This window comes from Oncorhynchus masou, chromosome 28 (genome assembly GCF_036934945.1).
Source record: "Oncorhynchus masou masou isolate Uvic2021 chromosome 28, UVic_Omas_1.1, whole genome shotgun sequence".
NCBI classification, from domain to species: Eukaryota; Metazoa; Chordata; class Actinopteri; order Salmoniformes; family Salmonidae; genus Oncorhynchus; species Oncorhynchus masou.
In genome coordinates, this window is record NC_088239.1 from 60518417 (window position 1) to 60581523 (window position 63107).

Genomic DNA, 63107 nt, shown 5'->3' on the forward strand with positions numbered 1-63107 from the left:
GCCTGTAGGCTACGACTGCAAATGAACTATATGAGCTGCACTTCCATTGCTTGTCCTCACATTACATGTCCTCACATGACCCAGACTGTACTGCACCTGCGGACTTGCTTCTTGGTGACGATGCTTTGTTCACTCAGAGCAATTTTAACCCCTTTCATCAGTGGACATTGCCAAATAGCATGAATAAAAACAGACTAAAGTAGCCATAGAAGCAGTTGTATATCAAATGTGTCTCTTTCTAATGTTAATGTCACGTACACCTTCCACCCTAGTAGCTTAGAAACAGTTTTCCAACTGATATATCCACACCTCTGCAATGCAGGTGTTGGTTAATACTACCTCGTTTATTCTTTAGTGCTGTCCCTGGATGACTGCTGATTGCTGTACCTCTTCCACTCTGGATTTTAGCCAGCCCTCACGTAATGTGCTGAAGGAAGCAACTAAATTGCCAAGAGTCATAGAGTTAGCACAATGTCTTAAAAGCAATAAAAAACAGAGATGTTATCGTTCTCAGCCCTGATATGAGCTAATAACAATGCCATCACTGTCTGAAGATCATCCCGTTCCTCAGCATCTGTTTCTCTGACACACTAGACCTGTTCTGCGTAGCTGATGAAGCATCTGATGTAGACCTTGCCAGACCTTGAGCTACAGCACAAAAATCTGTCAGGCCCCTGCTAGTGCGTCGTGATGCGTCGTGACAGAGAGATGAATGGTTGTGTTTATAAGATGGCTTTGCACCAGTGGTATTCAAAGTCTGGGTCGCGACCCCTAGTGGTGTCGTGGGGTAACTGCACTTGAGGAACAAAATATTAAAAGTGCAGATTATTGGATGGGACAATATACAAACCTTTTTTGAAAGATAGTTTCAAATATATAGTTTTATTAAGTAAATGTATTTATTTATTAGAGATTCAAATGCATTGAATTTAAGCTTATTTGTTTATGTAAAAATCGAAACTTACCGATTTTAAGGTTGTGTCATTAGATTTGGGATGTGGTGGGGTCGCAATAAATTATTGGGGAAAAAATGGGGCCCCCAGAAATTCTGGCTGACAAAATGTGGCCCCTGCTGAAAAGTTTGAGTACCACTGCTCTACACCGTCTAAACGAGATCTGACAGGCTATTGGTCATAGTAAACCATCATGTTAATGTCTGCTTACAAACAGCTTTTAAAGCATTTAATAGATAGTTTGTTCAACATTTGTAAACAGTTTGTAAATCATGACACATAACCTGTTAATGGATTGATTGATGACTGAATCAATTGAGTCTGGACCTGCTGTAAGCAGGCCATTACATGCATTCAATTTGTGGTTAACTATGTGATCATTTTTTTAAGCACACCTTCAATTAAAAGTTTATAACGAATATATTCAACAACTCATCCTTGTTGTTGAGTTGAACAGATCTGACATAGAATTGATACATATTGTTAATTTAGTTATTATTTAGCATGAAGCACAAAAACAATAAATTACACAATCTGCATTTGAATAGTATTTATTCAGTCATCCGAAAACACACTCTCGCAGACTTGCACACAGGCACAGCACACACATTCTTACACACACACACACACACAAGGAATTGTGTGACCAGACTTTAATTGCCTTTTCATGATCTTTGCAAGCAGTGATTTTATGCAGTAGTGCACTAAAATATGTATTGTATTGAGCACCTTGTTAACAAGCACACTGAAGTCATAAATATTGGGTATGTCTGCTGTTTTTTCGAGCTGAGGTTTTTATTAGACTGTCTTTTGGCTTGTGGAGTCTTGGGCCACAAACTTACTTTTTAGCCATTGGTTTTTCAGATTGGTCTTTCTTCTCTTCGGCAGGTTTTTCACTCTTTCCAACGGTCTTGGATATCTCTGGTTCACCTTTCTCTTCTTTGGTGTCTGCTTTGTCATCTTTTTTCTCCTCACTTTTAGCTTCAGCTTGATCCTCTTCCTCTTTATCACCCCCTTCTTTATCTTCTTTATCTTCCTCGCCTTCCTTTCCCTCCTGCTCCCCAACCTTGTCCTTATCTTCCTTTTTCTCTCCATCCTCCTTTGCAGTTTCTTCCTTCTCTTCCATCTCATCCCCAGCTATAACCAAAACATTTTATAATTGTGAATAGAGAAATAATTGTGTTAGTAGACTGTATTGTAAAAATGTTGACATCTAAGCAATGCACGACAACAATAGAGAATATTCTTTGAGGGATAATGCTAATGCTAACCTTCTTCGCCGTCCTTAGCATCCTCCCCATCTTCTTTCTCCACCTCGCCTCCCTCATCTCCATCTTCCTCCTTCTCCTCTCCCTTTTCCTCCTTCTCCTCTCCACCCTCTTCCTCCTTCTCCTCTCCACCCTCTTCCTCCTTATCCTCTCCCTCCTCTTCCTTCTCTTCCTCCTTCTCATCCTCTTCCTCCTTCTCCTCCTCCTCCTGTGGTAGGCTGGCAGAGTCCTGCTGGGCTAGGCTGGCAGAGATGACATCATCTCCAGAGGCAAATGAGGAGCTGAAGAAGCGTGAAGTCATCAGGTAGGGGGCTCCAGAGCTTAGGCTGGACTGCATGGAGAACATAGAGCGGCCAAAGGAGGGTGTGGCCGACAGGGTGTGGCCGTAGACACTGGACATACCCCCTGACACGCCCACACTGAAACGAGACTCCTCCCCCTCCAGCAGCTTCCTGGAGAAGTAAAGTATCATGGGACATATATACTTTCAGAGTTAAAGGACAAAAGGTTTTCCTTGACCTGGACTTGCATTAGTATTATTACGCTATAATTATTTAAGTTGAAGCTCTGGTCAATGCTCCTCATAGCATCCTACCTGTAGGCAGCGATCTCGATGTCAAGGGCCATCTTAACATTCAGCAGGTCCTGGTAATCCTTCAGGTAGCGAGCCATCTCCTGCTTTGTGGCTCCCAGCTCATTCTCCAGCTGGCCAATAGTATCCTACAGCAGAAGTTTAGAGGTAATGTTATGGATAATGTGTGTGTTCTTACAGCAGGTTACACGTTCAGGTACACTGCCAAAAAATGTTGAGTGTGACTATTAAAATGCACATTTGATGCAATATAATATTTTTCCCCTTCTACACTAAATCAGTTCCACTTTGCACAAATTATTAAAAACATTATGGGTGTCTTGTATTCTGATCAAGTCATCTATCTATTGATTAACAGTTTCTAAACATGCAATTAAGAAACACATTCACTATTAGATTGCATTCCTTCTGAAGTATTTGCTTGAATACAGATATAAATTCGTCCTGCAGTACCACTCCTGCAATACCAGTATAAATTCGTCCTGCTGTACCACTACTGACCTGCATGCCATTGATCTCAGCACTCTGCTTGTCCTCCATGTCATGCAACTGTTTCTCCAGAGACTCATTGAGAACCCTGCAGGCATCGATCTCCAGCAGGCGGGCCTGGAGCTGCCGGCGGTACTCCCCAGCCTCGTCCCTGGAGCTCCTCACTGCATCGCTGTGCTGGGCCACGCTCTCCGTCAGGGAACCCACCTTCCCACGGAACCACTCCTCAGCAGACTGCATGTTCTTGGCCGCCAGCCTCTCGTACTGGGCTCGGATGTCCCTCAGAGCCCCGGACAGATCCGGCGTGGTGGCCTCCATCTCCACAGCCACCTGGGCCCCCAACTGGGCCTGGGCCTGGAGCTCTACCACCTCCCCCTCGTGGAGCCTCTTGAGGAAGGCCAGCTCGTCCAGCAGGGTCTCCACCCTCTTCTCCAGCTCGGTCCTGGCCAGGGTGGCCTGGTCGGCACCACGCCGCGCATCCAACAGCCTTCCCTCCGCGTCCTCGCGGGCCACCACCTCCTCCTCGTAGCGGGCCTGTAGGGCGCTCAGGGCTTGCCCCAGACGTTCCCTCTGCCCCAGGGCGGCCTGCTGCTCCCCACGAGCCTCCTCCACTGCAGCCCTCAGAGCCCGCGCCTCCTGCTCATACAGGGCCCTCAGACGGGAAGGCTCCCCATGCCTCTGCCTCAGCAGCATCAGCTCAGCCTCCAGAGCACGGTTCTGCTGCTCTAGCTCCCGCACACGGTCGATGAAGCCGGCAAAGCGGTCATTGAGCTCCTGCATCTGAGCCCTCTCCTGGGTCCTCACTGTGCGGAACTCAGAGCTCACCTGGGCCGCCTGGCTCAGCTCCAGTTCCACGGAGGAGGAGGAAGCCGGGGATGAATGCAGAGCCCGTCCAGGAGAGGAGTACTGCAAACGGGAGCTCACAGAGGACAGGGGAGAGGTGTGGATTGAGTAGGCCGAGCGTGACCTCCCCCTGGTTACCACCCCTCGGGGGGCTCCCTCCACATACCAGCGGCGGTAGGAGGAGGAGGAGTAGTAAGGGTCAAAGCCGAGGGTACTCATGGCTGTGCTGGGAGGACAGGCTGCTTTGTCGGGCTCTGTGTGAATATGTCTGTAGGGCTCCGGTGAAGAACCCAGACTGATGCTGCTGCAGTGGCTCCAGCTTTTATAGCAAAAGGGAGAGCTCTGACGCAAGCAGTTTCCCAAACTCTGACTACGCAGGATCGAAAGCCTAACACTGCAACGGAGAGAGAGGGAGAATGAGAGAAAGAGAATAAGGAAGGAGAGAGAGGGGGAGGGAAGGAGATATAGAGATGTCGAGAGATGGGGAGGGAAAGGGAGGGGGCAGATGAAAGAGAGATGTTTGTGTTTTTGAGGGTAGAACAGAGGTTAACATGTTTTTAGTTGCTCTACAGTGTTTCTGTCATACACAGTAACCTTGACTACTAATATTCACAAGTTAATGTACAGAAAAGTAGTCAGATAGCTAAAGCCTCTGGCTAGTGAAGTATATTATCTGCACTGTACCTGCAGTCATAGACAAAATGAATAGTCGCATGAGATGACTTGAGTTTGTACTCATTTGAATGTAGGTCCTGCAGTCCTCTCTGCAGGGGAAGAGAATGGGCTGTCCTGATTCTACAGCAGCTTTTGTGTTTCTATTATACACAGCATGTAATCATACAGTGACACAGCAACTCCCCTGCTGGCCAATAGGAGAAATACACCCATGACCTCTGAAAACCTGCAATGATAAACACAGAACACACAGCTGGGTTGTATTTGGTCAAAAACATGGTCAAATATGCGATGAATCTCAGAGTGCTTATTTACTTATAAGTCATGGCTGGTAAGCTACTGTTTGGTGCCTGTAGATACTTCTTCTGTAGGGGGGAGTGGGGTAAGTCGTGCTAAAGGGTTAGCTGAGCCACCCCTTGACTCTAGGAAACCATAAACAAAATTAATAATGTGACCAAATATTTAGGAAGAGGTCATAATTTCATGGAGTCTGTGAAGGAAGCAAGTAAGGTACAAAAAACTGATTTTCACAAATAAATGTATTGTGTTATGTGTTTCATGGTGCTTGTATCTAACCCAAAGTAGATAGTTCTAAGACTGTTTTATACATCAGTTGTGGTCTCTATAAGCTTCAATATAAGGTACTGAACCTAGCATGAAAGTGCATTCTTGTAGCTGTGTGAGCTAATATTGAAAAAATGTTTGCTTTGGGGTAAGTTGTGCCATTTGGCCAGTGGCAATTGAGCCAATGGCTCAACAGACCCTATACAAATTATGATCACATTTTGTCAGTTTTATGCATATGAAGATAGGGCATTTTTATTTTTACAGAGCAGACATCATCATGTCCCGTGTATACACATGTAAAACAAGCAGGGGTCTAGCCCTCACTTAAAGTTCTTGAAAGAACAGCCAATGAAGTTAGAGTCCATTCGAGTAGCAGCAAGGGATGAAACAATTGACCGAATGACACTGAAGAGGTACATTAACAAAAAATAAAACATTTACCTGTGTGGAAGAAAGCCAATGATAGAGTAGCAGAGGCACACAGGGGGCTTGTTCGACATTGCAGCCGACTGATCTACAAATCACTATGCATTATAAATAACTACTCATTATTATTAGTAGATCTGTCATGGATTTGATTATCTCATAGTCTGAGCTTGCTAAACTGATTATTTCAAAGGATACACAACATCCTGAAATATACAGTGGGTCTCAACCCCAAGTATTCAACCCCATTTTTATGTCATTGATCTACGTAAAATACTACATAATGTCAAAGTAAAAATAAAATGTGACATTTTTACAAATTAATAAAAACATAGTCGTTGAATAAGTATTCACTCCCTTTGTTCAGGCAAGCCTACATTTGGTTAGAAGTACATTTTGGCTTAACAAATCACATAATATGTCCTTCTGGTCCTTCTGAACTGAGCTGCAGGAAGAAACTGCTCAGGGATGTCACCATGAGGACATTGGTGATTTTAAATCAGCTACTGAGGATGGAAAACTGAGGATGGATCAACAACATTGTAGTGACTCCGCAATAATGACCTAAATGACAAAGGGAAAAGAATTTAAAAAATACACAGAATAAATGCAAAACTTTATTTTTGGGGCAAATCCAACACAACATCACTGAGTAACTGACTCCTTGTTGTCAAGCATTGTGGTGGCTGCATCATGGTACGTGTGTGCTTGACATCAGCAATGACTGGGTCGTTCTTCTGTATAAAAATAAAAAGAATGGAGCAAAATCCTTGAGGAAAACCTGACTTAGTCTGCTTTACACCAGACACTGGGAGAGAAATTCACCTTTCAGCAGGACAATAACCTAAAATACAAGGCCAAATCTACACTGGAATAACTTAAAAAGAAGACAGTAAATGTTCCTGAGTGGTCAAGTTACAGTTTTGACTTAGATCTGCTTGAATATCTATGGTAAGACTTGAAAATTGCTGTCAACCATAATCCCCAACACCTTGACAGAGCTTGAATAATTTTTAAAAGAATAATGGGCAAATATTGAACAATCCAGGTGTGCAAAGCTCTTAGAGACTTACCCAAGAAGAGTCAATGCTGCAATCACTCTTAGAGACTTACCCAAGAATACTCACTGCTGTAATCACTCTTAGAGACGTACCCAAGAAGACTCACTGCTGTAATCACTCTTAGAGACGTACCCAAGAAGACTCACTGCTGTAATCACTCTTAGACACTTACCCAAGAAGACTCACTGCTGTAATCACTCTTAGAGACTTACCCAAGAAGACTCACTGCTGTAATCACTCTTATAGTCTTACCCAATAAGACTCACTGCTGTAATCACTCTTAGAGACTTACCCAATAAGACTCACTGCTGTAATCACTCTTAGAGACTTACCCAAGAAGACTCACTGCTGTAATCACTCTTAGAGACTTACCCAATAAGACTCACTGCTGTAATCACTCTTAGAGACGTACCCAAGAAGACTCACTGCTGTAATCACTCTTAGAGACGTACCCAAGAAGACTCACTGCTGTAATCACTCTTAGACACTTACCCAATAAGACTCACTGCTGTAATCACCCTTAGAGACTTACCCAAGAAGACTCACTGCTCATCGCTGCCAAAAGTGTTCCTGACATGAGCAGTGAATACTTATCTAATCATGGTTTATTAGTGTTTTATTTTTAAATTATATTAAAATAATGTTGGATTTTTTCTTCTACTTTCACATTACAGAGTATTTTGTGTAGTTTGTTGGAAAAAAATTACAATTGAATCCACTTTGTAACACAATCAAATGTAAAGAAATCCCCAAAAATCCTAAAATACTGCTGCCTGCCTGCCCCCCTGCCTGCTTGACTGCTGACACACACTTCCTCCTATTCCTTCTCCTCTTCCTCCTGAGGTGGAGGGAGGGGAGGGGACACCTTTGATAGTGTCCAAGACTGTGTCATATCCAGAAGTTGTCTTTGGGAAATAGATGTATGAGTGCTGCCAGAATTGCTGCAGAGGTTGAAGGGGTGGGGGGTCAGCCTGTCAGTGCTCAGACCATACGCCATACACTGCATCAAATTGGTCTGCATGGCTGTCATCCCAGAAGGAAGCCCCTTCTAAAGATGATGCACAAGAAAGCCCGCAAACAGTTTGCTGAAGACAAGCAGACTAACGACATGGATTACTGGAACCATGTCCTGTGGTCTGATGAGACCAAGATAAACGTATTTGGTTCAGATGTTGTCAAGCGTGTGTGGCGGCAACCAGGTGAGGACTACAAAAACAAGTGTGTCTTGCCTACAGTCAAGCATGGTGGTGGGAGTGTCATGGTCTGGGGCTGTATGAGTGCTGCCGGCACTGGGGAGCTACAGTTCATTGAGGGAACCATGAATACCAACATGTACTGTGACATACTGAAGCAGAGCATGATCCCCTCCATTCGGAGACTGGGCCGCAGGGCTGTATTCCAACATGATAATGACCCAAACACACATCCAAGACGACCACTGCATTGCTATAGAAGCTGAGGGTAAAGGTGATGGACTGGCCAAGCATGTCTCCAGACCTAAACCTTATTGAGCATCTGTGGGGCATCCTCAAATGGAAGGTGGAGGAGTGCAAGGTCTCTAACATCCACCAGCTTTGTGATGTCGTCATGGAGGAGTGGAAGAGGACTCCAGTGGCAACCTGTGAAGCTCTGGTGAACTCCATGCCCAAGAGGGTTAAGGCAGTGCTGGAAAATGATGGTATCCACACAAAATATTGACACTTTGGGCCCAATTCGGACATTTTCACTTAGGGGTGTTCTCACTTTTGTTGTCAGCGGTTTAGACATTAATGGCTGTGTGTTGAATTATTTTGAGGGGACAGCAAATTTACACTGTTATACAAGCTGTACACTCACTACTTTACATTGTAGCAAAGTGTCATTTCTTCAGTGTTGTTACATGAGGAGGTATACTCAAATATTTACAAAAATGTGAGGGGTGTACTCACTTTTGTGATATACTGTATTTTGTTAAAAAGAATACTATATACCAAATGTAAAAAATGACTCAACATACCCCACTCTCCCCTATCAGGTGCTGTAATGCTAATGTATATAAATGATGTCTGTGAAGATGTTTCAATTTTTGTAATGATAATGTATTCGTTTGTTTATTATACGGAATGGGTTATATTCATTCAAATAGATTTTCATGATCTCTTTTGCTGGAAGGAACACAGAGGGCTTTGAAGTTAGACTTCATGTTAATTCCCTAACAAGAAAAACAGTTTAATCTTTCAGCTGAAGCGTGAAGAGGGAACCATGACTGGTCAAAAATACTGCTGCCTACCTGCCCCCCTGCCTGCTTGACTGCTGACACACACTTCCTCCTATTCCTTCTCCTCTTCCTCCTGAGGTGGAGGGAGGGGAGGGGACAACTTTGATACTGTCCAAGACTCTTGACTGACAGAATGGATAGCAGAGTGACCAGTAGTTTACAGTATGAGGATCTGGTCAAAGAGCAGGCTGGTATGAGTCTGTGTTTGGATGCAGTATACTGTGTATTTTGGCTGTACTTATTGAGATGAGTGTATGAATTTGAGTGTGTTTGTATGTATTTTGCTGACAAGGCAACGACAATGTTTAGTGTAGGTGTGGGGTGCTGCCGCAAGCTGACTCATCAGTACAGTCGTACTCACCCAGGACCCCCCATCCCCTCCACACCACCCTCCTCTCCTCTCTCACTCCCCTCTCTTTCAACTACACAATTATTCTGCCCTACCATATTCACCTGCTTTCTCTTTCTTGCTCTTGCTCTTTCTAGTTATATCTCTCTCTCCATCTCTCTCTTTCACTGCAGCATCCTCTGTCTTTATCTCTCTTTGTGATTCGTCAAGCTCTCTGTCCTTTTTTGTGATACATGATACACAGTTTGGCTTCATGCCTAGAGTTCCATTAATTTTGTATGTGGTGATATTGTATTTCTCTTTTTTCTCAATGTGGCTCATATTTTCGATTGGTAGCAGTGGGCATTGATTTAGCCCTAAAGTTTGGCCTCAGTCAGTTTAATGCAGAATCAGTATTTTAACCTGAACTGGCCACAGAGTTTAAGTGGATGGTAGGATTGGTTTGAAACCTTGCTGCATTTCTACATTAATTGAATTTCAAACATCTGATGTACTTACTATAGCTATGATTCAGGCGCGGCAGGTAGCCTAGTGGAGCATTGGGCCAGTAACTGAAAGGTTGTTGGATCGAATCCCAATGTTGACAATGGAAAAATCTGTCGTTCTGCCCCTGAACAAGGCAGTTGTTCCCCGGTAGGCTGTCATTGTAAATAAGAATGTGTTCTTAACTGACTTGCCTAAATAAATAAAAGTCAAATTTAAAAACATGGTGTGGTTGATTACAGTTGTCCTGTGAAGATCAAATGGTGGTTGTACTGGGATGACACAACAGTGGTACTGTAGGCCTGATTACCAACAATGATGAGTCAGCCTACAGGGAGGAGGTGAGGGCCCTGGCAGAGTGGTGCCAGGAAAATAAACTCTCCCTCAACGTCAACAAAACAAAGGAGCTGATTGTGGACTTCAGGAGACAGCAGAGGGAGCATGCCTCCATCCCAATCGAGGGGGCTGCAGTGGAGAAGGTGAAAAGCTTCAAGTTCCTCTGCGTAAACATCACTGACAATCTGAAATGGCCCGCAACCCCAGGGCTCTCCAGAGGATTGTGTGGTCTGTCGAACGCATCACTGGGGCCACACTGCCTGCCCTTCAGGACATCTACAGCACCCGGTGTCACAGGAAGGCCAGGAAGATCATCAAGGACCTCAGCCAGCCAAGCCAAGGCCTGTCACCATCCAGAGGGCGAGGTCAGTACAGGTGCATCAAAGCTGGGACCAAGAGACTAGAAAACAGCTTCTATCTCAAAGCCATCAGACTGTTAAATAGTCATTACTAACCGGCCTCCACCCAGTACCCTGCACTGAACTTTAGTTACTGTCACTAGCTGGCTACCTGCCCTATGTGCAAGTACATGGTCATGGAACACTGGTCACTTTAATAATGGTACATACTCTTTTGCACACTTCATATGTATATAATGTATTCTAGTCAAGGCCATCCTATTTAACTAATATACTATTCTTCAGATATACTACATATTCTACCCATATACTGTTCATATTTTCTATACATCCCATCACATGCATATATTTATATGGAAATATTTGGATGTCCAGAGTATATATATACAGTACCCGTCACAAGTTTGGACACACCTACTCATTCAAGGGTTTTTCTTTATTTTTTACAATGTTCTACATTGTAGAATAATAGTGAAGACATCAAAACTATGAAATAACACATATTGAATCATGTACAATAGTATCCAAAAAAGTGTTCAACAAATCAAAATATATTTTATATTTGAAGTTCTTCAAAGTAGTCACCCTTTGCCTTAAAGACAGCTTTGCACACTCTTGGCATTCTTTCAACCAGCTTCACGAGGTAGTCACTTGGAATACAGTTCAATTAATAACAGGTGTGCCTTGTTAAAAGTTCATTTGTGGAATTTCTTTCCTTCTTAATGCGTTTCAGCCAATCAGTTGTGTTGTGACAAAGAAGGAGTGGTATACATAAGATTGCCCTATTTGGTAAAAGACCAAGAACAGCTCAAATAAGAACAGTTCAAATAAGCTAATAGAAACGATATCAGTTTGTCTCTGTGGATGGTTTGCCCTCTGACAAATCAACTGTAAATTTCGGTGTTCCTCAAGGTTCCGTTTTAGGAACACTATTGTTTGCACTATATATTTTACCTCTTGAGGATGTCATTCAAAAACATGTTAACATTCACTGCTATGCGGATGATACACAGCTGTACATTTCAATGAAACATGGTGAAGCCCCAAAATTGCCCTCACTGGAAGCCTGTGTTTCAGGCATAAGGAAGTGGATGGCTGCAAACGTTCTACTTTTAAACTTGGACAAAACAGAGATGCTTGTTCTAGGTCCCAAGAAAAAAAGAGATCTTGGGTTGAATTTGACAATTAATCTTGTTGGTTGTACAGTCGTCTCAAATAAAACTGTGAAGGACCTCGGCGTCACTCTGGACCCTGATCTCTCTTTTGACGAACATATCAAGACTGTTTCAAGGACAGCTTTTTTCCATCTACGTAGCATTGCAAAAATCTGAAATGTTTGGTCCAAAAATGATGCAGAAAAATGTATCCATACTTTTGTCACTTCTAGGTTAGACTACTGCAATGCTCTACTTTCCAGCCACCCGGATAAAGTACTAAAGTACTAAACTTCAGTTAGTGCTAAATACGGCTACTAGAATCCTGACTAGAACTGAAAAAATGTATCATATTACTCCAGTGCTAGCCTCCCTACACCGGCTTCCTGTCTAGGCAAGGGCTGATTTCAAGGTTTTATTGCTAACCTACAAAGCATTACATGGGCTTGCTCCTACCTATCTTTCTGATTTGGTCCTGCCGTACATACCCACACGGTAGAGAGCACTCTCAATGAGCGGTAGAGATACTCTCAATGATCGGCTATTAAAAGCAAACAGACTTTTACTCCTGAGGTGCTGACCTATTGCACCCTCGACAACTACTGTGATTATTATTATTTGACTATGTTGGTCATTTATGAACATTTGAACATCTTGGCCATGTTCTGTTATAATCTCCACCCGGCACAGCCAGAAGAGCCACCCCTCATAGCCTGGTTCCTCTCTAGGTTTCTTCCTAGGTTCTGGCCTTTCTATGGAGTTTTTCCTAGCCACCGTGCTTCTACACCTGCTTTGCTTGCTATTTGGCGTTTTAGGCTGAGTTTCTGTACAGCACTTTGAGATATCTGCTGATATAAGAAGGGCTATATAAATCAATTTGATTTGAAACGACAGTCCGTCATTAATTTAAGATATGAAGGTCAGTCAATCAGAAACATTTCTAGAACTTTGAAAGTTTCTTCAAGTGCAGTCGCAAAAACCATTAGGCACTATGATGAAACTGGCTCTCATGAGGACCACATCAGGAAATAAAGACTCAGAGTTATTTATTTATTTAACCTTTATTTAACTAGGCAAGTCAGTTAAGATCAAATTCTTATTAACAATGATGGCCTACCAAAAGGCAAAAAGCCTACTGCAGGGAAGGAGACTGGGATTAAAAACGAAATAAAAATACAGGACAAAACACACATCACGACAAGAGAGATACCACAACACAAAATAAAGAGTTACCTCTGCTGCAGAGGATAAGTTCATTAGAGTGCCCAGCCTCAGAAATTGCAGTCCAAATAAATCTTTCACAGAGTTCAAGTAACAGACACATCTCTTCATCAACTGTTCAGAGGAGACTGCGTGAATCAGACCTTCATTATCAAAATTCTGCAAAGAAACCACTACTAAGGGATAGATGACACAACAGGGCTATAAGGGTTATTTGACCAAGAAGGAGGGTGATGGAGTGCTGCATCAGATGACCTGGCCTCCACAATCACCTGACCTCAACCCAATTGAGATGGTTGGGATGAGTCAGACCGCAGAGTGAAGGAAAAGAAGCCAACAAGTGCTCAGCATATGTGGGAACTCCTTCAAGACTGTTGGAAAAGCATTCATGTGAAGATGGTTGAGAGAATGCCAAGGGTGTACAAAATTGTCATCAAGGCAAAGCGTAGCTACTTAGAAGAATCTAAAATCTAAAATATATTTTCAATTTGTTTAACACTTTTTTGGTTACTACATGATTCCATAAGTGCTATTTCATAGTTGTGATGCCTTCGCTATTATTCTACAATGTAGAAAATAGTCCAAATAACAAAAACTCTGGGTAGGTGTGTCCAAACTTTTGACTGGTACTATATATATTTATACTCCGGGCATCCTAATATTTCTATATATCTTCATTCCATTATTTTACTTTTTAGATGTGTCTGTATTGTTGTGTATTGTTAGATATTACTGCACTGTTGGAGTTAGCAACACAAGAATTTCACTTCACCTGCTAAATATGTGTATGTGACCAATAATAAGTACAGTTTTGATTAAGTGTTCTTTGGAGTATGTATAGTTCTGTAGTGCGTGATGTGTAATCTCCTCAGTGGTATTCAAGCCCTATAGCTGCCCCCAATGTCACCCCATGTTTGTTTAAAAAAATTTTTAGGTAACTCTAGGTAAGTCAGTTAAGAACAAATTATTATTTACAATGACGGCCTACCCCGGCCAATCTCAGACAATGCTGGGCCAATTGTGCACCTCTCTATGGGACACCCAATCACAGCTGGTTGTGATATAGCCTGGATTTGAACCATAGTGTCTGTAGTGACACCTCTAGCACTGAGGTGCCATGCCTTAGAACCCTGCACCACTCGGGAGTCCAGAATACTTTAGTCTGTTTTTCCCTGGTCACTATTACCTCATTGCATGGTATAGTTGTATCAGTAATGGTTTTGGATAAAGATATAAAGTGCATGGCCAGAGTTAGATAACTAACTTTCAATGATATGGCTGTTCCTCTCAGACACTCTACAGACTCTTTACAATGCCTCAGCAGCAGCAGCTTACTCTGATCTTTACACTTTTACTCCACAGCTCTGAGTTTAAAAGTCATGTTGCTATTTTGGCTCAATCCCTGACCTCTGCCCTTCCCAGCTGGGACATGTCCCTCTAGCCCACAGGAGGCCCTGCCCTATTGGCTGAGCATGGCTGTCAATCAGAAGGTGAAGTGCCCTCATTGGTGGAGAACAGTGGAGGACTGGCAGCTACACAGGGCACATTCCAGGGTGCTATAAAAGGTGTGGTAAGAGTCAATTGGGGCTGTTAGTCTCAGAGTGTGTGTACTATAAGGGAGGGCTGTGGTTCCTGTGTTTGGTTAAAGGAACTTAAACATGACTACCGCCCATAAGTTGGTGATCGTCCGTCATGGCGAGAGTGAGTGGAACCAGTACAACAAATTCTGTGGATGGTTTGATGCCGAGCTCAGCGAGAAGGGCCTGGAGGAGGCCAAGAGTGGTGCTAAGGCCATCAAGGAGGCTGGCATGAAGTTTGACATCTGCCACACCTCCGTGCTGAAGCGGGCTGTCAAGACCCTGTGGACCATCCTGGAAGGCACAGACCAGATGTGGCTGCCGGTGTACCGCACATGGCGTCTGAACGAGCGCCACTACGGCGGCCTGACAGGTCTTAACAAGGCAGAGACAGCCGAGAAGCATGGAGAGGAGCAGGTCAAGATCTGGCGTCGCTCCTTCGACACCCCCCCTCCCCCAATGGAACACAACCACGCCTACCACAAGATCATCAGTGAGGTAGGAGGAGTGGTGTTGGAGTATTGGTGGTGCTAGTACTACACAAAACACACATGTGATTCAAGTTTTAAGCGTGTGATTGATGATATAGAATAATAACACCTGACTTTGAAAAGTAAAACTCCCCTAGAATATGCACAAGTTTTACAAGGAAACCAGACATGAGGATATCTATGACTTGCTCAGGAGATCTACAAGACTAAGACCTGCAGGTCTTGTTTGAAGTAAAACACCATTGAATGAATGGAACAGCATTGAATTAAATTCTATGACTTCTCATGTATGACTACTTGTATGAGCCTAAACATGGACTGTAAAACTGCAACATGTACACATGAGTTACTAAGTAAGCTCTGCCAGGTTTAATTTGCAGACCTCTAGTATGTTACATCACACTTGTCAGCACCTGCTGTTGTGAAGATGCATTTGAGTAGTGTAACCCAACATGATGATACATTTGAGAAGTGTAACCCAACATGATGATACATTTGAGCAGTGTAACCCAACATGATGATACATTTGAGAAGTGTAACCCAACATGATGATACATTTGAGCAGTGTAACCCAACATGATGATACATTTGAGAAGTGTAACCCAACATGATGATACATTTGAGAAGTGTAACCCAACATGATGATACATTTGAGCAGTGTAACCCAACATGATGATACATTTGAGCAGTGTAACCCAACATGATGATACATTTGAGCAGTGTAACCCAACATGATGATACATTTGAGCAGTGTAACCCAACATGATGATACATTTGAGCAGTGTAACCCAACATGATGATACATTTGAGCAGTGTAACCCAACATGATGATACATTTGAGCAGTGTAACCCAACATGATGATACATTTGAGCAGTGTAACCCAACTTGATGATACATTTGAGCAGTGTAACCCAACTTGATGATACATTTGAGCAGTGTAACCCAACATGCTGTTCTGTCCTCCCACCAGTCAAGGCGCTACAAGGGCTTGAAGCCCGGTGAGCTGCCCACATGTGAGTCCCTGAAGGACACCATTGCCCGCGCTCTGCCCTACTGGAACGATGTCATCGCACCTGAGATCAAGGCCGGCAAGAACGTCATCATCGCTGCCCATGGCAACAGCCTCCGCGGAATTGTCAAGCACTTAGAGGGTGAGTATTATGGGTTGCTGTGTTAGCTGGTAACAGACAGAGAGCGAGGGTGGGGCGAGAAGGGGGAAAGGGAGAGAGGAGAGGGGAGGACATGGAGAGAGGAGAGGGGAGGACATGGAGAGAGAGTGGTACAACTAACATAGAAGATGACAAACACACAAGGCAGGAGGGAACATGGGATCGCTTGGAAATGAGAGAGAGTACTCGAGGGAAAAGGTTAGAGATAATGTTTCACAAGGCATGTCCAGTATGGCATGGAGTCAAACATCACTCACAACACAGATCTAACAGATGTATAGCCACTGCACAGATTGAAGCGGGGATCTAGCCTCCCTTGAGGTTCTTGAGAGAGCAGCCAAGGGAAGTGAAAAAAGAGAAGTCCATTTGAGCAGCAGCAAGAGATAAATAAAAATAGACTGAATGACATTGAAGAGGTACATTGACAAAAATGAAAACGAACACGCACCTGTGCGAAGGAGAGGCTATAATAGAGTAGCAGAGGCACACATGGTCTTATCTGATGACCTGGAGTCTGCCTGAACTTGCTAAACATATCAAGAATCTCGTTGACAAGTTTAATGGGCTTTAGTAGCCTCAAATGCAGAGAACTTGCCTACGAATGTGTACATCGAAACAATATTCCTGTCCCAGACAACTGGTCAAGAAATGGAAGGATAAGTGATATTGAACAGAGATCTACTGTATATGTTAAGACATACAATATACCACACCCCCATTCCATGAATTAAACTTTGACCTACCAGCACCATCACCCACTGTCACAGGACACCATCCCCTAGCGTCACAGGACACCATCCCCTAGCGTCACAGGACACCATCCCCTAGCGTCACAGGACACCATCCCCTAGCGTCACAGGACACCATCCCCTAGCGTCACAGGACACCATCCCCTAGCGTCACAGGACACCATCCCCTAGCGTCACAGGACACCATCCCCTAGCGTCACAGGACACCATCCCCTAGCGTCACAGGACACCATCCCCTAGCGTCACAGGACACCATCCCCTAGCGTCACAGGACACCATCCCCTAGCGTCACAGGACACCATCCCCTAGCGTCACAGGACACCATCCCCTAGCGTCACAGGACACCATCCCCTAGCGTCACAGGACACCATCCCCTAGCGTCACAGGACACCATCCCCTAGCGTCACAGGACACCATCCCCTAGCGTCACAGGACACCATCCCCTAGCGTCACAGGACACCATCCCCTAGCGTCACAGGACACCATCCCCTAGCGTCACAGGACACCTTCACCCAGCGTCACAGGACACCATCCCCTAGCGTCACAGGACACCTTCACCCATTTACCCCAAGCTGTTTTCAAAACTGTTATGTATACATGAATTCTAATTACACACAACATCCTGAAATATATGTAGATATCTTTGTTAGAAATAATATTATGTTTCCCTTGACGTAGTGATGCTGAATGTAAAAAATGGCTCAATTTACCACTCTCCCCTACACTGATGTAGGGGCTGGCTGTACACAGTAAATTCCTAATAGGCTGTTGATTGTTTGTGGGTCACTGAGAATGTAACAGCTGGACCCATAGGCATGGTACATCACAAGCACCCAGTCACATACATAGAGTACACACACGCACATTCCCAGAGTACCAGCAATCGATAAATAACTGTGGCTCTCTCCCTGGAGCTCAGACCAACACAGTGGAAAGGCCATGGGTGCGGTCCGTTACGGGCACGACCTTTCTGCAGAAATGTTTTGCATTCTCTAGGAGTGGTGGGACCAGGGTGACGCAGACAGGGTTTCAGAGGGAGAGACGAGGACAGAGGGAAGGGTCAGGGAAAGGGCAAGGGAACAAGCTACTTATTTCCCCCCTGAAAGAGGAGTATGGATGACCTCACCTGTTGAAGGGCACCAAATGTTTATTTTGTAAAGAGAGCTGTGTAGTGGGTACTAGCTAAAAATATACCAGCCTTCAAGGATCTGTACTTAACATCCGTAGAAAGGATTTCCCCTCCACTGGGAATACAAGTCAAATACAGGGCCTAATGTGAATTTCCTTGAACGTGAATGATCTGTCTGGATTTCCCACCATATCCTCTGTTCATTCCTAACATGTCTGTCTCTCTCAGGCATGTCCGACGCTGCCATCATGGAGTTGAACCTGCCAACAGGTATACCCATCGTGTATGAGCTGGACGTGAATCTGAAGCCAGTCAAGCCCATGGCTTTCCTAGGAGATGCCGAGACCGTGAAGAAGGCCATGGAGGCTGTGGCTGCCCAGGGCAAGGCTAAGAAGTAAGCTCGCCTGGACACGTCAAGAGGGAGAGAAAGTGACTGTCCCCCCCCCCCCATCCCTTACTATCATCCACTCCCTCCGTCTCCCCATTCACCTGCAGTCCATTCCATCCTGGGATAAATGCTCTCTTTAGTTGTGGAAATATGCCCTGCGGAGCCACCTGTATCTGAGAGGGAACATCATAAAACCCAAATATGGTGTGATTGTTCCATAGATCTGTGCAGGTGGTACCAGTACTGCACAAGTCTTGTCCACTCATACAAACACAGACTCTTGTGGAGTGTCACAGTCCCACTGTAGGATTGGTGAAGCCCTGTTTTAAGGCACCATACTCTGACACAACAAATAAAGAAACCACATTTTTGTCTACACCGGTTTCTGCTCTTATCTTTCTTCCCCTGGGTTCTGATGTTTTTCCTCATATTACATTTGGGCCTAATCTTTTTCATCCCCTTCCTCTCTCACTTCCCATTTTCTCTTCTCTTCTACTCCTCCATTACCTGCTCTTCCTCCTCTCCCTTCATGGGTAATTCAGTGGTATCATGACGGCAGCGGCGGTGCTGTGTAATCTTATCCAGGGGGCAGAGCGGAGTGTGGCGGGGAGGAGAGCGAAGAGAGGAGGGTCACTGAGTTTGTTTTGGCAGCATTCCCATGGTGCAGGAGCACGTCATCTGACTCTGTCCCTCCTCAGTACAGACAGAGTATGCTGGCTCGGGGCCAGGGCCACTTTTAGTAGGGGAGAGGGTGTGGGTGTGTGTGTGTGGGTGTGGATGGGTGTGTAAAGGGATTTAGGGGTGAGCTACTAAGTCAGTGTGTGTGAAGGGGTTTAGGGAGGGGGCTACTAAGTCAGTGTGTGTGTGTGAAGGGTTTTAGGGGTGAGCCAATAAGTCAGTGTGTGTGTGAAGGGGTGAGCTACTAAGTCAGTGTGTGTGTGAAGGGGTGAGTTACTAAGTCAGTGTGTGTGAAGGGGTTTAGGGAGGGGGCTACTAAGTCAGTGTGTGTGTGAAGGGGTGAGCTACTAAGTCAGTGTGTGTGAAGGGGTTTAGGGAGGGGGCTACTAAGTCAGTGTGTGTGTGTGGTTTTAGGGGTGAGCCAATAAGTCAGTGTGTGTGTGAAGGGGTGAGCTACTAAGTCAGTGTGTGTGTGAAGGGGTGAGCTACTAAGTCAGTGTGTGTGAAGGGGTTTAGGGAGGGGGCTACTAAGTCAGTGTGTGTGTGTGGTTTTAGGGGTGAGCCAATAAGTCAGTGTGTGTGTGAAGGGGTGAGCCAATAAGTCAGTGTGTGTGAAGGGGTTTAGGGAGGGGGGTACTAAGTCAATGTGTGTGAAGGGGTTTAGGAAGGGGGCTACTAAGTCGATGTGTGTGAAGGGGTTTAGGGAGGGGGCTACTAAGTCAGTGTGTGTGAAGGGGTTTAGGGAGGGGGCTACTAAGTCAGTGTGTGTGTGTGTGAAGGGGTGAGCTACTAAGTCAGTGTGTGTGAAGGGGTTTAGGAAGGGGGCTACTAAGTCAATGTGTGTGAAGGGGTTTAGGGAGGGGGCTACTAAGTCAATGTGTGTGAAGGGGTTTCAGGAAGGGGGCTACTAAGTCAATGTGTGTGAAGGGGTTTAGGAAGGGGGCTACTAAGTCAATGTGTGTGAAGGGGTTTAGGGGTGAGCTACTAAGTCAATGTGTGTGAAGGGGTTTAGGGAGGGGGCTACTAAGTCAATGTGTGTGAAGGGGTTTAGGAAGGGGGCTACTAAGTCAATGTGTGTGAAGGGGTTTAGGGGTGAGCTACTAAGTCAGTGTGTGTGAAGGGGTTTAGGGAGGGGCTACTAAGTCAGTGTGTGTGAAGGGGTTTAGGGAGGGGGCTACTAAGTCAGTGTGTGTGAAGGGGTTTAGGGAGGGGCTACTAAGTCAGTGTGTGTGAAGGGGTTTAGGAAGGGGGCTACTAAGTCAATGTGTGTGAAGGGGTTTAGGGAGGGGCTACTAAGTCAGTGTGTGTGAAGGGGTTTAGGGAGGGGCTACTAAGTCAGTGTGTGTGAAGGGGTTTAGGGAGGGGCTACTAAGTCAGTGTGTGTGAAGGGGTTTAGGGAGGGGCTACTAAGTCAGTGTGTGTGAAGGGGTTTAGGGGTGAGCTACTAAGTCAGTGTGTGTGAAGGGGTTTAGGGAGGGGCTACTAAGTCAGTGTGTGTGAAGGGGTTTAGGGAGGGGCTACTAAGTCAGTGTGTGTGAAGGGGTTTAGGAAGGGGGCTACTAAGTCAATGTGTGTGGTACTTTCATTATGCCTTTACAATAGTTCTAATTCAAGGCCATCAATAATGACTAAAACCAGACCTTAATGTAATCAGCAACATTAATGGACAAATCAACTACCACCTGTACTGAGATTTGAAGACTGGGTCAGAGAAGGGTGCACTAAAAGGATAGATTGAACACAAATTCTATCAAACCAAGAGCGGGGGACAGCAGCAAGATAACATTTTACACCGACTCGTCTTGATCCCAAACACAAGGTTGGTCTAAAGTGGCTAAATCAAATGGCACTCTTTAATTAGAAAATATTTAATTAAATTCCCAACTACAACCAACTGGTTATTAGACAGTGTGTTGTAAGGCATTCAGATGTTCTATTTCAATGTCTAATGTATCTACATGTCTAAATGAAGCTTTTCCAATCAATCCTGCTTCAAAAATAGGTATTTATATCTAGTCTAATTGCATTGACTAAAATCCTTAATTTAAAGTGAAAATTATTTGGTCCAATAATCATATATCAAGCCACAGGACTGTCATTTCTCACATTTTCAAAGATAAACAAGGTTATAATGTTGAATGTGTTAGTGTGCTACTCTAAGCTAAGTGCTACTAACTGTCAAATACAGGGACTGATATTGAAATAAATACCATTGACCAGAGGAGGCTAGTAGGGGGAGCTATAGGAGGACAGGCTCATTGTAATGTCTGGAATGGCATTAATGGAATTGAGTGAAACGTGGTTTCCATATGTTTGATGTGTTTGATACCATTCCATAAATTCCATTCCAGCCATTACAATGAGCTCGTCTTCCAATAGTTCCTCCCACCAGCCTCTGTCACAGACATTCTACTTATAATCTATAGGAGGGATGAGGGTACCCTCTAGTGGTAACAATAAATCTTACATCGCAACAGAAGGAGAGTACACAAGTGTTGCCATTTCATGAAATTTCACGATAATGTCCCGAAACCCAATCCAGTAGAGATGGCATTTACCAATATGCATGTTGCACACTGACCTTTTTCCTGACCTATGTTCAAGCCACCATCTGATCTTAATCCAATTGAATAAGCCAAGATCGGATGGTAAAGGCTTCAGTGAATAAAGGACAGAGTAGCTTATTTTACTCTAACCACTTACTGCACTGTGACTGCAATCTTTATTTCATATCGCCATTTTTATTAGAAGGGACAACCTGCAGACGGCTACGACACAGAAACATTTCCAAAAGGCCAGGGGTTGGTTACACCAGATCAAAGTCAAGTTGCAATTGACCCTTTTCCATGACCATTTCCATGTTGTTTAGGTTTCCACCTGTTTTGGTTCAACATGTTCTAAATGTCTGTGTGGGGACCAAGAGGCAGCTGAGCCCATAGAGATCCTATAAAAGTACTCATTCCTAATTCAATGGCTGAGCCCAACAGGTTGCCATGCAACCAGCATCCACCAGTGGGAACTATTCCCCCAGTGATGCTCACTGCGGCAGAAAAAATGCATCTGAAGAGACCAGTCTGTTAATGCTCCAATGATCTCAGTGTAGATCTCATCAAATCTAATAGCACAGATTTGAAATGGTCTTCTAATTAAGACAGTGTCAGACAGTGCTGTTATTATTTTGTTTGCAGATACAATTCATGTGGAAACACTGTAGGTTGTCTAAATTCTTTGACATGAATAAATGCTCCCATCCCTAAAGGTATGTAAGTATAACCATTTTTGCCATGCATACTGTAACATAGTTGCAAAGGTCATAGGGAAAACCTATGCTTCAGACACAGACAGATTCCACCTTCCTGGGGTGAATTTAAGCGGTAGGGATGTGTCTCTACATGCCTGTCTGGAAGGCAGAACAGAACACTCCAATGCTTCAACATCTCATAGGCTACTGTACAACAGACATGCACACGCACGTGCACACACACACCTTGGTTTTACCTGAGTATTTAGGCCTGCCTGAGTCATCCTAGTTTTCCCATCTGGAACATTCTTAAAGCTGGAGGTGTTAAGTAAACCAGCGATACTAAACCATCTGCAACAATGAGTTTAACAGTGACACACTGGCATGAGTCATGCATTCTTTCTACATCCTCTGTTGTATCCCTATGAGAGGTCCATGTAGCACTGTGTGTATTAAATTCTATCCCTCCCTGCACCAACTCTTGAGACAATAGTCACCAAATCTACCACATACAAAGGCCTCAACCCTCTACCTTTCTGCTATTAAAATGTAGCATACAATTGTGATACACAGACATAGTAACATATTCAGAATAAAAAACATGTTTATTCAAAGCACTTTCTTACCAACCCAGGCCATTTTATGTGCTCCAAAACAGTGTAGTAATAGTGCATCACAGAATAATGAACACAAACAGAATATACACAACAGAGACTGAAACAACTTCTGGAGTCGTCTCCAACATTAATGATAGTGTGTCTAAACGACAGAGAGTATGTGCCTGGATTGTGTGAACATACCTCTGTCACTGCTCTCTGTGTGTGTTTAGCATGTGTATGGACCTCAGCCGGGGTTCGGGAGGGTGCTCCAGCTCCAGGCAGGAGCCGCATGGGATCAAAACAGCTAGGATGGAGGGCCCTGAGGTGGGGGCATCGCACATCAGAACCCTGGAGCCTCCATCCCACCAACCCCTCCCTCTGCCCATCCCGGCTAACAGTCCGCTAAATGCCAACCTCATTAGGACCCATGGGGGCCCTCTCCAGGTCTGTGGGGGCCAACGGCCACATAGGATTGTCAAGGGCAATCCTATGTGAAGGGCAGACATAGCTCATTGTCAAGGGCAGACATAGCTCAACCCCCCCCCCCCCCTCCCACTCCCCCATTTAATACACAACTACAGTCATCAGGAAGGAAAGGACAAAGGCTGGATTATACCCCTTGAGCCCTCTACCTCTAAACAGCCTTGGGGAGGGGTGAGAGTATGAGTAAGAAAGACTATTGTGAGTGAACATTGGACTTATCCTATAATAAACCACACAATACCAAACACTTGTTACAGTACCAGTCAAACGTTTTAGAACACCTACTCATTCAAGGGTTTTTCTTTATTTTAACAATTTTCTACAATGTAGAATAATAGTGAAGACATCAAAACTATGAAATAACACATATGGAATCATGTAGTAACCAAAAAAGTGCTAAACAAATCAAAATATATTTTATATTTGAGATTCTTCAAATAGCCACCCTTTGCCTTGATGACAGCTTTTCACACTCTTGGCATTCTCTCAACCAGCTTCATGAGGTAGTCACCTGGAATGCATTTAAATTAACAGGTGTGCCTTGTTAAAAGTTAATTTGTGGAATTTATTTTTTTCTGGATGCGTTTGAGCCAATCAGTTGTGTTGTGACAAGGTAGGGGTGGTATACAGAAGATAGCCCTATTTGGTAAAAGACCAAGTCCATATTATGACAAGAACAGCTCAAATAAGCAAAGAGAAATGACAGTCCATCATTACTTTAAGACATGTAGGTCAGTCAATACAGACCATTTCAAGAACTTTGAAAGTGCAGTCGCAAAAACCATCAAGCCCTATGATGAAACTGGCCCTTATGAGGACCTCCACATGAATGGAAGACCCAGAGTTACCTCTGCTGCAGAGGATAAGTTCATTCGAGTTACCAGCCTCAGAAATTGCAGCCCAAATAATTGCTTCAAAGAGTTCAAGTAACAGATACATGTAAACATCAACTGTTCAGAGGAGACTGTGTCAATCAGGCCTTCATGGTCGAATTGCTGCAAATATACCAGTACATAAGAACACCAATAAGAAGAAGAGTCTTGCTTGGGCCAAGAAACACGAGCAATTGACATTAGACAGGTGGAAATGTGTCCTTTGGTCTGGAGTCCAAATTGGATTTTTGGTTCCGACCGCCGTGTCTTTGTGAGACGTCGTTTGGGTAAACGCAAGGAGGTGGTGTTATGGTGTGGGGGTGCTTTGCTGGTGACACTGTCTGTAATTTATTTAGAATTCAAGGCACACTTAACCAGCATGGCTGCCACAGCATTTTGCAGTGATACACCATCCCATCTGGTTTGTGCTTAGTGGGTCTATCATCTGTTTTTCAACAGGACAATGACCCAACACACCAACAGGCTATGTAATGGCTATTTTACCAAGAAGGAGAACGATGGAGTGCTGCATCAGATGACCTGGCCTCCACAATCCCCCAACCTCAACCAAATTGAGATGGTTTGGACCGCAGAGTCGGACCGCAAAAGTGAATGAAAAGAAGCCAACAAGTGCTCAGCATGTGTGAACTCCTTCAGGACTGTTGGAAAAGCATTCCAGGTGAAGCTGGTTGAGAGAATGCCAAGAATGTGCAAAGATGTCATCAAGGCTAAGGGTGGCTACTTTGAAGAGTCTCAAATATAAAATATATGTTGATTTGTTTAGCACTTTTTTGGTTACTACATGATTCCATATGTGTTATTTCATTGTTTTGTTGTCTTCACTATTATTATACAATGTAGAAAATAGTCCAAATAAAGAAAAACCCTTGAATGAATAGGTGTTCTAAAACTTTAGACCGATAGTATATATCAGCTGTACTAAGCTACATACGCTTCCCTCCATATTTATTTGGACAGTGAAGTCAAAATGTCTACATTTATTTATTTTATATTTAACCTATACTGAAGCATTTTGGATTTGAGATGAAATGTTTCATATGAGGCCACAGAACAGAATGTCACCTTTTATTTTAGGGTATTTTCATATACAGTGCCTTCAGAAAGTATTCAGACCCCTTGACTTTTTCCACATTTTGGTAGGTTACAGCCTTATTCTAAAATTTATAAAATATTTTTTCCCCTCATCAATCAATACACAATATCCCATAATGACAAAGCAAAAATAAAGGTTTGCTAATTTATAAAAATAAATAAAAATGAAGCATAACATCTACATAAGTATTCAGACCCTTTACTCAGTACTTTGTTGAAGCACCTTTGGAGTGATTGCAGCCTCAAGTCTTCTTTGGTATGACGCTACAAGCTTGGCACAGCTGTATTTGGGGAGTTTGTCCCATTCTTCTCTGCAGATATTCTCGAGCTCTGTCAGGTTGGATGGGGAGCATTGCTGTACGGCTATTTTTAGGTCTCTCCAGAGATGTTCTATCGAGTTCAAGTCCGGGCTCTGGTTGGACCACTCAAGGACATTCAGAGACTTGTCTCAAAGCCACTCCTGCGTTGTCTTGGCTGTGTGGTTAGGGTCATTGTCCTGTTGGAAGGTGAACATTCTCCCCAGTCTGAGGTCCTGAGCGCTCTGGAGCAGGTTTTCTTCAAGGATCTCTCCATACTTTGCTCTGCTCATCTTTCATCTGGAACGAATTGCAAAAAACTCTGAAGCTGGAGACTTATATCTCCCTCTCTAACTTTAAGCATCAGCTGTCAGAGCAGCTTACCGATCACTATACCTGTACACAGCCAATCTGTAAATAACCCACCCAACTACCTCACCCCCATATTGTTATCCCTCACTCCTAACATCTATTACGCACACCTGCCTTCCCTCGTCATGCGCATCAGCGATATTGGACTCACCTGGACTCACTCATCATCTGTTTATTACCTCCCCTATATTTGTCAGTTCCCCAACTCTGTTCCCCACTGCTGCATTGATTGTTTTTTGTCCGTGTTACCTGTTTGATGATTATGTTACTGTCTCGTTCCACATTAAATGCTTTACTCCCCGTACCTGCTTCGTCTCTCCAGCGTCAACTTATGTGACAGATGCTGTCACCACCATGCTTCACTGTCGGGATGGTGCCAGGTTTCCTCCAGAAGTGACGCTTGGCATTCAGGCCAAAGAGTTCAATCTTGGTTTAATCAGACCAGAAACTCTTGCTTATCATGGTCTGAGAGTCTTTATGTGCCTTTTGGCAAACTCCAAGTGGGCTGTCATGTGCCTTTTTCTGAGGAGTGGTTTATGTCTGGCCACTCTACCATAAAGGCCTGATTGGTGGAGTGCTGCAGAGATGGTTGTACTTCTGGAAGGTTCTCCCATCTCCACAGAGGAACTTTAGAGCTCAGTCAGAGTGACCATCGGTTTCTTGGTCACCTTCCTGACCAAGGACCTTCTCAAGGACCGCCGAGTGCTGAAGTGCGTAGCGTGTAACCATCTGTCCTCAGTTGCAACACTCAAAACCAAACTGCCTCTGGAAGCAACATCAGCACAAGAACTGTTAGTCGGGAGCTTCTTGAAATGGGTGGAGGAGGAATAATGGTCTGGGGCCGTTGTTCATGGTTCGGGCTCAGCCCCTTAGTTCCAGTGAAGGGAAATTTTAACGCTACAACATACAATTACATTTTAGACGATTCTGTGCTTCCAACTTTGTGGCAACAGTTTGGGGAAGGTCATTTCCTGTTTCAGCATGACAATGCACCCATGCACAAAGTGAGGTCCATACAAAAATGGTTTGTTGAGATCAGTGTGGAAGAACTTGACTGGCCTGCACAGAGCCCTGACCTCAGCCCCATCAAACACCTTTGGGATGAATTGGAATGCCGACTGCGACCCAGGTCTAATCGCCCAACATCACTGCCAACCTCACTAATGCTCTTGTGGCTGAATGGAAGCAAGTCCCACCAGCAGTATTCCAACATCTAGTGGAAAGCCTTCCCAGAAGAGTGGAGGCTGTTATAGCAGCAAAGCGGGGACCAGCTCCATATTAATGCACATGATTTTGGAATGAGATGTTTGACGAACATACAGTACCAGTCAAACGTTTGGACACACCTACTCATTGAAATGTATGTTTTTATTTGTACTATCTACATTGTAGAATAATAGTGAAGACAACAAAACTATGAAATAACACATATGGAATCATGCAGTAACCAAAAAAGTGTTAAACAAATCAAACTATATTTTTATATTTGAGATTCTTCAAAGTAGCCACCCTTAGCCTTGATGACAGCTTTGCACACTCTTGGCATTATCTCAACCAGCTTCATGAGGAATGCTTTTCCAACAGTCTTGAAGGAGTTCCCACATATGCTGAGCACTTGTTGGTTGCTCTTCCTTCACTCTGCAGTCCAACTCATCCCAAACCATCTCAATTGGGTTGAGGTCGGATGATTGAGGAGTCCAGGTCATCTGATGCAGCACTCTATCGTTCTCCTTTTTGGTCAAATAGCTCTTACACAGCCTGGAGGCGTGTTGGGTCATTGTCCTGTTGAAAAAGAAATGATAGTCCCACTAAGCACAAACCAGATGCAGAATGCAAAATGCTGTGGTAGCCATGCTGGTTAAGTGCGCCTTGAATTCTAAATAAATCACACAGTGTCACCAGCAAAGCACCCCCACACCATCACACCTCCTCCTCCATGCTTCACGGTGAGAACCACACATGCAGAGATCATCCGTTCATCTACTCCGTGTCTCACAAGACACAGCGGTTGGAACCAAAAATCTCAAATCAGAACAAAGGACAGATTTCACCGGTTTAATGTCAATTGCTTGTGTTTCTTGGCCCAGCAAGTCTCTTCTTATTGCTGTCCTTCAGTAGTAGTTTATTTGCAGCAATTCGACCATGAAAGCCTGATTCACACAGTCTCCTCTGAACAGTTGATGTTGAGATGTGTCTGTTACTTGAAATCTGTGAAGCATTTATTTGTGCTTCAATCTAAGGTGCAGTTAATTGCCTTCACGTCTCAGAACAAGCATAGACTGACGAGTTTCAGAAGAAAGTCTTTGTTTGTACCCATTTTGAGCCTGTAATCGAACCCACAAATGCTGATGCTCCAGATACTCAACTAGTCTAAAGGAGGACAGTTTTATTGCCTCTTTAATCGGCACAACAGTTTTCAGCTGTGCTAACATAATTGCAAAAGGGTTTTCTAATGATCAATTATTCTTTTAAAATGATAAACTTGGATTAGCTAACACAATGTGTCATTGGAACACAGGTGTGATGGCTGCTGATAATAGGCCTCTGCACGCCTATGTAGATATTCCATAAAACACTTGCCATTTCCAGCTACAATAGTCATTTACAACATTAACAATATCTACACTGTATTTCTGCTCAATTTGATGTTATTTGATGTTTTTTATTTTTTTATTTAAATTTGCTTTTCTTTCAAAAACAAGGATATTTCAAAAGACCCCAAACTTTTGAACGTTAGTGTATGTTTTACCATTTAGAAATGAAAGTACTTCATGTATCTAGTCCCCTCATTTGAATAAGTCACAAGTATTTGAACCTATTCACCTATAGTGCATTAAAGTAGTCAAAAGTTTAGTATTTCGTCTTATATTCTTAGCATGCAATGACTAATTTAAGCTTGTGACTCTACAAACGTGTTGGCTGCATTTGCAGTTTGAAAACAAAAGGTATAGCCCTTTCTCGAAACAAAAGGTAATGTTCAGGCAGCTATCTCTGCACAACACCACAGTATGTCCACCCCTTCCATTCCCACCCCCTCGCCTGATGGGGCACTTCAAAGATTAGAAACCAGGCAAAGGCCCCCCAGACCACTCTGTTGTAACCACACCTACTTTATCCTCACAGGCCCTTCCCCTTCTTGGCTCACTAATGAACTCCAGAGGTCAGTCACTCTAACTCCACAAGCTGAGGATACAGATAGGAAAGTTTTGAGATCGACATTACTAAGAAGAAGAGATTGATACTACACTTTGCATAATCTAAGGGCCACCACTAAATCCACAGCCCCTCTCATAGTATTATCACGGTGATGTTGGTCTGATTCTAGCGAGATCAGTACACAGATTTGGATAAGGAATTTGATCTTGATTTTCACTTTGACCATTGTAGTGGATTCTGCAGGCAATGCAGCATGTATCTGGTAAGCATATATTTTTCAACCTTTACTAGATTAGTGAATCAGTGGTCTGGCAAGAGAGCAACAGCAACATGATGACCCCGTCCCCCCTTACAGCTGACCCCTACCACCAGGGAAACGTCAGGATGACCCTGGAGAAGTCTGACCTCTGGAAGTCCTTCCACAACGTAGCAACTGAGATGATAATCACCAAACATGGCCGGTAAGATACTGTTGTTGTCAAATCAATCATCATCATCATGGCTGGTGCCATCTCCAAACAAGCCATTGACTGAGCACATCCCATGTCTCTCATATCCCATTCATTTCTGATATGTAAATCGACAAAACATAATTGAGGTGTGTGCACTGAGGAGTGCATTTCTTGAAATTCTGTAGCTTTAGCAATGCAGTGAAACTGTCTCTGCTGCTAGTATGCTTTTTTTCTTGTGTAAGAACGAGAGAGCACAGCGTTTTGGTCAGGAATTGAGAATATAATCCCATTTGTGTGGGATTGTGTGTATCAGGAGGATGTTTCCTCACTGCAACGTCAGTCTGTCTGGACTCCAACCCTATGCCAACTATGTCCTCATGGTGGATATGGTTCCTGTGGACAACTTCAGATACAGGGTAAGAACATGTCCACCTTCCTTCTATAATGCATCATATATCATGTATTATACACACATTACAATACATTTCTATTGGGAAAGGTCCTATTGATAACCAACCGTGTCACAATTTGGAATATAGTCAGGCATTGTTTTAAAAGGCAACAACGAGATTAAGTAAAAGACAAGCTTGCATATCAACCCCAGCAGTCAGTCTGCATACAGTCCAGACAGTGACACACTAACACCCAGCCAATCATCACACACACTGCATATCAAAGACCATTACTACTTCCTGTTTTTCTACCCCCGGCTGGAGGTCCAGCCATTTAGCACCCCACCTCCAACTCCCCCCGCTCTAATCAAAGTGAATGGGGAGCAATCACCCCTCCATGCATCCACTGGCCCTCCCCTGAGTACACTGTTGCTTTTGACCAAATGGCTCTACCGAGAGAGAGTTTTTCCTTTGTTATAGCAGTTGAAGTAAAAATGTTGGTAGATTATATGGAATGATGTACATACCTACATGATACTACTCAAGCATGCAGTGGTATGCACCATAGATTCCTTACATATCTCACTGTAGAGACTGAGGGTATGTGAGTTCTTGTGGTGTCTAAATGTCGAGTCTTGTCTTGGAGTTTGTTTCACACCTGGGTAAACCACATCCCCTCCCCCTGCTCTCTGTCTCTGTAGTGGAATAAGGGCCAGTGGGACATGGCTGGGAAAGCCGAGCCCCAACTCCCATGTCGGACGTACGTACATCCGGACTCCCCCGCCCCGGGCTCCTACTGGATGAAGCAATCTGTATCCTTCCTCAAGCTCAAACTCACCAACAATACTCTGGACCAGCACGGCCATGTAAGTAAACCCATCTCCTTCTCTACTGGATCCCCAGCCCACGCCTCACAGTCGGAGAGTATACAGTTGTACTATCGATAAACAATACAGTTAGTTTTTTAAATGTTTTTTATATATATTTTTATGGGACATATAAAGAAATACAAATTACAAATTGAACAGATACATAATTTTATCCCTCTATACTTATAGAAACCCCGTCCCTTTAACAACAAAAGCAGCATACAAAAATAAAATACATTTACGAATGGAAATAATAATATATAAATATGCACACAAGTACACATACACAAAAATTTAAAAAACATCACTATCCCTTCCTTCCCACACCCTTCCGTATCCTGTTGGCCAAAATCCTTACTCCTGAACAATAGAAGGCAACTGTTCAAAAAAGGAAATGAAAGGCTGCCATCTCAAGAAAAAGTTATGAGTACATCCTCTGAGTGTATTTCATTTTTTCTAAGTGTTGAAAAGACATTAGATATTTCAACCAGGGTGATGCAGTGGGAGGTTTGAAGGATTCCCAGTTAAGCAAGATCTGCCAGCGGGCTATAAGGGAGGCAAACACTACAGTGTCCGCTTTACTTTTAGTGAGACTAGGCAGCAAACACTACAGTGTCCGCTTTACTTTTAGTGAGACTAGGCAGCAAACACTACAGTGTCCGCTTTACTTTTAGTGAGACTAGGCAGCAAACACTACAGTGTCCGCTTTACTTTTAGTGAGACTAGGCAGCAAACACTACAGTGTCCGCTTTACTTTTAGTGAGACTAGGCAGCAAACACTACAGTGTCCGCTTTACTTTTAGTGAGACTAGGCAGCAAACACTACAGTGTCCGCTTTACTTTTAGTGAGACTAGGCAGCAAACACTACAGTGTCCGCTTTACTTTTAGTGAGACTAGGCAGCAAACACTACAGTGTCCGCTTTACTTTTAGTGAGACTAGGCAGCAAACACTACAGTGTCCGCTTTACTTTTAGTGAGACTAGGCAACAAAGATGGAACTCCAAATATAGCTATTAGAGGAAACAATGCTGTTAGTTCACTCCACCTGTGTTGTATCTGTTCTGTTCCCAGATCATCCTGCACTCTATGCATCACTACATCCCACGCTTCTCTGTGGTCCAGGCTGACAGTCTGTACAGTGTACGCTGGGGACACTTCCATTCCTTCTCCTTCCCTGAGACCTCCTTCACTGCAGTCACCGCCTACCAGAACACTAAGGTCCATCTACAAACTCACGTGTTAAGAACATACAAATGGCACACCCACATAATTCACTTTTCAGGGAATGAGTGTAACCTAATCTGATGTCTTCATCTCTACTCCTGCTTTCAGATCGCTAAACTGAAGATTGACCACAACCCCTTTGCTAAGGGATTCAAAGGGGAACACACCCGTACTCATAGCAAGAGGTACATATTATTAGAACTATAACACTTGGTGCATGTGAGAATACAAGCGATAGCATATTTATTTATATGTCATTTTTTCCCCATAGGTGTCGATCCAACAAGAGTCCTGGGAATGCTACAAAGAAAGCCAAAGAAGACAACGATCCAGGAAACCAAAGTCCTCCAGGTACCAGTCAACGATATTTGACACTGTTATAATGTAAATGGTTGCCAGCCTATTGGCAGTCTCGTTGATGCAAAACCGTTTTCCATACAGACCTCCAGACGCCAAAATTAAACTGTGAGCTAGAAGAACAGAGGATGACCCTAGGAGCCACAGAGAATGTGGTTTCGGGTAAGGAGGATCTCTTGTCCCCCTGGGCCTTGAAACAGGACCCATTCCAGAGCCACAGCCTGCACACTGAAATACTGGAGCTCCACGACCACAGACAGGAATACAGCACTGAGGAGCAGATGGTGCCTGGCCCTGCATCTATGTCCTACCAACCATGCAGGTACTGTACAACCCACCAGGAACACTCACACGTTGTAAATTACACCTTGACTTCCATTGTTTTTAAAGAAACCCAAGGCTGACACACCACACTCATTTAGAGAGTCACTCTAACAGCCTGCACACCCACTTGAGAACTAACATATGCAGAAACAGCACCCGTTATGCCAATGGAACATTCAGTGACTCATGGCTATACTTAACAGGCCATCTATGATGCAGGAAGTGGACACCTCAATACTGTGCATGAAAAAGTAGAGTGACTGATTTCATTTGTGGGTTGATGTCATGATGGCAACATCAACTAGCAGTTCATATCAGTAACCCACTCCATATTTCTCATTGTCTCCAGATCGGTTGAGAATGGCAGACTTCTCTCTCCCTCCTCTATAGCGGAGGATGGTGAAAGCAGGCGCAGCTATGAGTCTCACGTCCCAGATGTAGCCACTGTCCCTGGACAGAAGATTACCAGACCTGTCCTTGTCAGGGACATGGGTCACCACCACCACACCTTGGCTCCAGCCATGCCCCAGGACTACAGAGTGTCCCCGGTCCATCTGCCCATGTCCTCCAAAACCTACCCTGGGCATTTGGGTTACAGTTACCCCCTCTATGGCCACTACTCCACTGACCAGGGTATGGGTCAGTGGGCTGAGTGTGGTACTGGACAGTACTCTGGACCATACTTTCCTCACCACCGGCCCTTCGTCCCCAGTCAAACGCTGACCACAGACCAGGGCACCCTCCCAACTCAGTTTTTATCATCATGGCAACATAGCGGCAGAGTGGAGCTGGAGCCAGAACTTCAGTTTGGACAATCAGGCTGATCTGACAAACAGATCAGAATAGCTGACTCAGACTCACAAAGCAAAGGAGCGGGCTTTCACATTGTGAAGAAAGATACTTGGGACATTTCAGAAAAGTTTCAGAGAGGAAAAGTTGGTGATATTTGTGCATGAGGTCCAAACAAAGATATCTTAATGTTGTGTTCTTTGAACTTGTTCTCTGCTATGTGTGTCAAGAGGGGTGTGTGCCATTTGCTGTTCCCAGTCTAGTCAGGCCTGCAGTCAAATTCAGCTGAATATAGCTATGTCAATGCTATATACTGGACTTAATGGACTGAACCTGCTCTCCTACAGTGCTGGTGCTCCATATGAACTGCCTTTAAATATGTGTGGACGTTCATGCTTGTATGATGCATGTAAAGTATTAAAGTATGTGTGTATGTGATAATTGAGATCAGAATATAACCAAACCTACTGGCTACAGACGTCGGATTAATATGTTTTGATTTAGATTTGGTTGAGTTGTCAACGAAAGTGAATTCAATGTGAAATAAACAAAATATTTCACCATGTCACTGGATTTAGGTTAAAGAAATGCGAAATTCCCTTATGTTGATGACTTCCAATCCGTTTCCACGTTGATTCAGCGTCATCACATTGAATTTTTGGTTTAAATTATGTGGGAACAATGTTGATTCAACTAGTTTTTGACCAGTGGGAAATGATGTCATGATATTCCAAAATAAATACAATTCGGAATCAACTCATATTCCCATATAGAAACATGAATCTTTATCATACATGTTGTGAATATTACAACTCTTTTCACACAAGCCATAAGTGATCCAAGGGAAGTCAATGTTTCCCGGGAGACACTGCAGGAAGAAGAGATACAGAGGGACGCAGAGGTCAGTCCTTCACTCCCACAGAAGGGAGTCATTGTCATAGGATAGTTGGCAACGCAGAGTACAGACGGACATAGAAGGGCATCAAGATTAGTCTTTACCTCTGTAAAACCTAGGCCTGGCAAAAGAGAGCAAGGGGGAGAGAGATGATCATAAGGCTGGCCGGGTTGTTAAGTCTGCCGCAAATATTTAACTGAGAGAGAGAGAGACCGTCTGCAACTAGCCGATAGGGCTTCTGGGAGCACGTTCTACACAAGGCCATGGTCAGTGGGCCTATCATAAAGCTCCACGTCTCCTCATCCTCCTACTGTATATACTGTGGAGATGGTTGAAATTACACCTGAGAGAAGATGAGTAAGATAGTGTTAGTTCATTCAGGAAATCAAAGTGGACATGGAGTTTATGGAAGTGGTCCAAAAATGGTAATTGATCCCAACTCTCACAAAGTGGTCAGACCTATTTTATAATGTAAAGAGCTGCAATGCAATGAATACAATGTATTTCTATCCAAACATTTAAATTAAATATTCATGAACCATTTGGAAGTTATTGTATTATATATTAGCTTTAGCTAAATTGCACAAAAGTCCTGAAAACGTATTCACAGAAGATAAACTGGGTAGAAAAGTATTATTGCCCAATTGAGAGCATCCTGTCGGGCTGTATCACCGCCTGGTACGGCAACTGCACCGCCCACAACTGCAGTGGTCTCCAGAGGGTGGTGCGGTCCACACAACGCATCACCGGGGGCAAACTACCTGCCCTCCAGGACACCTACAGCACTCGATGTCACAGGAAACCAAAAATATCATCAAGGACAACAACCACCGGGACTGGGACAGAGACTGAAAAACAGCTTCAATCTCAAGGCCATCAGACTGTTAAACAGCCACCACTAGCACAGAGAGGCTGCTGCCTACATACAGACTTGAAATCATTAGCCACTTTAATAAATGGAACACTAGTCACTTTAATAATGCCACTTTAATAATGTCTACATATCTTGCATTACTCATACCGTATTCTATACTATCTATTGCATCTTAGCCAATGCCGCTCTGACATTGCTCATCCATATATTTAGAAATTCTTAATTCCATTCCTTTACTTAGATTTGTGTGTATTAGGTATTTGTTGTGGAATTGTTAGATATTACTTGTTAGATATTGCTGTACTGTCAGATCTAGAAGCACAAGCATTTTGTTCCACTTGCAATAACATCTGCTAACCATGTGTACTGTATGTGACCAATACAATTTGATATGATATGATTTATTGGACTGGAGCCCATGCAAAGACTGTGAGTGACAGCTACCTGATTACAGACAATGGTTGTGATTGTCCAGGACCTTTTCAAGTCTCATTGTGCCAACAAAACAATCTGTTTTAGCTGTACCTAGCCTGACAATAGCCTGAGCGGTTAAGCTCTCCGTGTGTAATCAAAACGGGCAAAAAATAGACCCCATCATTCGTTCGGTGCTTTCTGCTGCATTTGATCAAGTCAACCAAGTAGAAAATTGGATTCCTCTCCCTGGACAGAACAAATGAATGGACCAGAGTGGAGATGAGGCGACTGCTGTCCCCACTGGCTTCAAGATGTCCACCATTGTTCCTGTGCCCAAGAAAGAAAAGGTAACAGAACTAAATGACTATCACCCAATAGCACTCACTTCTGTCATCATGAAGTGCTTTGAGTGGCGAGTTAACTTCTTTGGGGGTAGGTGGCAGAATTTTCACGTCCGGATGAAAAGCGTGCCCAGAGTAAACTGCCTGCTGCTCAGGCCCAGATGCTAGGATGTGCATATTATTAGTTGATTTGGATGGAAAACACTGAAGTTTCTAAAACTGTTTGAATGTCTGTGAGTATAACAGAACTCATATTGCAGGCAAAAACCTGAGAAAAAATCCAACCAGGAAGTGGGAAATCTGAGGTTTGTAGGTTTTCAAGTCTTAGCCTATCCAATATACAGTGTCTATGGGGTCATATTGCACTTCCTACGGCTTCCACTAGATGTCAACAGTCTTTAGAACCTTGTTTCAGGCTTCTACTGTGAAGTGGGAGAGAATGAGAGTTGATTGAGTCATGGGTCTGCCAGAAGGCCATGTGCTCAGTTAGGCGCGCGCCCGTGAGAGTTAGCTCCGTTCCCTTTAATTTCTAAAGACAAAGGAATTCTCTGGTTGAAACATTTTGAAGATTTATGATAAAAACATCCTTAAGATTGATTATATACATCGTTTGACATGTTTCTACAAACTGTAATATAACTTTTTTGACTTTGTCTGGACCTAGTGCCTGCGCATTTGGATTACTGTACTAAATGCGCTAACAAAAGGAGATATTTGGACATAAATGATGGACTTTATATCGAACAAAACTAACATTTATTGTGGAACTGGGATTCCTGGGAGTGCATTCTGATGAAGATCATCAAAGGTAAGTGAATATTTATAACACTATTTCTGACTTTTGTTGACTCCATAACATGGCGGGTATCTGTATTGCTTGTTTTGGCCTCGAAGCGCTGTACTCAGATTATTCCATGGTGTGCTGTTTCCGTAATGCTTTTTAGAAATCTGACACAGCGGTTGCATTAAGGAGAAGTACGTCTTTAATTCCATGCATGACAGTTGTATTTTTATCAACATGATGATGAGTATTTCTGCAAATTGACGTGGCTCTCTGCACTTTCACCGGATGTTTTGGAGGCAAAACATAACAACGCGCCAATGTAAACAGAGATTTTTGGATATAAATATTAACTTTATTGAACAAAACATACATGTATTGTGTCACATGAAGTCCTATGAGTGCCATCTGATGAAGATTATCAAAGGTTAGTGATTCATTTTATCTCTATTTCTGCTTTTTGTGACTCCTCTCTTTGGCTGGAAAAATGGCTGGGGTTTTTTGTGACTAGGTACTGACCAAACATAATCGCATGGTATGCTTTTGTTGTAAAGCTTTTTTGAAATCCGACACAGCGGTTGCATTAAGGAGAAGTACATATTTAATTCCATGCATAACAGTTGTATTTTCATCAACATTTATGATGAGTATTTCTGTAAATTGATGAGGCTCTCTGCACTGTCACCGGATGTTTTGGAGGCGAAACATAACAATGCACCAATGTAAAGAGATTTTTGCATATAAATATGAACTTTATCGAACAAAACATACATGTATTAGCGTCCCACGTACCCTAGAGAGGTTAAGGAAGGATCATATCACCTCCACCTTACCTGACACCCTAGACCCACTTACATTTGCATACCGCCCCAATAGATCCACAGACGATGCCACATACTCTGACAGAGCTCCAAAATTCCTCTGTGGAGATGGGAGAACGTTCCAGAAGACAACCATCTCTTCAGCACTCCACCAATCAGGCCTTTATGGTAATGTGCCAGACTGAAGCCACTCCTCAGTAAAAGGCACAAGACAGCCTGCTTGGAGTTTGCCAAAAGGGTCACGTCTGGAGGAAACCTGGAACCATCCCTACGGTTAAGTATGGTGGTAGCCGCATCATACTGTGCGGATGTTGTTCAGCGGCAGGGACTGGGAGACTTGTCAGGATCGAGGAAAAGATGAACCGAGCAAAATACAGAGAGATCATTGAGGAAAACCTGCTCCAAAGCGCTCAGAACCTCAGACTGGGGGCGAAGGTTCACCTTCCAACAGGACATACTCAAGGCTGTAATCGCTGCCAAAGGTACTTCAACAAAGTACTTAGTAAAGGGTGTGAATAGTAATGTTTTTTTATACATTTGCGGAAAATTCTAAAAACCTGTTTTTGCTTTGTCAATATGGGGTACTGTGTGTAGATTGATGAGGGAAAAAAATGTCATCCATTTTAGAATAAGGCTGAAACTTAACAAAATGTGGAAAAAGTCCAGGGGTTTGAATACTTTCTGAATGCACTGTATATAGCCTTGTTATTGTTATTTTATTGTAATTTTACAGACTGTAAAATACCCATCACTAGCAGCCCATCACCCAGTACCCTGACCTGAACTGTCACTAGCTGGCTACCACCACGTTACCCAACCCTCCAACTTAGAAGCTGCTGCCCCATGTACATTGACATGGACCACTGGTTACTTTAATAATGGAACACAGGTCACTTTAATCATGTTCACATACTGTTTTTGTCATTTCATATGTATATACTGTATTCTACTCTACTTTAATCAATACACAACTGACATTGCTCATCCTAATATTTATGCATTTCTTAATTACATTATTTTACTTTGAGATTTGAGTGTATTGTTGTGAATTGTTAGATACTACTGCACTGTTGGAGCTAGGAACACAATCATTTCGCCACACCCGCATTAACATCTGTTAAATATATGTATGTGACCAATGCAATTTGATTTGATTTGAGAGAGCATGAAGGCAGAGGTGATGAAAGGACATCACAACATAGGCGAGACATACAACAAAGAGTAACTTTCCTTTGTTTGAAGGTGAATAAAGTGTTTCCTCTCTCTCTGTCTCTCTGTCTCTCTCTCTCTCTCTGTCTCTCTCTCTCTCTCTCTCACACACACACACACACACACACACACACACACACACACACACACACACAAACACACGCGCGTACACACACACACGCGTGCACACACACACACACACACACACGCGCGCGTGCACACACACACACACACACACACACACACACACACACACACACACACACACTAAGCCCAAACCAGATGGGATGGCGTATCACTGTAGAATGATGTGGTAGCCATGCTGGTTAAGTGTGCCTTGAATTTCAAATAAATCACACAGTGTCACCAGGAAAGCAACCCACACCATAACACCTCCTCCTCCATGCTTTACAGTGGGAAATACACATGCAGAGATTATCAGTTCACCCACACCGCGTCTCACAAAGACACGGCGGTTGGAACCAAAAATCTTCAATTTGGACTCCAGACCAAAGGACAAATTTGCTTCGGTCTAATGTCCTTTACTCTTGTTTCTTGGCCCAAGCAAGTCTCTTCTTCTTATTGGTGTCTAGTACTGGTTTCTTTGCAGCAATTTGACCATGAAGCCCTGATTCACACAGTCTCCTCTGAACAGTTGATGTTTAGATGTATCTGTTGAACTCTGTGAAGCATTTATCTGTTCTTGAAATGTTCCGTATTGACTGGCCTTCATGTCTTAAAGTAATGATGGACTGTCATTTCTCTTTCCTTATTTGAGCTGTTCTTGACATACTATGGACTTGATATTTTACCAAATAGGGCTATCTTCTGTATACCACCCCTACCTTGTCACAACACAACTGATTAGCTCAAACGCATTAAGAAGGAAATAAATTCCACAAATTAACATTTAACAAGGCACACCTGTTAATTGAAATGCATTCCAGGTGACTACCTCATGAAGCTGGTTGAGAGAATGCCAAGAGTGTGCAAAGCTGTCATCAAGGCAAAGGGTGGCTACTTTGAAGAATCTCAAATATAAAACATACATTGATTTGTTTAACACTTTTTTGATTACTGCATGATTCCATATGTGCTATTTCATAGTTGTGATGTCTTCACTATTATTCTACAATGTAGAAAATAGTCCAAATAACAAAAACTCTGGGTAGGTGTGTCCAAACGTTTGACCAGTAGTGTACATACACACATGAACCTATATGGACTGCCATACAGTTGCATCCTGCTCCACTATTGTAGAGGGGATAGAGCCTGCAATCTCTTTCACAGCTCCCAGGGCAGCACTCATCACTATGGGCTACACACTCCAACATGGCAGCCACCAACAGTTAGCTGGAGGTTAGCTGGTAATGGAGAAAGGCATATGCATCAACCTGGTGCTTTACAGCCTGAGGAGAGGTTGACCATCAACCACAGCCTGATTCATTTAAGGAATTACCACAGAAGCCACTGCTAGTCCAAAGGAATACATTGACTTAGCCTTTAATGACTCCAATTTAATGTGGCGGAGAGCCATACTGCTAAGGAGAGAGAGAGAGCAGAGAGGTGAGGCACTTTGTTTGGAAAACTAAATAAGACAGATAGAACAATGATGCAGAACAGGACATTGAATATGTTTGCACGTGCACAGTATTCTGTAGCTCATATCCCATTTAAGGTCTTATTCAGGATAAGTTGTTTACATGCACCCTTGATGTCCAGCTCATGAGTATCCCTGTATCCATGAATAAACAGAATATTTATCATTTAAATGAATATGGGTTAAATGAATAGTAACTGAAATCTGGACACTGACTGTAGGCCTATAATCTCTCACAGGTAGTGTAATGTCATATTAATTATGCATTTCTAGAAGTGAAATTATAGAACAAATGTTAATTTTGTCTTCGGGACAGGAGTGGAGAAATAGGATTTATTTCTTACAGCATCTCTTGTAAAACTGTTATGCAAGCAGACAGTATTTCAACCACATAAAATATGCAAACAAGACAAACTGAAGTCTTATCAGAAATGTATTTCATCGTTTTCTCAGCTTTTCATTTCCTTAAAACCGGGGAAACTGATGACATTTGGACATTTTGCACAGGAACAATCTTTCCATTATTTTGGAGTTATTGTGTTTTCTCATAGGTTCCTAAATGAAACAGACAACTTTACCGGTGTAGATGAAAACAATATCACTTATCACCCATGATATTCGAAACTGAGCATGTGCAGACCTCAAAGAAAAAAAAACAGTAAACAGGATAAGCTGTTGACATGCCACAATACCCATTCTAAGATCAGCATATCCCAGACATCTTATCCAGGTTTCTTATAACCGGGATGCAAGCTTTTACGTGTTATTGTAAACGGGACATGATATTTATATGCCTCAACTCAAAAACAGATGACTTGATTATTCCGAATAATAAGGAGATTTTGGTGTGCATGTAGACGTGATCATTGATGCTGAACAGGTCAATGATGCAGGTTGGTGTAGACTGCAGTGGACTGTTTCAGCTTCTTGGTGGCAACGGCAAGAATGTGGAGTAGTCTACATGCACCTGCTTGGCTGGGGAAGGACAGCGGTTAGAGACCCATACAATTAAATGGGGGCCCATTCCTGGAAAACGGAAGGTGCAAAAGGGGAGGATGGGGAGAGGCACACAGCTGCTTCGAATTTGGCACAAAACAACACCCTCTTGTGGGTAATCACTTTTCCTGTAGTCATGAGGTACGTGTATGCAGTTAAATCTAGAACATAGTAGGCTACTGTACCATTTGTTTCAGAAGCATATGGGCCTAGAGACAGTTACGTAATGGCCTTATTTATATCCCCGCCAGTGCAGTGACACTTTGTCCGCGAGACACCCCGCGGCAGTGGTAACCCCAGAGTTGGCCGCAGTCGAGCACTCATATGCACCTGTTCTTGTGTATTATTGTGAGCATCTGTATCCCCCCAGTCTGCCTGGCGGCAGTGTCTGGAGATGTCATACGCCGAGCTCAAAGAGTAGACACTATCGCTTACTACCTAGGCTGCTAGAAGCAGAGGCTCTTCAGTGTAGTATGGGTTTCTAGTTCAAGGAGTCAGCCACAGATAGGGAGAGATATCGGAAGAATAGACATAGATGCAGATGTCATCTCCAGTTGTATAATTTAATCTCCAAAGACCATACAATATGTATTTATTAAGGATCCCCATTACTCTTTCTGGGGTCCAGCTAACTTAAGGAAGTTATACAATTCGGATGGCATGTGGCTTGTTGGACATTCTTCCCAAATAGCCTGGTGGAGGCTGGATGCCATCTGGTTTGCATACCAACAGGCCAGAGAAGCATTGCCCTCCATCCCATCTCCTTTCCCCTCCTCCAGCACAGACCACACTCTCTTCTTTCTCACCAAGAAGACCTCACAAATACCTGTCAAAATTGTTTGGAGACTGTAAAACTAAGCTGGTATTAAATCAACTGAGCATTGCTTTCCCAAAGTGTACCCTATTCAACTGAAACCTTAGATGGTTACATTTTATGTAGTAGACCTGCATGCATGCATTAAATAAACAGCTAGTTTCCTGAAAACAGTCACATGTCAAAAAGACTTTACCCCAATAAAACAGATGGATACCTCATGTGAGAAGAGATTTAGACTAAACCTTGCCCTTGAAAAGTTTATTTCTCTCGCTCTAGGTCAGCACTGCATATGCAAGCTTTCTTTTATTAGCTCTTCATTAACATTCATTAATTGCTTCCTTTCTCCTGGGCACAGCCCCAATCAAAACTGGAACTGATAGAAATGAAGCAGAGATGGAGAGCAAATGTCCCCTGCTCCAGATACAGTCAGTCCTGCTGCAAAACATCCCACCCACCTGCTCCCCTTTACCGAACACATTCCCCCCTGTCTGTTCTGAGCAGAAGAAGAGACTTATTTGGGGCACTCATTACCCTCATAGTAAAGAGGTCAGAGCAACTTAAAGAAGTAGACATACATTTTATTTACTTGTTCTGTACATAAAGGGCCATACCAGGACAGGTGTTAACCATGGGAAATATTAACACATGCAAATGGTATAAGAAAATAAAAGGCACAATTTTTTATTTTGAATTAAGAGGACAACACAGAGGCACTCTAAAACATGAGGGGAAAAAACAGTAATACTGCTAATGCCTTTACAAAGCACGTTAATAAAACATATGTTTACCCAACTAAAACATATATTAAAATTGGTGTATTGCTTAATCAGAGGGTTTAATATGGAGGTTGCACAAGGAACACCAAACTACATTTGAATGGATTGATTCCACAGAGGCAATAAAAACAAGTCTAATTCATATTTTAATGAGGAAATTTTCATTGAGACAAAGCAGCATTTGACCTGGGAGAGGCCAAGAGGTCATGCACAGAGGCCACCAGCAGGCGTTTTTTCCCTTTAAAAAGTCACCTTCAGTCTAATTGTTTACAAGGTTATTAAAACAAATATTAAATGCTCAATTCAACAGTTGGCTAACAAAAAACACTAGTCAGGACATGATTGATAGTTGTACAATGGTATTACTCTACCCAATGAAAAAGCTCAGGGGAATTGATGGGCAAGCACTAGGGAAGAGACAACAGGAAGGGTAAGTCTTCTTTACAGCAGAGATCTAATGAAGCACTTTATCAGCACACTCACACCAAGACCAGAGAGCAGGACAGCTCTGGCATCAATATCAGTTAGACATAAGCAAAGACAACCAAGTTCTCTTCTCAGGTCCTGTGCTTGACAGTAAACACTGGCTAGAGATGAGAGTCAGGGGTGTAACCAATCACCACCTTAGGGAACCCGGGGAGGAAACAGGGAAGGATTGCTTGTACTAAAGTTGCATTTTTCAGTGAAAGGCATTGATGGGGTGTCATTGGCTGGCTGCAACCTTTGCCCACCTCCTGTGACCCATATCATTGGATGCATGAGGCATCAGTCTCATAGAAAAGCCCTTACCCCTCAACAGCATTTATAAGTACTCTTACAACATTGGCTATAGCCTGGTCACAGTCATGCACTTATACTACGACAAACGCCTCGCTCAGCACTCCTGAATTTATGGCACAAATTAAACAAAATATGTCTTCACATATGGCCATTTCACATGTAGTCTGGGGAAAACATAAATAACGAAACTGTCAACTAGGTCTGTGTCACTGAGGCTATGGGCTATTCCACAAGGCAGAATCCATGTGGGCTTGAACTCCTCTGTCAGCCTCTGCCTTGTCCTCCTGCCCAAGTCAGCTCAGCTTGTGTCAGTCAAGAGAGGTGTTGAGACTGATCCACACACACACACACACACACACACACACACACACACACACACACACACACACACACACACACACACACACACACACACACACACACACACACACACACACACACACACAAAGTAATGGTCAATCTGTGTGTGTGTACGTGGCTAAGGTACCAACAGTGAATGATTGTTTGGAGAGAGACACAGTCAACTGTCTGGTTCTATCCTCAGGCCCCACTTGGGGCCCTTTATGACTTTGCTCTCCTCAGTCAGTCCATGTGATGTTCAGTCACCTCTCTTCTTTTTCACATTAACCTCCTCCCATCCACAATACAAAGCACACAGTCCAAGCAAGCTCTCAAAAAATCCCTAAGTATTCAAATGTAACCAAGATCAAATAAAAAATGACCAGGTAAGACATGGCGTCATGGGAGCCATGGCAACACACACAACCAACCGATGGTCTGAAAATGAAAAGACAAAAAACACTGACGAGCCTGTAACCAGATGGGGGAGTTTAGTTGAGTCCAGAGCTGTAAACAGTCAGAAAGCTGCACAATGGTTGGCATGACGATAAGAGACCGCTGTCGCACAGCCCCAAGCAGGCAAGCACATAACCGTGGTGACACTGGCGGGCGGGATGGAGACAGCCAGCAGGTTTGAGTGTCACTGTGGGGAGGGAGGGTTGGTTGGGGTCCAGGTCGGTTGGGGTCCAGGTCATTCACTCTCATCCGGATTCTGGGGGTCCATTATTTTGACATGGGTGAAGGGGAAGAGACCCCTCCGGCCATTTACCTCTCCCTCCCACTGACCGCTGATGTTCATCCTCGTCACTTTGACTACATCACCCACCTGAGGAGAAATTAAGGACAGTTGGAGTTAAGTTTTCCTTAATTCCACAGACAAATGAGGTGGACAATTTAAGATAAGTGTAAGATCCTCCATCACACAATAAAGTACTGACAGACTCATTGATCTTGCCAACCCTCCATGTATTTGACACCGTAATATGGTTGTGACAGGTCGAGCAGAAAGCCATAACTTTGGTGCTTTGCGACACTGTGCATGACCCCTATCTGCACAGACCATATGCTATTCACTCAGGATTAAATGTGGGAAGTTGTCATTGTTAAGAGGAAGATTAAAACCTAAACGTGGAGGGCAGGCTCTAGATGTAGCAGAAAGTATGGATCAGAATGAGGCTTCAAGGACATTGAAGTCTTATAGACGTGCCATCCATAATCATAATCCTCACCTCGCATAATGAAAGAACATTGATGTACTCAACATTTAATATAACTAATTGGACTACTTGGAAAGGATGACAAAGTGATGGGTGAATGGGTCCTGAAATAACCTCTCGGGAAAATCCAATGCACACTGAGTGTACAAAAATTAGGAATACCTGCTCTTTCCATGACAGATTGACCAGGTGAAAGCTATGATCTCTTATTGATGTCACTTGTTAAATTCACTTCAATAACGAAGGGGAGGAGAAAGGTTGAAGAAGTTTTAAGCCTTGAGACAATTGAGACATAGATTGTGTATCTGTGGCATTCAGAGGGTGAATGGGCAAGACAAAAGATTTACGTATATTTGAACAGGGTATGGTAGTAGGTGCCAAACCCACCGGTTTGAGTGTGTCAAGAACTGCAAAGCTGCTGGGTTTTTCACACTCAACAGTTTCCCTTGTGTGTCAAGAATGATCCAACACCCAAAGCACATTGAGCCAACTTGACACAACTGTGGGAAGCATTGGAGCCAACATGGGCCAGCATCCCTGTGGAACACTTGACACCTTGTAGAGTCCATGCCCCGACGAATTGAGACTGTTCTGAGGGCAAAGGGGGGTGCAGTCCACCTTAGGAAGGTGTTCGTACATTGTGTGTATAGGCTACTTGTACTTTCTTTATATAAGAAATGATCCTGTTGTGTGGTGATACAATATTCTAAACTGGACATCTTGTGAACGGTCATTGCAAATGTTCATATATTTTCAATAACCAAACATTTGGCTGGTAATAACTATACTTCAGTGGCTGTTTTTGGTTATGAAGGGGCTGGGTGGTGCGGTATATCACAGGGTATATTGGGGGAGGCAGGTAGCCTAGTGGTTAGAGTGTTGGGCCAGAAACCAAAAGGTTGCTAGATCAAATCCCTGAGCTGACAAGGTACAAATCTGTCGTTCTGCCCCTGAACGAGCCAGTTAACCCACTGTTCCCCGGTAGGCTGTTGTAAATAATAATGTGTTCTTAACTGATTTGCCTAGTTAAATAAAATAAAAATATTCCTCCTTTCAGATGAAATTTTAAATAATGACTGAGGTTCATTTCCTGAAACAGATGATCCCAAAATAGCCTGCTAAATTGTAGGTTTTTGCTGTTGGCCATGACCTACTCTGAGTGACAGAGATAGTATTAGATTGAATCCATTTGAATCACTTTTTGACAGCACCCCTTTTGAATTTGAACAAAACCTTCCATACATATTTTCCCATTGTAGAAGTGCTCAGAAAATTACCGTTTGGACCTGAATGACAAAAAAATGAAAGGAGATAAATGTGCTCAAAGTTGACCCATTTTGCATACCCCACCATACCATGAGACATACATGTCTTTATTACTGGAAAATATAAAAACAGTTGAGTTAGATATAATAAAAAAGCTTACAAACAGGGTTGTCAAATTGGAAAAACATGTTTTTTTACTGTTAACGTCAATGATTAAAAACACTTTAACTCTGATGTTTTTATATTATTGTACGTTGTAGCTTAGACCCTATTTTACGTCATCTAAGGTCGTGTTGTGCACGCCATTGGTTGAGATACAGCATACTCTTGAACACAGGGTGTGTGTCATGTTTTGTCTGTGTACTAAAATAGACATTTTAACTCTCAAATAGTACTACAAAGAAGGTTGGAGTCCACACATCAGAGAATGTTGACTTGAATATGTTGTTTTAAATTATACTGTCAATCCTCCACAGGGAAACTATTGACAACATAGAAACATAAATAATAGAATAGACATGATCATTTAAGTTGACATTTGAATGTGGGTGGACCGGCGATCATTTTTGTGGTTGTAATTAGAAGTTAACTTCAATTTAAAATTTCAATGCTGTAGCAGCTAAATTGCAGTGGTATGATAGGATACGTCCATTCTATTAATTGTATTTCTATGATTGAAATTATACCCACCCTGTATACAAGAGCATGTCATGTCTCAACCCGATGGCAGGCACAACACAAAAACCTCAGATGCGAAATAGGGTCTAAGCTATAAACATACGCAAATATGAAAACAAATTCTGTTGAGAATTGTTCAACAAAAATAATAATTGTTTGACACCTTTTTTCTCAATTACATTTGCTCACCTCCTGTGTCCCCTCACCGCCACCCTCTCTCACCTACTTTGATAGCTTCCATCTCCCTCCTCGCCCCCCTGGGCTCGAACCAGGAACACATTGACAACAGCCACACTCGAAGCATCGTTACCCATCGCTCCACAAAAGCCGCTGCCCTTGCAGCGAAAGAGGAATAACTACTCCAAATCTAAAAGCGAGTGACGTTTGAAACAGTATTAGCGCACACCCAGCTAACTAGCTAGCCATTTCACATTGGTTACACCAGCCATTAGGCTGATAGGCTTGAAGTCATAAACAGCGCTGTGCTTGCGAAGAGCTGCTGGCAAAACGCACGAAAGTGCTGTTTGAATGAATGATTACGGGCCTGCTGCTGCTCAATCAGACTGCTCTATCAAATCAGACTTAGTTATAACATAATAACACACAGAAATACGAGCCTTTGGTCATTAATATGATCGAATCCGGAAACTATCATTTCGAAAACAAAACATTTATTATTTCAGTGAAATACGGAACCATTCTGTATTCTATCTAACGGGTGGAATCCCTAAGTCTAAATATTCTTGTTACATTGCACAACCTTCAATGTATGTCATAATTACGTAAAATTCTGTCAAATTAGTTCACAATGAGCCAGGCAGCCCAAACTGTTGCATATACCCTGACTCTGCGTGCAATGAACGCAAGAGAAATGACAATTTCACCTGGTTAACATTGCCTGCTAAACTGGACTAGTAGTCATAATTAGTGATCATGGTTGATTGATTTTTATAAAATAAGTTTAATGCTAGCTAGCAATTTACCTTGGCTTCTACTGCATTCGTGTAACAGGCAGACTACTCGTGGAGTGCAAAGGTTAGAGCGTTGGACTAGTTAACTGTGCGGTTGCAAGATTGCAACCCCTGAGCTGACAAGGTGAAAATCTGTCGTTCTGCCCCTGAACAAGGCAGTTAACCCACAGTTTCTAGGCAGTCATTGAAAATAAGAATGTGTTCTTAACTGACTTGCCTAGATAAATAAAAGGTATAAAAAATAAAAATATTTCCGATTGTTATGAAAACTTGAAATCGGCCCTAATTAAATCGGCAATTCCGATGAATTGGTCAACCTCTAGTTCAGACAGCAGTTATTTGCTGACATTGCTATACTAGTTGTCTTAGTAATGATGGGTGTGAGCACAGTGTTGTAAGCTGACAGTGGTGTAAGCTGATGGTTGTGGTGCCTGTGCTTCCCATCACTCAGAAAGCAAACTAAGTTGACAATGCCTGTCATGGACGAATCCCAGTTGCCTGTCGTGTTCAAAATCATAGTGTAAGAGCATCAAAGGATAAAATTATTTGATTTGATCCAACTTTCAAAACAAGTCATTTTTGGCTAACCACAGCAGTCAACTAGCTAGCCATTTAGCATTCTAGCATATTCACTAATAATTAATAAGCTACTCAGTTCTGACTAGAACATATGGTAGCTGAGTAGCTAGCAAGCAACAACATATGCCAAATAAGTCTAAAAACCACTTGCAGGCAAATAAATCAGATTTGACCAGTCAGACAAGTCACATGGCCAGCAGGAATCAGATTTGTATCTAATTTCAAACCACCTACAAAAGGTGGTTTGAAATGTGTCTTAAAATATCTGAATCAATGTGCTTTTTGGCTGTTCAGACTGGAGGAAAAAGAACACATTCCAATCAGATATGCATTTATTTGTTGGTCATTTCAAACTGCCAATGTGAACAATGCTTAAATGAGATGCAGTTTACAATAGTGTGGAGGTCGCGAACTCTGAAGCCCCCCCCCCCCCCAGTTTCCATGATTAAGTCAGATTTGACTTAAACCAAGGTGGTGAAGGCTACAGTAACATTAACTGACCAAATTGTGGCTGTGTTCTGGGGTATGCTGCTAATCCAAGGCATTAGTCAGCCTTGCTCTAGTTTGTGAAAGAGGTGGTGCTATTCACACAACCCCAGACTTTCTTTCTGACAGATGGAAATCTGAAGCACTAAGCTGCCGTCTGCTCTGGTGGATACATGATGAGAACAAACTGATCTGATGCACAAAACAGGTCCCCTCTGATTAATGAATAATCTCAGGATTTCTCTATCTTGCAACAGCTCTCTAGTCTCGAAAATCCGACCCTCAGCAACACAGTGGCTGGTTTCAATGATGGACTCTTTTGCATAGAGGAATTACGTCACTGCCTACGTTGATAAGGGGAAAAGATTGAGGCAGACATGCAAGAAAGTCACGGTTCCAAAGCTAATTTTGCTGACAAAACCTTGCAGTGGTTTTAGTTAATCTTGTAACTACCCATCCCGGAGCGTAATCATCAACTGACACTAATTAGTACAACGCAACAGACATAAATATTACTAGAAAATATTCATATTCATGAAATCACAAGTGAAATATATTGAAACACAGCTTAGCCTTTTGTTAATCTCCCTGTCATCTCAGATTTTGAAAATATGCTTTACAGCCAAAGCAAGACAAGCATTTGTGTAAGTTTATCGATAGCCTAGCATAGCATTATGCCTAGCTTGCAGCAGGCAACCACCTGGTCACGAAAATCAGAAAAGCAATCAAATTAAATCGTTTACCTTTGATGAGCTTCTGATGTTTTCACTCACAAGACTCCCAGTTAGATAGCAAATGTTCCTTTTTTCCCAAAATATTATTTTTGTAGCCGAAATAACTCTGTTAGTTCTTCACGTTTGGCTGAGAATTCGACCGGAAATTGCGGTCACGACAACGCTCCATAATATCGACAATAACATGGCAAACATTGTTTATAATCAATCCTCAAGGTGTTTTTCAAATATCTATTCGATAATATATCAACCGGGACAGATGGCTTCTTAGTAGGAAAGAGAGAAACAATGGCCGCATTTGTACATTACGCACAAAACACAGAGACTTCAGCTGACCACTGACGCAATGTTGACGTTCAGGCTCATTTTTCAAAATAAAAGCCTGAAACTATGTATTGTGACACTGGACACATTAGGGAAGCCATAGAAAAGGGAATCTGGTTGATATCTCATTCACTGCTCAATAGGGACGCATAGGAACGCAGAGGTTTCTAAATAAGAGTCACTTCCTGATTGGATTTTTCTCAGGCTTTCGCCTGCAATATCAGTTCTGTTATACTCGCAGACAATATTTTTACAGTTTTGGAGTGTTTTCTATCCTAAGCTGTCAATTATATGAATATTCTAGCATCTTGTCCTGACAAAATAGCCTGTTTACTTAGGAAACGTTATTTTTCCAAAAATGAAAATAGAGCCCCCTAGATTCAAGAAGTTAAGGTAGTTGACGCAAACTAGCCACTTGCAAAATGCACTCATTAAAAATAACCTCCGTGATCTCCAGCTTGTTAGCTACTATTTTGTATTTTATTCAAATCGGACAAAGTAGTGAAGTAGGCAGTGACGTAGTTCCTCTATGCCAGCGGCCATCAACTAGGCTCAGCTGTGGGCCATTTTTTTCTTCAGAGGATGGTCGGTGGGACAGAACATAAGTATATATCATTTGTACTCAAGAATCCCAAACAGATACAGTATTTGCGAAAAACAATCATTGCAAACCTTGACGAGATCGATCACCTTTACAGGGTTAGGGTTCCCATATTTCCATGTTACAGCTAGTCACTGTGTTGCCTAGGGTTTTCGATACTACCCTCTGTCAGAGCGAGGTCTAGAGAGAATAAAGCCTGAATTTACTTCAATGCTTAAACCACTGACCAAAGGTGAAGCTCTTGTAGTGTTGTTTGACACCCACTTGGCACGTCATCAGCCCTAGCCTCCCCGTGGGGTGCCTGTCCTTCAGGGGTGGTCTTTGGGACAGCGGGAGCCCCTGAAGGCTAGCTTAACAAATAGAGATGATTCGAGAGAGCTGAGACACCTGCCGCCACTGATTACTCAGCATTTCTACTCCATAGAAAGCTGAGTACTTTGCACATCCTCTCGAAAAATCAACACAGACTGATAACACTGGCAAGGACAGAAGAAGGCGAGGAGGAGAAAAGACTAACTATTTATTTAACCTTTATTTAACTAGGAAAGTCAGTTAAGAATAAATTCTTACTTACAATGATGGCCTACCCCGACCAAACCCAGATCCCGCTGGGCCAATTGTGTGCCGCCCTATGGGACTCCCAATCACGACCGGTTGTGATTCAGCCTGGCACCGAGATGCAGTGCCTTAGACCGCTGCGCCACTTGGGAGCCCAAAAGCTAAATATGAGGGATGCAAGACAGTTCTGATGCCACAAGCATATTCTGTCGTCACCTCAACTGTCATTAAATGACTTGATCCATAATATTTGGCACAATGGCTGTGTTTACACAGGCAGCCCAATTCTTATCTTTTTTTTATGTAATTGGTCTTTTGACCAATCAGATCAGCTCTGAAAAAGATTTAATGTGAAAAGATCTGATGCAATTAATCAAAAGACCAATTAGTGGAATAAATATCAGAATTGGGCTGCCTGTGTAGACTTTCCACATTCAGACCCTAACTGCTTTAGCACCTATTGACGATAGTATCTTCTTGCTTGCTTTAAACATTAACATGCATCAGAAAAAAAATTGTTAAATTACTACACCTTTACAGAGTTAGGGTTCCCATATTTCCATGTTACAGCTCTTGTTTGTGTAAAACAGACGGGAGACAAGGTGGACTACCTGCGCTAATTAGCTATCTGCGTCTAACAACACCTGTGTGTAAACGGAAGATGGACGCCTTAAACGAGTTGTCACTGAAAAATACTGTTGGCTGCAACTGTGTTAAAATGGGTTAAAACAGTGTACAGTTAGTGTGTATTTTACATTTGTGAAACTATTTTTATGTGATATGAAAGTAGAGGGATTTATGTTTCTAGAACCGTACCACAATTAAGAATTGATTCACGTTTAGATGGAGTATTTGGTTGTTTTGGTATCCATAGCAAATCGCCTTCAAACAGAACATGTAAGGTCCTTGGACTATAAGGAGTAACGTTATGCTCCTTTAGTCCATTATTGGGCCTAGTGTAGTTAACGGGTACTGTGTCTGCAAGCTTACGTTCCTGACAAACTACAACGCAACTTTCACATTACCAGCTCATTAAATCTAATGAAATGTACAGAATCTACTGAACTACGAACATAGAAGACAACTGGGAACATTTAGGCATTGAGGCCTCCCTTCACAAAGCCATGCTGGGACAGAAAGTGAGGGACTCCTACCTCTAGAGCCAGGGCCGTCTTGTCATAGGCACAGGGCACTCGTTTCTGGATGGCCTTAGCCATGACTGGCCCATTCTGCATGGAGGGCAGGGGGGTGATGACCGCTCCAGGGGTGCCAGGGGGAAGGGGCGAGGGGGTCTGAGGCTGAGCGTAAGCGTGGGCCGGCTCGGGGATGCCATAGCTGTTGGAGTTGCGAGAGCCGTGAGGAGGCTGGCCAGGATGAGGGGAGGGTCGCACCAGCTTCTCCACATAGGGCACAGGGATCATGCCCATGCGGCCCTCCTTACTCTTGGCACTCCACCACTGCTCCTCAGGCTTCTCCAGGATGATCAGGATCTCCCCCTTCTTAAAGGGCAGGTCCTCAGCATCGCTGCCCGTGAAGTCGTACAGAGTCCGCACATACTCCAAGTTGTCTTCTGGGCCGCCCATCGTCTGAATGGGGCTGGTGCCTATAGCTGTGTTTGGGTACCTGGGGAGGAAGAGGGCCGGAGGAGGGGGAGCATAAAAAAAAAACATTAACATGTACACTGAATAAAAATATAAATGCAACATGAAAAGTGTTGGTCCCATGTTTCATGAGCTGGAATAAAAAGTCCCAGAAATGTTCCATATACACAAAAAGCTCATCTCTAAAATGTTGTGCACAAATTTGTTTACATCCCTGTTAGTGAGAATCTCTCTTTCGCCAAGATATTCCATCCAGCTGACAGGTGTGGCATATCAAGAAGTCAATTTAACAGCACGATCATTACACATGTGCATCTTGTGCTGGGGACAAAAAAAGGCCACTAAAATGTGCACACAACACAATGCCACAGATGTCTCAAGTTGAGGGAGCATGCAAATGATATGCTGACTGCAGAAATGTTCACCAGAACTGTTGTCAGAGAATTGAATGTTCCTTTCTCTACCATAAGCCACCTACAAAGTTGTTTTAGAGGATTTGGCAGCATGTCCAACCGGCGTCACAACCGCAGACCAAGTGTATGGTGTCGTGAGGGCGAGCGGTTTGCTGATGTCCACATTGTGAACACAGTGCCCCATGGTGGCGGTGGGGTTATGGTATGGGCAGGCATAAACTACTGACATCGAACACAATTGCATTTTATTGATGGCAATTTGAATGCATAGAGATTCCGTGACGAGATCCTGAGGCCCATTGTCGTGCCATTCATCTGCCGCCATCATCTCATTCTTTTAGCATGATAATAAACTGCCCCATATCGCAAGGATCTGCACACAATTCCTGGAAGCTGAACATTTCACAGTTCTTCCATGGCCTGCATACTCACCAGACATGTCAACCATTGAGCATGTTTGGGATGCTGAATCGACGTGTACGACAGCATGTTCCAGTTCCCACCAATATGCAGCAACTTTTCACAGCCATTGAAGAGGAGTGGGACAACATTCCAGAAGCCACAATCAACAGCCTGATTGATGCGAAGAGATGTGTCGCACTACATGAAGAAAATGGTGGTCACACCAGATACTAACTGGTTTTCTGATCCACGCCCCTTTTTTTAAAGGTATTTGTGACCAACAGATGCATATCTGTTTCTCCAGTCCATAGACTAGGGCCTAATGTATTTAAATTGACTGATTTCCTTATACAAACTAACTCAGTAAAATCTTTAATCATTTCTTGTTGCATTTATACACTATATATACAAAAGTTTGTGGACACCACTTCAAATTAGTGGATTTGGCTATTTCAGTCACACCAGTTGTGGACAGGTAAATAAAAATCATAGACAAACATTGTCAGTAGAATGGCCTTACTGAAGAGCTCAGCGACTTTCAACGTGGCACCGCCATAGGATACCACCTGTCGAACAAGTCAGTTCGCCAAATTTCTGCCCTTCGAGAGCTGCCTCAGTCAACTGTAAGTGCTGTTATTGTAAAGTGGAATATCTAGGATCAACAACTGCTCAGACACGAAGTGGTAGGCCACACAAGCTCACAGAACACTGACCACCAAGTGCTGAAGCACGTAGCGTATAAAAATCTTCTGTCCTCGGTTGCAACACCCACTACCGAGTTCCAAACTGCCTCTGGAAGCAACGTCAGTACAAGAACTGTTCGTCTGGAGCTTCATGAAATGGGTTTCCATGGCCGAGCAGCCGCACAATGCGTAATGCCAAGCGATGACTGGAGTGGTGTAAAGATCGCCACCATTGGACTCTGGAGCAGTGGAAACACGTTCTCGAGTGATGACTAACGCTTCACCGACAGAAGAATCTGGGTTTGGCGGAGGCCAGGGGAACCCTACCTGCCAGATTGCATAGTGCCAACTGTGAAGTTGGGTGGAGGGGGAATAATGGTCTGGGGGCTGTTTTCATGGTTTGGGCTAGGCCCCTTAGTTCCAGTGAAGGGATATTTTAACATTACAGCATACAATTACATTCTAGACAATTCTGTGCTTTCAACGTTGTGGAAGGCCCTTTCCTGTTTCAGCATGACATTGGCCAAATGCACAAAGCGAGGTCCATACAGAAATGGTCTGTTGAGATCGGTGTGTAAGAACTTGACTGAACAGAGCATTGACCTCAATCCCATCGAACACCTTTGGGATGAATTGGAATGCTGACTGCGAGAAATACCTAATCGCCCATCATCAGTGCCCGACCTCACTTATGCTCGTGGCTGAATGGAATCAAGTCCCCCCAGCAGTATTCCAACATCTAGTGGAAAGCCTTCCCAGAGGAATGGAGGCTGTTATAGCAGCAAAGGGGGACCAACTTCATATTAATGCCGATGATTTTGAAATAAGATGTTCGACTAGAAGCAGGTGTCCACATACTTTGTCATGAAGTGTATTTTGGTTCAGTATTGATTATCACACGACTGTTTCAATATAATATGAACACAAGTTTTACTGCTGAAATACTGAAATCTGACTAGATCAGTATTTCCCAGTATTTTGGTTTTTGCCTTAGCACTACACAGCTGATTCAAATAATCAATGTTTGCTAGTGCTAGGGCAAAAAAACAAAACGTTCACCCCTTGGGGTCCACAGGACAGAGTTTGGGAAAGACTGGACTAGATCAAAGTACATACATTCCTCTCCCCAAATGTCACTACTGTTTTGTGTCACACCCCCTTTGTGAACATACTACACCAGTCAAGGTTAAAATTGTTATGAAACATATAAATAACTCAAAATGGTGTAAGACAGTAACCCTAGCCGGACAGGATCTATGCAAGTCATTGTTAAACCTGTCATTACATGCAGTCACTACTCAATAAGTAGAAGACTGGTAAAGTTTATGATTGACATGGGATACAACCCTCAGACTCAGTTTCTGAGAGGTCCATCACATAGCAGATAATGTGTCAAATCATTGAAATTTTAAAGATCTTGAAAACCTGAGGCCTAAATAAGAGCTTTTAACTTATTTCCATTGAGTGGTATGTGGCCGCAGGCGCAGCCTCTGGCAGTTCCTTACCTGGGGGCAGGTTCTATCAGTGTAGTCGTATCCAGGTAGTGGATTTTATAGAACTCCAAAAGTGCTGGGAGGTGATCAAATTCTTGATCTCCAATTTTGAACCTCATGCTTGGTAAGGAGTTGATGATATAGTGGGACACTTTGGAATTTTCAGATACTGACAGCACATAGTCGCCAGGGCAGGTTGAAGAATCCCGAACCAAAAACATGCCATGCCTCTGTCCTTGTAATCTATTCTGCGCCTCCTGTCTCGACACCGGCCCAAAATACCAACTGGACCGGTCCGATGGATCGAACCTTGCAGATGACATATTTGATCAAAATTAACTTCTATAAACAAAATAGAAATAACAAATATTAGTTTAAAACAATAAATAAAAACAGAAGCTAGATAACGATTTTGAAGATCCAGGGAAGGGTAATCAGCCGCCCAAATTGATTTTTTAGTCGAAGGCTGCAGGCTTCAGTTAGTTAAATCCAATACAAACGTAACCTGACGTTTCAGAGACTGTGAATAGCCTGAGACAACTCTGAAGCGTAACGGTTATTCGTTTATTGTCAATGACAAATGCCAGTTCTCAATGTCTAAAAGTAGAAGCTATACATATACAGAATGCCTGACTGCAACAATGATCAATCAAGGTTCCTCTTTAAGTTCCGTCTTCCGAAAAAGCAAACATACATCTCATGAAACAATATAATGTATATCCAGTCCCTGTCAGTAAATGAGAACGGAAAAGGTCGCCTCACTACTTGATTAAACGAGTCTCCATTGTCGATACAATGTTGCAAATAGCTGTGCGCCGAAGCCCAAATTGTTACTTTGTATCTTCTTGGTCGAACTGTAAGGCACTAAATATATATGTTCAATTATTTTCTTGAGTACCGACAGACTTTTGAGGCAGTAACAAAAATGGCGGCCTGCAACACGTCTCCACACAAAATTAAATCACAAGAGTGTCTCGGTTCCCCTGCATGTGTATAGAGTCCCAAAAACAGTTGAATTTCTTGAGTATATTTCTGTCCTCTGATTTTTTTCAATAATAAGGTCTCACTAGTATTTTTCTTTCCCTTGTTTATACTCGGCTCCACACCTCCGACATGATTGAGTCTGAGACAAAAAAAAATGGCGGATAGAAGGCGGATCTGCGCGCTCCCAGTCTATCTGCACGTCACTATCGCCTCGAGCGAGTGCTCCACCCCGGCGCGACAAAAAAATACACTGTGTGATTCTGAGAAGAAAAAAAATCACTAAAGCTGTCTATATGAAATAGATGTCTATCTGAAACGACACAGTGGATTTTATTATTAGTTGGCTGAGGCTTATCTAATTGCCTGAAAACCCCCACTGGTAATGAGTTGATGTAAAGACAGGTTCTTGGCCTGCATCAAATCATGTGGACAACACAGGAGGACTTCATATCCAGATCATAGGAAGACCTTGATGGTGGTCCTTTGTACAAATGTATATTCAGAAGGCAACTTGTACTGCGGGAAGTAGCAGCCATGAAAAAATTATAAAACATGTAAAAAAATATATTAAAAATATTGTTTGCTAAAAAAAAGTAGTACACTGGGCCTTTACTTTTTAAAATGTGTTATTTAACCTTTATTTAACTAGGCAAGCCAGTTAAGAAAACATTTTAATTTACAATGAAGGCCTACCAAAAGGCAAAAGGCCTCCTGCAGGGACTGGGCCTGTGATAAATATATATATATATAAAGAAAAATAGGACAAAACACACATCACAACAAGAGAGACGAAACAACACTACATAAAGAGAGACCTAAGACAACAACATAGCAAGGCAGCAACACATGAAAACACAGCATGGTAGCAACACAACATGGCAGCAGCACAACACATGGTGCAAACATTATTGGGCACAGACAACAGCACAAAGGGTAAGAAGGTGGAGACAGCAATACATCACGCTTCTATTACTTGTATTAGCGGACTGATATAAATGTCTGTAGCGCGGGCCAAAATGTTTTTTCAGCATATCTGCTTTGGCAAAAAGGTACAATAGTTGTATAGTTAAGGACAGTATCTTACAGGATTCAATAGTTGGAATTTTAAGCCCTGTCCCTTTCTCTGCAATTGTAATTCTAATGGAATCCAGAAATAACAAAACCATGTTCTCAAACATTTACATCAAACGGTTCAAAGTTATGGGCAAAGACAAATAACATCCATATCAAATTAGATATTTTTGTTGATCAAATAACATGGAAAACAAACCCTTTTTGTGCAGTATTAATTTACCATCCTTACAAACCACTTAATGTAAATATACATTACTGGATCTTACATAGCCTGGTCATCTAGATTTATGCCATTAGACTTTCCATCACAATGAAGAAAAACAGTAATTGAATACATTGAGAAGTCTAGTGGTTTTTGGCAATGTAATGTGATGATGTGGCTCAGTTGGGAAAGCATGGTGCGTACAATACTAGGGTTGTGGGTTTGATTCCCATGGGGGACCAGTATGAAAATGTATGCACTCACTAGTAAGTTGCATTGGATAAGAGTGTCTACTAAAAAGGAACCAATCGACCATTTCAGTTTTCACATAGAAATAAGTTGCATTTGCAAAGTATTTCAAGAAACTGGACAAGATATATCAAGCAAGTATTTTTTATTCCACAAGTATTATCAGATGAACTGCTTTGTACAGATAATTATCAGACTCAAGTTACAAATGCTGGTAAACATTCAAATACATTTAATGTTTTATTTTTTATACTAAAGTAGTGCACTGGGCCTTTACTAGTCTTGTATTAGTGGACCGATTCAGACATCTTCAGCGCAGTCAACTGTTGACAGTAGATTATTAGCCTGGTGTATGTTATTCACTATTCAGTCTACACATGAATAGATGTCCCCAGCAGCATATTTCCCTATTTTCAATTCTTGTTGATTCTCAACTTCCCCTCCATTCAAGCTTCTCTGAAGTGTCATCTGGCACAGAACCGTGACAGATCAACTTGGGCCTCCCCACATTCTAGAAAGGGACAGGCTGCATTTGAATTCAGGAAACATTGCCACCCAAGACCCCTCTTGCAAACCATAAAGCAAATGAGTTCATGCATGGTATTAGGACTAATATTAGCATGAGATGTTGTTTTGTAGACTTTATGAGGCAACCACATAGAACAGAGCAAAAAGTATAACATTGGGCCACATTGAGATTGTATCTTCCTCTCTTGGTTTGGAAATAGAAGAGCTGTCATGGTCCATACCTCTTGAGACTGCAGCTGGATTGGTCTCATCACCGCAACACAGTCTGAATGTTAATAGATTTCCACCCACTGGTTCTTGCTAATGCCTGCCAATTCCCACATTCCCGCAAAGGCTCACTGGTGCAACAAATTGGATGAAAACAATCAGGGGTTTTTACGTGAATGTATAATATCTGCTGATTTCACCAGAGGTGGCTGGTCTGAGTAGCTATAGGACAGGCTCATTTTAATGGATGGAATGGAATAGATGGAATGGAATGGAATCAAACACGTTGTTTCCATGTGTTTGATGTGTTTGGTACCATTCCATTGATTCCATTCCAGCCATTATAATAAGCCCGTCCTCCTATATCTTCTCCTATAGCTCCTCTCACCAGCCTTCTCAGGATTACAGGTATAGGCCTAGGATGCTTTATACAAATTGCACATTGCATTTGTTCTCTTCACTGACCAAGATGGAAAATACCATAAAGATGGATTTACAGAATTTCTGCAAACCTACTGATTTATTTTTAGTGTTTTTATGTATAATTTCTGCATTATGGTTCTTTGAAAAATGCCTTCTAAGTTATTTGTTTCATTTTAATTTTAATTTTCAGTTATTAAGGAAGAATGTTCAGTGTGTCTGTTTTTTATGATTGTGTTTTGCTTCTGTGTATTGTCTTGTATAATAAAATGTATTTTAATGTGTATGGATGTGTAATTTAATGTGTATATTGCATTTTGATGTGTAATGTTATGCTAAACAGGGCTCATCTGGAAAAGAGGCATTGGTCTCAGCATTGACTCCCTATCAAAAAATAAAAAATTCCAGGAATGACCAACGATTCTGTAAAAACAATAAAACACACACACAAAAACAACTGCTACGGCAGTCATAAGTGTTGGTAAGGACAGACAAAAATGGATATACTGTAGGCCTATGCATATCAGAATCAGACCTGTTTCTTTGTCCCTTTGAAATACACTTCCCCTTTACGAATAACAAATCACCCATGCAATATACCGTATAATTTACGTTAAAAATGGTAATGCCAAAATGTATGCATTTAGAATATTTGGGAGATGCAATCTTTGTGTTTGTGTAACTCTGCTGGAATTCAAGACACCTGGTTTCCTCGATTTCAACACCCTCTAGTGGGTAATGGAAACCACCATGAACCTTCATTTATTTATTTAGAACTTTCATTATTTCCACAGTGAGGTCACATGATGCTGAAATATATTCTGAATAGACTGAGATCCCTGGAGGAGAGACTTAGATGAACATGGGTGAATATTAACATGAGTGAACATTTAAATCATATATCACATTAATCCTATATATAGATTCCTTTCACTTCTTATTTCTTGTGTTTTATTTATATATACACTGATTGTACAAAACACCTGCTCTTTCCATGACAGACTGACCAGGTGAATCCAGGTGGAAGCTATGATCACTTATTTATGTAACCTGTTAAATCCACTTCAATCAGTGTAGGAGAAGGGGAGGAGACAGGTTAAAGATGGATATTTAATTATTGAGAAATGGATTGTGTATGTGTGACACTCAGAGGGTGAATGGGCAAGACAAAAGATTTAAGTGCCTTTGAACAAGGTATGGTAGTAGGTGGCAGTCACTGCAACGCTGCTGGGTTTTTCATGCTCACCAGTTTACAGTGTGACTCAAGAATGGTCCACTACCCAAAGCATATCCAGCCAACTTGACACAACTGTGGGAAACAGTGGCGTCCATGTGGTCCAGCATCCCTGTGGAATGCTTTCGACACCTTGTAGAGTCCATGCCTTGACAACTTGAAGCTATACTGAGGGCAAAAGGGGGTGCAACTTAATATTAGGAAGGTGTTCCTAATTTTCTATACAATCTGTGTGTGTGTGTGTGTGTGTGTGTGTGTGTATATATATATACAGTTGAAGTGGGAAGTTTACATACACCTTAGCCAAATACATTTAAACTCAGTTTTTCACAATTCCTGACATTTAATCCTAGTAAAAATGCCCTGTCTTAGGTCAGGTAGGATCACCACTTTATTTTAAGAATGTGAAACATTCCCAGTGGGTCAGAAGTTTACATACACTCGATTAGTATCGATAAAAGTGTTAAACAAACCAAAATATATATTATATTTGAGATGCTTCAAAGTAGCCACCCTTTACCTTAATAACAGCTTTCCACACTCTTGGCATTCTCTCAACCAGCTTCACCTGGAATTCTTTTACAACAGTCTTGAAGGAGTTCCCACATATGCTGAGCACTTGTTGGATGTTTTTCCTTCACTCTGGATGGCTGAAAATGCTACTTTTTTTTTTTTTGCTTTGAAAATTTCACTAACTACTTAAATATCACATGTTGAATGTAGCCACTGAATGATGTTTAATTAGGTAGGGTAGGCTAAACAACATCACAATTGCTTGTAATGAAATTATACCTTACCTGGTTGGAGTATATTTTTATATTTCATCTTCAGTTGCTGCCAAGTACGTTTTGTGCTTGTTGGGTTGCTCCTGCATAAATATTAAAACACACACACACACACGCACACGCACACGCACACACACACACACACACACACACACACACACACACACACACACACACACACACACACACACACACACACACACACACACACACCATAAATATGTTGAATAAGTGGAACACTCAAGATAAAGGCGATTTGTTTGCCATGCCAGCTCATGTTCTTTTGCTGCTGCTACTGTATTGCTTTTTTTCTTGCATACACATTCATTGATATTTCTAACTCAGCTGGGGTGAAGGAGGAGGTTTGAGACCTTTTTTCTCCTGTTGCCATGATGAATCATGTCATTTAATTAATTTCCCAAACGCCCCTATACCACTCTATATTGCTATAGAATGTTCACAAATGTCTTACTATACGTCATTCACAAACATTCTATGAATTTATGAAAATGTGAACAGGGCACCGCTCAAAGGGGTGTTCAGTGGGTTAGCGTTGAGTGTAGAGGTGGCTCAAAGGAAAAATAACATTCCTGGTGTTTGTGACGCCCACCGTTTGGTGATCCATAGACTCAGTGGCAATGGCGAGACTGAGAATAAACTGTCTGTTTTGTAGATTTTTGACACAGAGTTTCTATCTGATGAGGTCAGGTTAGGTTGTAGTTGCTATTCTGCTATGAAACCTCTACGGTGCTTTGGGTGTCAAGGATTCGGACATGTTGGAGCAATGTGTAGAAGGGCGGCAGGGTAGCCTAGTGGTTAGAGCGTTGGGCTAGTAACTGGAAGGTTCCAAATCCCCGAGCTGACAAGGCACAAATCTGTCTTTCTGCCACTGAACAGGCAGTTAACCCACTGTTCCTAGGCTGTCATTGAAAATAAGAATTTGTTCTTAACTCACTTGCCTAGTTAAATAAAGGTAAAAAAAAAAAATGGGAGACCCGAAGATGTGAGAGATGTGCAGGA

General features: G+C 42.7%; 4 protein-coding genes across 5 annotated transcripts; 2 read left to right on the forward strand and 2 right to left on the reverse strand.

Moving 5' to 3' along the window:
• Nucleotides 1-1488: 1488 nt before the first annotated feature.
• On the reverse strand, nt 1489-4422 carry LOC135518660 (neurofilament light polypeptide-like). The gene is made up of 4 exons (XM_064943814.1): nt 3315-4422; nt 2817-2941; nt 2225-2673; nt 1489-2090 (listed from the first exon to the last, which is right to left on the reverse strand). Exons 1-4 carry the CDS (start codon nt 4362-4364, stop codon nt 1792-1794), a joined length of 1923 nt encoding a protein of 640 aa, XP_064799886.1. The 5' UTR covers nt 4365-4422; the 3' UTR covers nt 1489-1791.
• A 10187-nt stretch (nt 4423-14609) lies between these two features.
• On the forward strand, nt 14610-18896 carry LOC135518661 (phosphoglycerate mutase 2-like). Its single transcript, XM_064943815.1, has 3 exons — nt 14610-15108; nt 16073-16253; nt 18378-18896. The coding sequence occupies exons 1-3, from the start codon at nt 14692-14694 to the stop codon at nt 18545-18547; spliced, it is 768 nt and encodes a 255-aa protein (XP_064799887.1). The 5' UTR covers nt 14610-14691; the 3' UTR covers nt 18548-18896.
• A 10781-nt stretch (nt 18897-29677) lies between these two features.
• Nucleotides 29678-33790, forward strand: LOC135517026 (T-box-containing protein TBX6L-like). The gene is made up of 8 exons (XM_064941058.1): nt 29678-29808; nt 30113-30215; nt 30893-31057; nt 32133-32279; nt 32394-32470; nt 32557-32636; nt 32727-32964; nt 33316-33790. The coding sequence occupies exons 1-8, from the start codon at nt 29678-29680 to the stop codon at nt 33788-33790; spliced, it is 1416 nt and encodes a 471-aa protein (XP_064797130.1).
• Nucleotides 33791-43060: 9270 nt separating this feature from the next.
• On the reverse strand, nt 43061-57557 carry LOC135518017 (crk-like protein). Of its 2 annotated transcripts, none has more exons than XM_064942832.1 (4): nt 57167-57557; nt 56417-56746; nt 52967-53435; nt 43061-45224 (listed from the first exon to the last, which is right to left on the reverse strand). In XM_064942832.1, the coding sequence occupies exons 2-4, from the start codon at nt 56725-56727 to the stop codon at nt 45090-45092; spliced, it is 915 nt and encodes a 304-aa protein (XP_064798904.1). In that variant the 5' UTR covers nt 56728-56746; nt 57167-57557; the 3' UTR covers nt 43061-45089. The 2 variants fall into 2 exon arrangements, with proteins under 2 accessions (XP_064798904.1, XP_064798905.1); XM_064942833.1 differs by having other exon boundaries at nt 56417-56713; nt 57167-57556.
• Nucleotides 57558-63107: the final 5550 nt, after the last annotated feature.

Coding starts and splice junctions, on each gene's coding strand:
- LOC135518660 (XM_064943814.1), bottom strand. CDS start 4,364: ATGAGTACCCTCGGCTTTGACCCTTACTACTCCTCCTCCTCCTACCGC. Junction 2,942..3,314: donor CTGAGATCAATGGCATGCAG/GTCAGTAGTGGT, acceptor CTTCTGCTGTAG/GATACTATTGGCCAGCTGGA. Junction 2,091..2,224: donor TGCTAAGGACGGCGAAGAAG/GTTAGCATTAGC, acceptor TTTTGGTTATAG/CTGGGGATGAGATGGAAGAG.
- LOC135518661 (XM_064943815.1), top strand. CDS start 14,692: ATGACTACCGCCCATAAGTTGGTGATCGTCCGTCATGGCGAGAGTGAG. Junction 15,109..16,072: donor ACCACAAGATCATCAGTGAG/GTAGGAGGAGTG, acceptor TCCTCCCACCAG/TCAAGGCGCTACAAGGGCTT. Junction 16,254..18,377: donor AATTGTCAAGCACTTAGAGG/GTGAGTATTATG, acceptor TGTCTCTCTCAG/GCATGTCCGACGCTGCCATC.
- LOC135517026 (XM_064941058.1), top strand. CDS start 29,678: ATGATGACCCCGTCCCCCCTTACAGCTGACCCCTACCACCAGGGAAAC. Junction 29,809..30,112: donor ATAATCACCAAACATGGCCG/GTAAGATACTGT, acceptor TGTGTGTATCAG/GAGGATGTTTCCTCACTGCA. Junction 30,216..30,892: donor TGGACAACTTCAGATACAGG/GTAAGAACATGT, acceptor CTGTCTCTGTAG/TGGAATAAGGGCCAGTGGGA.
- LOC135518017 (XM_064942832.1), bottom strand. CDS start 56,727: ATGTCATCTGCAAGGTTCGATCCATCGGACCGGTCCAGTTGGTATTTT. Junction 53,436..56,416: donor CTGATAGAACCTGCCCCCAG/GTAAGGAACTGC, acceptor CTTCCTCCCCAG/GTACCCAAACACAGCTATAG. Junction 45,225..52,966: donor AGACGGCCCTGGCTCTAGAG/GTAGGAGTCCCT, acceptor ATTTCTCCTCAG/GTGGGTGATGTAGTCAAAGT.